At 42.1% G+C, this 60948-nt stretch overlaps 1 protein-coding gene across 2 annotated transcripts; it reads right to left on the bottom strand.

The window, feature by feature from the left end:
- Window positions 1-2129: 2129 nt before the first annotated feature.
- Window positions 2130-20625, bottom strand: C5H14orf180 (chromosome 5 C14orf180 homolog). Of its 2 annotated transcripts, XM_051622096.1 has the most exons (6): window positions 20450-20625; window positions 13276-13376; window positions 12359-12455; window positions 8579-8705; window positions 6735-6761; window positions 2130-4056 (listed from the first exon to the last, which is right to left on the bottom strand). In XM_051622096.1, exons 3-6 carry the CDS (start codon window positions 12374-12376, stop codon window positions 3854-3856), a joined length of 375 nt encoding a protein of 124 aa, XP_051478056.1. In that variant the 5' UTR covers window positions 12377-12455; window positions 13276-13376; window positions 20450-20625; the 3' UTR covers window positions 2130-3853. The 2 variants fall into 2 exon arrangements, with proteins under 2 accessions (XP_051478056.1, XP_051478057.1); XM_051622097.1 differs by lacking the exons at window positions 13276-13376; window positions 20450-20625 and adding an exon at window positions 11866-11976 and having other exon boundaries at window positions 12359-12441.
- Window positions 20626-60948: the final 40323 nt, after the last annotated feature.

Genomic DNA, 60948 nt, shown 5'->3' with positions numbered 1-60948 from the left:
ACCCTTTTCCTAGGCACATTCTGCCAGCTTTTCTGCTTACTTCAAAGTGGTGAAAGGCAGAAATGACAACAAAAAATTGCTGATATGGGCTTTTCCTGCTCCATTACCTTGTTTCCAGACTGGAAGGGTTGGAGAGATGAAGGGAGGGAGTGGGACTAGAAGCAGCCTTTGGGATTGTCTTTTACCAGCACTAATGCTGAGTGCATTAAAAGGTTAATGTAAAAAAACCTAGGGTCATCTCACTGTGTCCCTTTCTATCTTCTCTAATTGTATGGGTAGGAATATGCCTGCTAGGGCAATCAGGTGCTGTTGATGTGGTGAGCTTGCCTGGAGAGGGTGTTGGCAGCTGCCCTTCGTTCCTGGTGCAGGAATGTACTGAACACTGTCAAAACAATGCTTATCCTGTGCTGTTGTGGTCTGCTGATTTCTGTTGTACATTCATGTAGTACGCATTGCATAAAGGATATTAGGTGGCAGTTCTACCCTTAGACCCTGCCACTAGCCCATTTTCACATACAGACTCCTTCCACTCTTTTCTGGCCCTGTGACTCTGGCCACCCAGACACTACTTCTGAGAAGCCCACCTGCTCACTGTGTGCTTCAAAAATTGCTGCAAGAATCCTAATTTCCTTCACTCCCTCTTTCAGCCCTTTAAAGATAAAATATAGCCATTTCCAAGTTGGAATAAAAAATTGCTCAGAGTTGATTGGCTGCAGGACTCCTGACTTTTAAAGCCATTCGCCATGTTGGCACCTGTGTGAATTCAGGAGAGCACCTTTACCATTTGTAATGAAGTATGTACTTCTTTGTTACCTCTTTATGGGCAATTATCAGGAGTTGTACTGAAGGGAAATATTACCCAGCATGGCCAGCAAGGGAATTATTACCCAACACTGTCAATTTTGTGCAACTTTAGAGCTCCTATCAGCTCTTCCAAACTCAAAAATATGTCACACCTAGAAAAATAGCATGAAAGAAGAAAAAGGGGAAACTCCATCTGGCTCACAGTGGTGATGATAAATCTGTGATGGATAAAGAACAGAAAGAAGGGGCAGAATGAGAGAAGGGGGTGTGTGTGTGCAAGCAGGGTGGATGAATTAAACAAGAGCTTCAGTGTGAGAAGGAAACAAAACAGCTAAGTCTGTAAGACCCCAGTGAAGCTGTGCAGAAGTAATTAAATGCAGGCCAGGGAACTGTTTTTTTTTTTTTTTCCTCCTATTCCCAGCCTTGTTATTGACCTGCTTCACTCACTCACGCAGATGCATTGGCTTTCTCAAGTTCAGTTTCTTCACCTGCAAAATACCACCAGTCTCCTATGGATAGGATTTGGCTTTTAAATGTTCTGGCTTTGCAGCAAATTTCTTTTTGGCTTTTTGCAGCCTGCCACGTAGCTGACAGCCTGCAGTAAACAATTGTAACGCAGAAGGCCTTGCAAGGCCATGGCAAGTTCTCACAATAGATACCTCAAATGCTGCTTTTGCCCGTTGCCAAAACTGTCCCAACTAGAGCCTAGGTGGAAGCCACTAATAGCTGTTCCTCTGCTTAATTTCCGTGACAGCCCAGATGTGATAACTGTTCTCACTTGAACTTGATAAAGTTGGGCCCCAGCAAGGACAACACAGCAATTTTCCATTTAAAGCAGACCTCGGGAAAGGTGGTCCCATGCCAGCCTCCTGGAGAGATGTGCAGGGAAGTGACCTGCATCCAGACTTCACACTGCCTCTATATCTTCCCTGTCAGTCCTAAGAGTAACTCCTGTTCTACCTTAAGCCTTTGCCTTGTTTTGAAGTTATCAAAACCAGGTTGCTAACATACTAGAAGGATTCACTGTACTGCTTTTGCTCTTGAGATTTCTTTGTTCTTGTCAGCTCAGGCTTTGTTTTCTTGTTGCAACATGCCATGGCCAGCAGAGCAGGAACCACCCCTTCAGAAAAGCCTCCTGCTTTGAAGAGGCTTGTTGCTGCATGCTGGGAGGACATGTGAGTCCAGAGCCAAAATAGGAGGGCCACTGGTTTGCCAAAGAGTTTCACCATGAACATTAAAAAATGAAAACAGAATTTTTAATGACACCCTTGCTGCATGCATGCACCAACCCACACCTTTTCATCAAAGATTCACCAGAACACAAGTTTAAAACCTTTCTTCTTTATTACCTAAAGAGCAGGGATGAGATGGGGGAGAGGGAAGGGAAGCAGGAGTGAAACTTACCCTCTGAGATGGGGCACACGAGCGATTTGCACAAAGAGCCACTGAGCTCAACACTCCTCCTGCTCTCCCAGACCATCAGCATGTCAAAGGCCATTGCTGTGGCCTTTGACATCTTAGGAGAAGCATGAGGAGGGCCACTGAAGTCACTTCTCCCCATTTCTGACTTAAATTTTTTGACTTATTCTCAGTCGAATTGCTGCCCATCTTTCTCTTGAGAGAAAACTACACGCTGTGTTTCTGTTTATCCTCTGCCTGGTTCAAGTCCTTGGGCTGCTTAGAAGAAGATTGTTGGGACAAAGAGGTATTACCCTTTTTTAAAAAAAAATTCAACAACAAGACACACACAAAATTAAAAATAAAGCACCATTTTTTTTCTTTTTGGTGGGCTGCAATGGCAGAAGAGTCTGAGCCAAGGCCTGCCAGGCATCTCTTATGTCTTCTCTGCAGTATCTTTGTTCTCTTTTTAATTTTTTATTTTTGCTTTTCTTCAACTCTTACACATTCTGATATCAATCATACCAAATAAAACCAAGCACACATCAGGTGCTACTTGCTAAGAATCTAAGGCCTAAAAGGCTGATTGTAGTGGTTTTGTCTGGGAAGAAAACATGGCTGAATCTTGTAAGCCTGTACTCACTTGTTCTCCTCGCAGTTACACAGAGCACAATTCCCCATTTATTGCATGGTCTCCATCAAAAGGATTCCCTTCAGAGACGTGCATGCAGTGGTGCCACAATGGAAAGATAAAAGGGACTTTGCCTCCCACACCTTCATAAACAGTCCATATAATCATGAATTAAGGCCTTGAACAGCCAGGTGTAAATGCATAAACTCTGACTGAATACCAGCACTATCATCAGTCTTGTAAGCTCAGCTTGTGGTGTTTATGGACTGAATCAAACCTAGAGGATTAAACTACTGATTTGATAATTAGCCCAGGATTCAATGCTGCTATTTATTATATTAGGCAAATAAACTATTTACTGTTTAAATGAATTTTCCTGTTCTTTTTCACACTCGGGATTCAAGTAAAACATTAAGAAGCGACATTTCCCTATGGAGGGAAAAATGCATGAAGGGAAACAAGACAGACATTTGCTGGGATTTTACTAATAATCATTTCAAGTGAATAAATGTAGCAGCTTGCCAAGCCTTTGGCCATCAGAGCAGCATTTATGCAATAGCTCAGCTTTATTTCAACTATTTCAGAATAGCTCTTAGGAGGCTCGAGGAGAAAGATGGTTTTGTATTTAAACCTTGACGTCCTGACTCAGGAGGCTTTTATTCAGAGCTTGCTGCTGCCTGCACACAGAGCCATGTCTTTATCTCTCTATTTCTGTTCCTACTAGCAGTTGATAAGCTCTTTGGTGGACAAAAATCAGATACTTGTTTGCTGTTCAGGATGATGAAACATGAGTCTGGTGGGATTCTAGGTGCTGCTATGACTGGCCAAGTACTGTGAAAAAAAAAAGAAAAAAGAAAAAAGAAAGGAGACCAAGTGGCTGCTGGACACTGCACAACAGGAGTGATTTTCTTGCTCTGTTAGATGGGTCTTCACGTGTTCCTTGCATGTGGCTGGAGTAGACTGGGAGCTTTGTGCTGCCATGTGCTGGTTAGTAGATGTCTGACAGGCTGGAGGACATTGCTACTGCCTCACAAACCAAGTCCAGCATTTCTGAGCAACATGTCTTAGCTGAAGGAAGAAGATAACAAGTCGGGATTGAAATTCCTCCAGGACCTTGCCATCTTGCTTCATGGTGGTGTAGTAGAGACTCACAGCCAGGATCAGCACTGAGCAAAACAAGAGCCACAAGAGCACAGGCAATCCAGATGATGACCTGTCATCCACTGAAAGGTGATGAGGAGAAAAAAGAAAGCAGCATTATTTTAGTGTCACCTTAAAGACTTCCAGAATTTCACCCCCTGCTGATGCCTTTGTCCCACATTTCGGGGCACTCAGGGCTCTGGTGTGAGAACTTCTATAAACACCAGTTAAGTGATAGTGAGTCACACCTCCTGATGGAGGCTGGTGAGTACAAAAGATCTCATCTAATTGAGTATTTAAAGAGCTTAATTATATACAGGAAGAAGAGGATTACCATACCTAATACATGATCTCAAGTTTCCCTCCAGCAATTTTATTTTATACCTTTTAGCTAAATGTTATGTTAAAGACTAGTAGAATTTAAAGATATCTTGTCTAATCATTTAGTGCTCACAAATGTTCCATAAAAGAGAAGATCTAGATTTCTGTCTTTTTCCCTGGTAACTCAGCTTGTTTGAGACTCCTAATTACAGTAAGAACTGAGATGTGGCTCCATTAACTGAGAAGCATATTTAGAAAGCTGTGGCACATTTAACATCTCTGTAAGTGATAGGTGTGCTAAATGCACTGGAACATCCTCAGCACTTGCTTTTAAAATAGAGTTCAAGGATGTTTAAGGTGCCATAGGTCAGGCACAGTACACATGTGGAAATCAATAGCCTGCATTTAACTCATCAACATCCATGCCCCAGCCCTTGCACAGGTGTATCCACCCACAGGCCTTGGAGATCCAGTTTGATTCAGGCATGGTTGCTGTGCTTGACTGCACGGCCATTGCACAATCAGTATCATTTTATAAAGCACTTTGAATATTAAACATGCAGCAAGAAGCCAAATTCATGCCTGAATAAAAGCCTGTAGCGTGCAGCTATTTTCCTGCCATATGCACATAATCAATAAGGAGATAAAAATGTGGTGTGTATTATGACGGGTAAAGGGCCAACATTAGCTGTAACATATTTAAATTAGCTTCTACTATGAGCCCTGGAATACACAGCAGTCAATTAAACTGTCAAACAGATGTACAGAGAGGAAGGTAAAAGTCATAAAACCAAGCAAGAAACACATAATAATGCATCAAAAAGTGTATGGGGAAAAGGTAAAACGTTAATAGGCAGTCATTTTACAGCTAACCAGGAACCAAATCAATGTCCCATAATAGATCTGAGTGAATAATTTGCAGCAAATAATTTATTCATTTGAATTTAGCCCTTCTTTCTGTTTGCAAATTATCCATGAGCAGAATTCAATTTTTCTAAATTTATTTGTTTGGTATTATTCTATGAATGGTTTATATGAAGATATTTAGCCAGAGAATTACTCACCACTTTCTGCTTTTGCAGAGATTTGTGATTTGGAAGTTGGTATTTCTCTTGTGTGATCTCCCACACCACCAGATACAGTCCTTGACTGACTGACCTTTCAAAGTATGGGACCTGGCTGATGAGCATACCTGGTAATAATGAAACTTTTCTGGGAAAGCTTAAACAGCTTCATGAAGTGCTTATAATTGTTTCCAATCTTGCAAAAGTTACTTTCCATGTGAAATTTCTTGATGTTCTTAAATGCAAATTTGACTTTTCCTTATGTCCTTTAAATTAGGGATTTTGTTTGGTCCACGAACAGAAGAAAATAATATGGAAGAATAATCTTATCCACAAAGTAACAATGAGGTATGTTCACAACAGCTTCAGGACATCACTATAAATATGTGCTTAAATAAATTTGCCATTTTCTAGATTACAAATAAAAAATTAATGCTTAAATTTGCAAGTCAAATTGTTGGAATGGCACACTCAGCCCTAGCCATGTGCCCAGTCTAGAAAAAAGGCTGCTCATCTGAGAAAAGCAATGGACAAAGGAGATTTTGGCTCATTTCCTGCCTTGGAAACACATTTCCACTGCCACTTGAGGGATATTTGGTCTTTCTTTTCCCACCTATTTCCTGCCATGTTCCTAGCCTGGCAACTGCCTTAGCTGATGCTGTCATTGGCATGATCATACAACTCCTTTTCCTCAGCAATAGCAGTAGCTGAGAGATGTGGGGACATTTGCTTCCTTTTGGGTCCCCAGCACTGTGGCTCTGTGTGTGTGTGTATATGTGCATGTGTCCCTCTCCCTATACTGCACTGCACAGAGCACAGGCTGGGCTAGGTGTTGGCTAGGGGCTCTAGAAATGATCACCACAATAAGGACATCCAGATACACACATTTGCTTGAGGGCCTGTGAGGCTGACTGGCCTCAAACAGCCTTGCAAGAAAATAAATACATGGAAAAACAGATTATTTTTATTATTTCTACCCTGCTGCCAGCATATAAATGAATTGTTTCTTCCCCACATACGCAAGTCAGCAGGGAGAACTATAGTTTTGCTTGGGGTGCTTTCCCTGCATATCTTAGTGAAAAACCTGTGCCTATTCTATTGCCATAAAATTTATTAATTATATTTAAATTAAAAATAGCTTTGGGGCTTTCATTTTTGTTTCCACTATTTGTCTTAGTAAATGTCTTGTTCAAAATACTACAACGGTTCTCATCAACACCTTGTATTTCATATACTGAGAAGAAAAAGAAACAACCACTGACTATGAAATGCTTTGTATTTGGAGGCTATGTTAGCACAGAGCATCCCAGCAGCAGAAAAGCAAACTCAGGTTAGTGCCATGGATGGCTCACAGTTATAATGAGAAATTGACTTACCTACTACGTAGTCACAGCAGGAAATGGCTAGAAAACAGAATGAAAATGTTCTTACACATGTGGAAAGGCCTTTTTGCAGCAGATGACTAAGAAAACAAACACTAGTGTCTCTGAAACTGTCTTAGAGACACTGAGCTCCCCTTATATCACTTTTGTCCGTACAGTTATGCAAGATGAGGATCTACCCACTCCCTCCAAACATGCAGCTGCAGATGCAAAAATATATTGTTTAGGGGATTTCAGAGGCAGGGGTTGTTGCTGTTACAGGGAGGTCAGGAGTCACGTCTTGCAAAAATAACTTCCCAATCCCACATCAGGGATGTGGGAAAGGAGATAAATCAGTGGGATGAGAGGGGAATGGAAGTTAAGGAAGCAAAGCCCACTCTGAGATGCAGCTCTCATCCAACAATGTCTTGGAACTGCCTCCACTTTGCAGCTGGGATCTAGACACAATCCAGGGTTACAAATCCAGAGAATGGAAAAATTTCAGTGATGCCAGCAACCTCCACATTACCAGCCTCTACATTTAAAAACTTTGCATGGACAATCAGCAAATCGCCTAAATCACAGTGTCCCATGGGTTGGGACGTTTCCCATGTCTTCATGGAAAAGACTTCTCTGTCCTTGCAGGTCCCTGTAGCTGGAGCATGGTTGTGCTGAATTCAGAGCTGGTAAGAGATGAACCAGGTCCCCCAAACTAAGCTGACTGCAAGATTATCAATGCTGATGTGGGGACACAGACTCTGGCAGGGAGCTGAAGGAGGTATTACATCTTATCATAAGCTTGCTTTCGAGCAGTCAGATGAGCTTTGAAGAATTTAGGGCTGACTCACTGAGTCTTTCCAGGAGTTCAGTTCTGATGGGAAAGCCCAGGCTGCGTCAACAACCTTATCAAGAAACAGCTTCTCACTCCTGCTGTAGAAGGCACCAGAAACAATGTATTGCAACACCAATGCAAGGTCTGTGTACAAACACAGTAGTGGAAGCCAAGCCTTGTTTTTAGGAGCTGAGTAGCAGTCCAAACAGGTGGCTGACACAGAAATTTTACCATTCTGTCACTTGTGTTTTTACTGAACGATGTATCAAACACATACCTTCTAGTTCCCTACACCAATAAATACAATTTTTCTTCAGTTTGGTCAGTTTGTGAAAGTCAGAAAGAAGCAACACTTCTTACTTGGCTATGAATTGTATAGAGCACGTGCAGAAGTGCAAACTGGACCCTTACACTAGACCTCTGTTTAAGGTTGACCTACCTGCAAACAGTTATTTTGGCTCACAAATGAAAGCCCATAGGTTATGCTAGCTGGATCATTCCCTGGGTGCCCTCCTTGGCAGGAGGGATTACATCCTGGCTGCTTTTAACCTCAGTGGGCCAGCCAGGTTCAGGTCTTTACTATTGTATCCTATAGCATGCTGCTCAGAACCATAAAAGAGCTGGATCCTTCCCTGCAATTGCATCCTACTTTCCCAGAATGACACAAGAGTATTTAAATGTGGTCTGGCATCCTTTTCTGTGTGTGAAAGAATTGTTCTGGGGTACACCTGAGGCTCAGCCAAACCCATGGTCTACTATGATGCCTGTGGGGACCGACCCAGGAGTTCACCACAAGAACAGCCCTGAGACTGCTCTAACTTAACGCAGGAGCCTGTCTCCTCCCAGGGCTGGCAGGAAAATGGCCCAGATAATATTCTGTGGAGCACAGAGCAAAAATCATGTGCCCTGTGCTCTGTGTTGAGCTCAAAAACACCATAACATTATCAAAGGAGGAAGCTGATGTAGACAGGGTGAATGTTAAAAAGCTAGAATGGTCATGCCAAAAGGCTTAATGGCTTGAGCATACCATGTTCAATGACTTCTTCTGGCTCACGAAATCGAACCCTTCTCTCTTGCTTCCGCTTTTCCCCCACAGCTGAGTCCACAGGTGGCCTTTTCCTCAGTATTGAAGGAGGATAGCTACTGTCGTCTGTCTAAAGAGTTGACCAAAACAGAAACCACATGGCTATTCAAAATGCAGTAATGCATCTTGGTGAAGCTTTGAGCTTTTGTCCCTGTATTATCGTATCCATCAAAAGACAAGATATGAAACATACCTGGTTTGACATAGTGAAACCACTGTAATGTTTATAGCAAGATAATATGGATATTCCTTCATTGTTATAGATCTTTAGTACTCTAAATCTGTCTTCTCAGGAAAAAAATTGCTTAAAGAAACAGACAGGAAAGTAGTCAGAAAGGATTTCTCTAAACTGGAGTGAACGATTACTGAAGGTTGCTCAACAGCCCTGGGGTAGATGGACATAAAATAGGATATTAAATATATAACCCATATCATTGGGAGAACCTTTGAAATGTTTTTCTGAGCTAAGCAGCTCCCTTCTGAATGCACTGTTGCCATTTCAACAACTGAGGCTATGCAGCAGTCTTGGGCTTCTATATTATCCTGGTGGGTAGGAGAAGGTAGTTTTTTTGCACTTTGATATCACTGTTATGTTGTTGCTCTGTCATTTGCTTGGAAGCCACACTCAGTCTCTGATAACAGAATCAGATTGCTGTGGATTCTGCCAAATGACAAGAAACAGAGTTGCAATAGTAGCGATAAATCCCTCTTCTGCATAGGAACAGTCCCACAGTGAACTCCCCAAAGTGAATCCAAAGAATCTTGGTTCAGGGACACCTGGTGTCCTCTGAAAGTGGAGAGCAGCTGGAAAATTTTCTGCTTTTCAAAGACATAAGTGGGTGGCAGAGACTCTCCACATTTATTTTTACTTTAAGATAGAAGTAATCTTCTCTACCTCTTTCTCCCCCTTCCCTCCATTCCTTTGTTAGGTAAAGGATATTATTTCTTAGATGGTTTGTTTGCTCCTTCTGGTCACTGTCCCTGCTCCTTTTTTTCCCTTCATCTGACGTTTCTCAACACAGTGATTGCACACCCCTTCCACCATGTGTTCCTTCCTGCTTTAACTTTTCTGTTCCTCAATGCCTGCTACTTTTACCTGTTTTTAAACTCAAACACCCTTGCACTACAGCTTTTCTCTTTGGATGCTTTTGCCACACTCACCATTTCACACACCCACTTCCGGGGCTGCGGAGGCAGGATTAAGTCCCGTTAATTACAGTCAGACCCCAGAGTACAGAGGATAAGTAGATTTCCCTCTATATCACAGTCTGGATAATCTCAGAAAGGGACATAACATAGTCAGCAGGAGCTGCCATAGAGTGAGGAACAGCTTCAGCTTTGATACCTTCTCCTGAGGAATTTATAAATGAGATTTTTTACTTATCGCTTAAAATAATTCTTTCTTTGAGCTTGTGTTCATGCAAGGATCCATATAATCTCTGTCTCATGACCAGGGATGGTGTGTTTTGGAGCTCTGTGGTTTTTATTTAGCAGCTCAGAAGCTGGAATACCCATTCAGGTATAGGAAACCAGGATTCCAGTTCTTCCTGAGTCCAAAGAGATATGAACCCATATCTCTTATATGCACACTCACATCACACCTGATGCACAGGTAGGAGCAGGGAATCTCAGTCTCTGCCACCAAAGCCATCTTGTTTGGCCTTGAATAATTAAATATTAATTGAGCTAAAGTAAGAAAGAATGAAAGAATGGCTTTACAGCCTGGTGTTTGGATGCTCCCTTGAGGATGGGAGAAGTCTATTCTGATCCTTGCTCCAATGAATACTTAATGCAAAATACTTAAATATTCATTGGAGCAGTCACTAGGAACAGGGTCTCACATCTACCAGGTGAATACTCTAATCATGGTTATAGCCACACACACACTTTGTGACATAATATATATTGAATTGCTCTATGTAAAATGAAACAGCTTTAGGGAGACACGGCAGAAGCCCAGCTCAGACTAGCAGTGGTTACAGCTTTAGTTGGGATGGCTCCTCTCATAGCACAGCTAAGGAAATTGAACCTTATATTTGAAAGGGTTTATAGCTCAAAGTGCAGCTCTTGTCCATACAAACTTTTCCAAACAGATAACAGCTACATCACAACAGAAGAGAAAAACAGCTAGCTGGTTGGGTAGTACCTAGCTAGGGAAGACCTAAGAAATGAAGTGGCATTTACAATACTTTCTAGAATTTAATAATTAATAGCAATCAAAGCTATACAGTGTCAAAAAAAGGGTTGTGTTTTCCACTCAGCCAGAAACTCAGTGTTACATACTGTAAAAAGAGAAAAATATCTACCAAAGTGCTAGTAGGGAAATTAGATGCCCTTAAAAACAACCCATTTGTGAAAAGCTCCAGACTTTGGACACAAGGACTCATGCCCATCACAAAGTTACTCACCGGCAGCTCCTCTGCACTAGGATCAGAAGGTAGGGCTGGACATATTTGAGACATGTATTCTGGATGCCAACATGAAACCTCCCACATAAAGCTTTGGTTGGAAAGCCACTTGCTCAAGAAAATGAGAAGGACCAGGGGGAAGTATCCAGAGATCCCTCTGCCACAAGGACTGAGCAGGCAGTGCCACTGAGCAGATGGGAGCAGCAGCAAATGACAGAGGATTGGAAAGAAGAGTTTCCGCCCTTCATACCAGTGTTGGCTTTGGAAGGATGACGTTAGTCAAAATGTACTCAGCAGCCAAAAATAACACATAGTGATAATACTGATTGTGCAGCTGGAAAGCAGGGCTTTCCTGACAACTGGGAAGGGCCTGAATGGAGCAAATCACAAACAGCTATGTGTTTGTATGCATAAATGCAAAGTCAAGGCTGTTCTTTGTATAATGATTGCTGCATTTGTGTGATCATGTCCATCTCCTTTCCAGAAGCCATTCCCAGTCTCAAAAATCTTGCCAGTGGGATTGCTTTTAATGCTTCTCCCATTCAAAATATGTGGGGAAAGGGCACCAGGAAATGATATAGATGTAGTGGGATCATGTATATCTCCCTCCAGTACAGTTATGGCTTTGCTTTATATGTTTTACAAATTAGATCCATTATTATAGTAATAAAGTGGGATTTTAACATCAGACATTTCTACAGATATTATAATAAGATTATTGATAGGAAGAGAGGTGATTTACTGTTCAAGAGGCTTTAACAGCCCCTTGTCAAATGCTGAAGGCTGGTCATCATCAAATATACAATTTACAGTCAGAAATACCTGCAGTGACTGTGACATGTCTAAAGTATTCCAATTTTGTCTTATTTTCCGGGTGGTTGGATGGATTCTCCCATGGCATGCTCAGACTGGGGCCCTTGTTTTGCACCTACCCTGTGGAGTGAGGGTTGCAAGATGACACCAGGATCCAGAGGGTAGAGCAACTCTACCAGCTTCACTATTTTAATCTTCCTTTCAGAGATTTGGGGAGTGGGTGAGTAGATGGGAAGGGTTGGGATGCTTCCCTAGAGACAACCAGGCTAGCACAGCAGGGAAGGCATCTGCTGCTGATGTGAGGTCAGCAGCACCCTTGATCCTGGCTACCCTCCCTCCCACTGTTCAGACTCTGCATGGGCTTCCCAGGGCTGCTGGCCTCAAGCCCTTCCCTTTCCAGTGGTGAAAACAAAGTCAACATGGAGAAGAACATATTTGTCTGGACTGAGGCTCTGCACTGAATGCACCCTATCTAAAAGTCACCGGGAGAAAGTCACCTTACCTTCTCTTTCCTGTACATTGGGGTGATGGAGGGTTTTTCCTCATGCTGCAACCAGCTCCCAGCTGCAGGGCTCTCAAAATCCCTTCTCTGGTGTGTCCTGCAAGTGTTTTACATCAGTTATTTTGGGATACCTAAGCTGAGCTTTTGGTGGGGGAAAAGTCATTCTTCAAAATTTTTCTCTTGGTAGATCCTAAACAGAAAGATGACAAAGACTTCTAAATAATAGTCCCTAGCTTCTTCCCCACTTTCTCCTTGCTCTCATTGTGATAACCACTTGCTACTATTCAATATAGGAGGGAATTTACCTGCCTACTTTGGCCAGCAAAACTGGTGGGGCTGGGAAGTGGGAAATGAAAACCTAGTCTTCATCTAGATTTCACTTTCTCTATGTGAATTGCCTGATTTATTTTTACTAGTGCCATCCAGCAAGGCACATAAGAAGATCTTTTGCAGCCTCTTATTCCTGCAGAGAGCAGTACTGAGTGTGTGAGCTTTTAGACCGGAATGAAAAACCTTGTTCCTGTCTTTTTCATTGAATCAGGTTTTATTGAAAAAAAAACCTCTCACATTTTTCTGAACAAATGATCAGACATTTCTTGGTATTTTCTTTAAAAACCCTGAAGAAAAGTCAGGGGTAGGGGGCTGTTGTTTTCAAGAAATGGATAGAATGGAGGAAACATTTATAATTTTTCATGCCAGAAACCATTCCTTTTCAGTTCTAGATTCCCCCGAAATGTAAACAATTTTTCTGTTCATTTCACTGAAAAATAATTAAGCAGCTTATAAATATTTACACAAAAGATTGCTCTCCAAATGCTCAGAATGATAATCTCATCGTGCCATTCTCACTTTTATCTTAAAACATGTTAATTATATTGATAGCAAGGGTTGTAAATGCTTGAATAATTAGTAGTTACCTGGGCACTCAAGTTCCAGTGGATAAAGATGTCAGGAGTTCAAATCTCACAACAGGGAGAGATCCATCCTTACTAAGTGCTTTTGATTGCAGTTTAACAACCTAAAATTGGATATACATTAGGAATAAAGCACAATTTAATGCATGAAGTGAAGGATTCCAGGAAAATAACTTTACTAGCCTCTGAAATCACTGGTAATAAATTATAGTTACAACAGTGGGATAATGTCTGCTTTGGAAGCTCGAATAAATTCTTTTAACATTTCCCTTCTTTATAAAGCAATTTTTCATCTAAGCTTTGATCTCATTTCATGCAACAAATGTCAGAAGCAAATCTGGACAAAGAATTCGTAAATGAATTATTTAGCTGACGAGTGTCACCTCTATTTCTTTCAGCTAATTGTTCACAAATAGATAGTGACTTTTGTGAACGTATTCATTATTCAGATTTATTCAGTGGATAATTGCTGGGAGTAACTCTTTGTCTGTAGATTGCTTGGAAGCATTTTGGTGTGAACATTTAATAGTAAAAATCTATCCAGGCTTTCAATACAAGACAAACTAAAAATATCTGTAACTACTGATGGAATCCTTAAGCAAGAACAATATACTGCAGTCTTAACGAGCAGCACCAGCATTTTCAGGAAGAACTCCACTGCTTCCCGTGGCACATATGAGGGAAAGCAAAGAAATCTCAGTCCCTGTAGTGCCAACTCTGAGTGGCTTACATTGTATATGCAAATAAGTTTTCACAAGAAAAGGGTTGCTGAAGTGTTTGCTCAGCAGAAAAACAAAACAAGCCTGAACAAAACATGATTGACTTCCCAGTGAATAAATATGAACAGCCCAGACAAAGGAACTAACTGCACAGCCAGTATTTTCCTACAATACCCCAATGGAAGATGTCTAGGAAATAAACATAACATGATAAAACAATTTTATGCTCAGAGGATAGCTGTGTAACCATATGAACTCTTTTTCCATTTCCTTTTGCAGGAATAAATATTTTAGACAAGCAAAGTACTTTGTAAATGATGCCTTTGTGGGGATTCATCTGGCCTGGTTCAATTATTTTGAAACCTAGCAATTTTCTCATATCATTGAATCTGGTTTTATTGCAAATAGGGTCATAGAAACAGTCACTCATTGTGATAATGGACTTAGTTTATCTTAACTATTAACACTTCCAGTAGGCTTACACACACGTATGTATTCAATATTTATGGATATGCACAGTGCATATATATTAGTAATGAAGTAACTTTATCTCCAACAATCTGAAAACAAAATCACGTAATACCATACAGTGTGGGGTGCAGTGGTAACTGGAAGCAGCATATCAGGATAACAGAACAGAAAAGGAATAAATAAATTAGAAGGGAGTCTTCCATATCTTCTTCAACTTCCAGAGTGTCAATTGAGCCTTTGTACAATATTCCACCTTTCGTGGTTCTGTGTGCTCCTGATTAATAATGTAGAGGTGCACCTTTTGGCAGCAAGGTAAGTTTTGTGTTTGCCAAGAGTGATTCTCCACCAGTCAGGCAACACATCAGGAAATAAAAAGGCAAATTGCCCCATGGAGCATAATTAGCTGTGTGCATTGTTTTGTTTTTTTTTTTTTCTGCCTCTGGAGAAACAGATTTACTGCTAAAGGTTGTGGGACACCCATGAAATGTTGGATGGCACCATCTCTGCTCCTCAGACCTTCCAGGGAAGAAAACACTGGATAAATCCCAGCCCCAATACAAAGATCAGCCCTTTGGACTGTACAATTCTTTGTGTATTCCATGAGCAGAGGGGTTGCAGTTTATCTCTCATCTGATGGTCACTCCAAAATGAGGCATTTTTGTGGAGTTGGGGGAAGAAAAAGATTAATGACAAAGCATAAGGGACACAGAGCAATGAATGGGCAGATATACTAGTAACACTTCAGCCAGCTAGGCTGAAAGCAATCAGTTTTCCTCTCTGTATAGCTGTGAATTCCTGGGATGCCCAGAGACCTGTGTCCCCAAGTGCGTTTGTTGCCAAGGAATGGCAGCATGGTAAGTGCAAAGCACAACACTGGCAGTCCCCGTGGTGCTCCATGGTGGACCCACAAGATTATCCTCCCAGTGAGACCTTCTCTTTGTCCTTTATATATCTATTTATCCCTGCACTGGAAGTCCTCAGGATCATGCAGACCAGTCAGCTCCCCTTAGATGCAGGTGGGCATACCTGGGCCTGTCCATCCAGGACCTGCAGGCCTGGATTGCTACTGGTTGCAAAAATCAGACTAGGCATGGTAATCTCATAGGCAGCCATCTGATCCAGCACTACAGAATTCACTGCTGAAGGCAGAGCCCTGGCTGTAGCAGGTACTTCCAAGTGATGAACATCTTCTTGGAATTGTGGCACCAGTTTCAAATTCACTCTGTGCAGAGATTTTGAACTGAGTTCTTCTCTAAGCATGGAGCAGAATGTGGAGTAGGGTTTTGCATTGTGGTAAGAACATCCTCACTTCAGGGCAGAGTGATTTCTGGTCTCCTGAGACTGTCAAGAGATGATTAAACTCTGTGGAGGAACCTGGTCTCAATTAATCCCTGGCACAAATCCATTGACTTATAAAAGGCATGGATCCATCTCCATTTCTTAAAATTGCCTCTCTTGTTCATGTGTCTTTCCAAGTAGATATTACAAATAACCACAGAGTACTTGTGATGATATATAGTAAACAGAGAGAGAATTTCTGGGCTGCTGAAATGAACTTTCTAAATAATTACAGAATGATTCCACATCCATTTCATAATTAGACTCCTGAGATTACAGCTAAGCTATTATTTGTGATTCAACATGTATTTTTATTTTGGAAATGTCCCATAAGCCATTAGGTTTATTCCACCTGAGGTTTTCTAATTCATTCTGTTCATCCTACCACTGGGATCTAAAATGGAAAGTATGTATTGATTGAATAAGAGTTACCGAGTAACCAAATGCTAATATCTGCTGTTGGCTCACTCTTTCCACATCAGCCAGTCCCATTGATGTGGGATGTAGGAGATGGACAGGGAGTGAGTGAGGTCATTCTGAGTCGGCTTTTATCACACACTCATTTTATTTTAAGAACAAAGAAGAGTGGAACTGGAATCTCTGCTGAAAGCATCCAGGCTGCTGCTGATGGCAGGACTGCCAGCAGCCATGAGATGAGTGAGAAGGATGAAGCCACTGCCAGCGAGAGGATGGCTGAGGTGGTGTAAAAGAGAAAGGGAGGCAAAACAAGGCATGACAAGAAAAACTCTCAGAAACAGCCAAAAGAGTATTATCTTCAGGAATTATGTTTTAGCAGTAATCACTTTGTGCTCTCTGTTGTGCTGATTATTGATTTCTGTAACGATTCCTCATTTCCCCAGGTGAGTTTTGTCCTGAGGAGAATTCAGGCTGGGAGGACTGCAGGACAAAGCCTAAAAAGGGGATTAGTGGTCTTGTCTAAATCCTGGATATCAAAAGGCTCCTGTTGACTTCTGTGAGCCACTGTCTGTCCTTAATGGGTTTTAGAAACCTGGTAGCTACTAATGCCAAACTGGTACTGAGAAGGGCAGCAAGTGGGAATTACGGCAATGGGAAGCAAAGAAGCCAAAGGAATTGCAAAGCACCTAGATGCAGGAATCGCTGCATAAGATGATTTGAAGGCATTGATGTAAATACTCTTGAGCTCCATTTGCAGTGTCACCTTGGAAGGGGATTAGATTAGATTAATGACTTGAAAGAAGAACAGAAAAATGGAGAAAAGAGCAGGCTGAAGTGTGAGAAAAGCCCAAATGAATTGAAAAGAGTTTGGACGGTGATACTGGACGATGAAGAATATAAAATGCAAGTGGTAAATCCTGCTGTCATTGGTAGCCACTTTTATTAATGCTAAGTCTATTAATGGTGATATTTGTTCTGGATTTAATTTATTGTAATTAGCATATAAGTCTCTTTCCTCCATCTCTCCAAGCCCTGGAGGTTTGTGTTTTCAGAGCAAAACAAGTAGGTTTAACAAAGAGTAATTGGTACAATTTCCCAAACTGGCCAACTGCTTCTGGAGCCTGTATTCAGTTGCATCTCAATTTAAGCTGAGACAAGGAAATGAAGCAAGGGAAAATTCAGGCAGCACATCAAAGAAAGCTTGTGGACATGAGGATATACAAATAAGTCAGGTTGAAAGCCACTTATGTTTTGCACAAGCAAGCTAAAGATTTAAGTTATGTTTTTGTTTCAAATCAGAGCATCCTTTGGCAAGCCTGCAGGAGTGATGGAGGGACCCGCTCACACCAGGGCAATTTGTGTCATATGGTGGGGCAGCAAGGAACAGGATGGGCTTTAAAATGAGTGTGGAACTGGGGTCCAGCTCTGATCCCCATCAGGTTTGGATCAGATCCTGAGAATGTAATGCCCCTCGGATGCAACTTTTTGCTAGCTGCCTGGTAACAGCTGCAGCTCTCTCCCTTTTCCCTTCTCTCTCCTTCATTCATACCTGAAATTTGTTTCAGGACCAGAAAAACCTCTCAGTTTAAATTAATACGTTGGTTAGAATAATCTCTGCTTCAACAAATGTGCTTTTTCTGATGTGGAGTGTTTTCATCAGCATATTTTTCATCCTCACAAATGTATGAGCCTTTCAATCAGTATCCTCCATGAAACAACGGAAATTACATCACCTTTTCTTTTTAAGCCATACAAATGTAAAGACCAGGAATAAACTTCATAGGACAGCTATGGAGATGGTGAATTAATAGCATCTGAAGGGAGCAGAACTGAAACTGGTCTCTTGGTGTATCGTATGATCTTGGCTATTTGGCTGTTCCCTGACAGAGGAAAAACTTCTGGGTACAGAGAGCTAGTTTAGTGCCTTGTGATCTCTCTTCCGTGCATTATACCTGCTCTAGCAAGAACTTTTGGGACAAGTGTTTAGACCAAAGTGCTCTTATGCTCTCTACCTAGTGTTAGCATTTCTCTCTTGGTATTGGAGAGCTGGAAAAAATTACATCCCTTTTTGGACCATAAGTTCTGTCCAACTCTAAAGTGAAGGTGATGGAAAGGTGACACCACCACTCCTTCTTCCAAGAAGAAGACATCTCCTGCTTCTGTGACTGACCTGAGGCTGTAAAACTAAAACACCTTTTACTGACACTCCTGGTTTTGGCAAGATTTGTCACTTGCTGCACAGATAGTTTCAGAGCTGGAAAATGGTGTCAACCTCTTTGATGGACATATCACAGAATCACAGAGTGGTAGGGGTTGGAAGGGCCCTCTGGAGATCACAGAATCATGGAATCAGAGAACTGTCAGAGGTGGAGGGGACCTCTAGAGATCACTGAGTCCAACCCCCCTGCCAGAGCAGGACCATCACAACATCTTGGGCAGGTCACACAGAAACGCATCCAGTTGGGTTTTGAAAGTCTCCAGAGAAGGAGACTCCACAACCTCTCTGGACAGCCTGTTCCAGTGCTCTGTAACCCTCACAATAATTTTTTTCCTCACACTGAGGTGGAAATTCCTGTTCTCCTGTTTGCATCCATTACACCTTGCCCTATCATAGGGCACAACTGAAAAGAGATTGGCCCCTCCTTTTTGACACCCACCTTTCAGATATTTGTAGACACTAATAAGTTCTCTTCTCAGTCTTCTCTTCTTTAGACTGAACAGCCCCAGGTGTCTCAGCCTTTCCTCATAAGAAAGGTGTTCCCGTCCCTAAATCATCCTCATAGCCCTCCACCGGACTCTCTCAAGTAAATCCCCATGACTTTTGAATTGAGGAGCCCAGAACTGGACACAATACTCCAGGTGTGGTCTCACTAAGGCAGAGAAGAGGGGGAGGAGAACCTCCCTCGACCTGCTGGACATACTTAATGCACCCCAGGACACCACTGGTCTTCTAACTAAGCCATAGGAAGGTGGATCCTAGAGCCACCACTCTGTCATATCTCTCAAGAGGAGCTGGTTTGAATCCTTTTTCATCAGTGTTGGATAAGGAGACCAAGTGCCAGGCTAATTGAGGCTGGTGGGATTGCACTATCTGTTCTGTCCTCCCTATTGCTATTCCAGAAAGGAAACCTCAAGCTCCTTTGCAGTTACTGGAGATCAAACACTCAGAAGGCAGCAAAGTGGCAATGTATTCTTTTCTTCTGGGGATGTGCAACATAAAGAAGCAATATAAAGGAAGAAAAATAAGGGGAATTTGGAGAATTTGGAGCAGGTGGCTGATGATTTTCAACTTTACTTGTCAATTCAGAGCTGGATTTTGGAGTAGAGTGTAGTGGTGGAAACGGGCTGGCCCTGGAGAGAAGAAGTTATCACTCAGTGTTCCAAGTGTCCTCAGTCCTTTGAGCAACCTGCATGCATAAGAATCTCTGAAAAAAACAAGTCTGGAGATGTTCTGGGGAGGAAACTCCCCAAGTCTTGGCTCTGCCCTGGTAGCTCCAGCCCTAGGCATGTGTAACCAAACCCCTCCTCTGTGAAATCATTGCTTTATTTCCTCCCCGGAAAGTAAAGTATCTCCTCCAGAACACACTTGTAGACTTGGTAAATTCAGATATTTTTCGAAACCTTTTCTAGAGAAACATTCCTGTTTGAATAATGACCCATTCACTCCAGTGCATTATATAAGTAAAAAGAAGATTAATTCCTGGGTTTGGGAATGGCATTAGGAAGGGGACATAGAGCTTTCCTGATCCACACAACGTTAAGCAGGTTAGACTCCTTTCTGGAGGTAAAATGACTTGAAATGTTGCCCATCTTATTTCCAACATATATGGCAAAACAGGCTCTAGAGCAACAGGTTATCATATTGCTTTTATTCAGATTCTGTTCTAAAAAGTCTGCTAAGAGATTTTATTGCAGCTCCTAATAATGGTTATTATTTATCATAAATAATATCTGCATTTTCATAGATCTTCTTTAAGACTGTATAAGACCTACAGATACCGGTAAAGAGACTGTTCCTTCCTTGAAGACTGTATGAACTGACAAAGTAATGGTGGTTTACACCAGACTAAGGATTTGCCCTGCAATTTCCAGAGAGGCTGAATATGCAACATAAGGGAAAAGAAGCCAAGAAGCCACAGTGTTTTGACAGAAGCAGGTTAATCAGTTTTATGACAGAGGCTCTCTCCACACTGGCCTATGCAGGCAAGAACACACAACCTTTTTAGACTTACCTGTTGGTCATGATGAAAAACGTCGACAGCATCTCATACTGACATGTCTAGCCTGGGAGGCCTGCTCAGAAAAATCCTCCATCAGAGCAGCAGCTGTCTCCTTCCCCCAAGCAAATTCCTTTAAAGCTGTCAAAGATGCTGTAATCAGACTAGGTCATCAAAACCGGTCCTCCTGAGGACTGGAAATAAGATCCAGAGATGAGCATTCAGCTACATGGGCAAGGTCTAAAACACTAAAGTTTCCATTGAAATTAAATGAAGGGACTGTAATTGCTGTGAAAGAAAAGCAAAGCAATCACTGGGAGAGCCTGAAAGCTTTCAAACGACCTCTTGAAGTGATGCTGGCTGTAAAGCAGGGATCTATGTACTGCATAACAGAATCTGATAGCAGAGAAAAGCTTTTACTGGGAAACCAACTTAGGTAACTACTGGAGCATTTTCCGGCTCCTGGCACTAAGGCAAATGTTAATAGAGATTTCCCCACACAGTTGAACAGTTTTATTACCTGTTTAAATAAAAAAGGTTAATAAAGTAATAAAAATTGATTCTTTGTCTTCTTGATTTGAAAACATGAAGCTGTGGTCAATATGTTTAATATTTTGTAAATAGGGTGGAACAAAGCACTATAGGTATGGAGACCTATCTGGTATGGAAGTATGGAGATTGCTGTGTGTTTGCACCATCTCTTGTTCTTGTGCTTGCATCAGCAGTTTTGCAGTTTCCATTAATCATTTGTCAGTAAAGAACAGAAAACAAACCGAGTTCCTCTCTAGTGCAATGTTTACTGCTGTTACTAGAGTTACATCTGGGATAAATTTGGCCTGGATTTGACTAAACACAGTCTGGGATAAAATTCAAGGCTATTGGCATATGTATTTGATTTTAGCTGCATTTACAGTATACTGTTTACATTGTCTCTGATTTTAGGTGACTGATATCTGCTTGAGGAATAGGGGTACAGCAAATTGATTAAAATCTGCCCTTATTACTTCTCCAGTGCTTTGGCATTACACCAGCTACTGGTTCACAGCTCTTTCTGATTGTTCAAATATTAAAAAAAAACCAAACGCCAAATAAAAATAAGTCATTGCAGTGAATGGGGTGAATATTTACATAACTAGAGAAAAGACAAATAAACACCCAATATCCTGGGCAGGAATATCTAGGGAAAATCTCTGATCTGACACTTGATGATCTCAGGGTCCATCCAGCCCTGTTGGAACCTCTGGGCTTACAGCTGGCCAGGAGGAGCAGGCAGTGGTCTCACCCCTGCAGGGCACAGGCAAAGTGAGGGCTGCCCAAACTGAAAACAGCAGCTGATACTTAAAGGGGGGAATCTTCAGGGGAAAGGAAGAAGGAAAATGAAGGTAATATGCTCCTCTGAGCTTCAGAAAAAAAATAGCTGGAGGAGAGATTGCTGCAGCATAGTAGAGGTATGTGGGAGGGCCATGGGGGTCTCTAAAGCAGTTTGGGAGACCCTGGAGCAGGGAGGCTGGGGAGAGCTGGGACAGGCAAGGAGTGGGCAGCAGTCCCAGGAGATGGATCATTAGGAATAGTGAGGGCTGTGAATGAAGTGACTGCTCATTATCCCACCTCCCGAAAAATTCCCCACTACCTGGGGAAGGTGACTGCTCTGAGCTGCAACTGAAGCCTTCTGCCAGCTGCATAGCTCTCAGCTCTATAGGGAGAACGTGCCAAGAATAATCAGAGCATAAAAACTGCAGGAAATGCTGCAACAGATCCTGTAACACTGGAGAGCAGCCCTGAAAAAGTTTTGCGGCGAAGCAAAGCAGAGTATGGAGCAGGGAGCAGAGAGGAATATCACAATAGAAAGCCGTGTACTTGCCTGAGCCCTCTGGAGGAGCAGCACCCACCAAAGGCACCGTGCTGGAGTGAGCAGCGGGGCTGTCTCAGCTGTTTATCCTGGTGAAGGATATTTAACAGCTCAGTTAACTGGCTGAAGCTCAGCTGAAAAACCACAGTGCCAAAAGCACAGGAGATGGAGCCAGTGCAATAAACATGAGGCCTCCTTGATATATTTTTTTTCCTGTGTCTAATTATATATACGTTCTGAATTCCTGGGGCTCAATTATAACCTTAAAGTTGCTTTTCCTTCCTCAGAGGCCTTGTCCCTGAGTTAAGCAACCAAGAACAAAACAACAAGTGTCTTTACTCCACAGGTCCTGTGCACATTATTCCCTTATCAAATCTGGCAGCTTCCAGCCTTCCCAACACTATAATTAGAGCATCTTGCAGCCATCGAAATAGCCCTGACCCTCACCACAGTGCTGACCTGCCTGCTTTGCAGCTTTCATCTGTCACGTACAACAGCTCCTCACCCATGCAAAGCAAGTCCATGGAGGGCACGGGGGGGTTTGCTTTTTGGCTATGTGTGCCAGGCCTGTGGCCTCAGCCCATGTGTCACCTTGGCTCCTGCATGACCTGCCCTGTGTTATGGGAGGCTGTCTATGCTCCAGTTTCCTGCTGGAATGGGGGAGCTGGGTAAAAAGAAGATGTGGAGGAAGGAGGTACTTTAATTTTACATCACTTCACACAGGTTGCTTCTAGAATTAGTGCATGAAGCTTGGCTCTTCTCTCAACATTTCATCTGAGCTTGATATATATGAACATGGCAGCAGGCTGAGGTTGACTGTACAGACTGCTGATTTAGGGAGAGCTGAGACCCTTGGATAAATTAACACAGCCTGGTTTCCTTCAGTAAGTATTTTTTGTTTGGGTTTCCAGCTCCAGAAACCCCTCACTGAGCACTGGGGAACCCCTGTCACCTCTTGGGCACCCACAAGGTCTGGGATGAGGGAAAGAAGTAGAGGGTTTCCCTGCCAAGCAGGGATTGCTGTGTTGTGGGTGGATGGGCTAGATTTGCCCTCAATCTGCTCTGAACAGTTAGTAGAATTCAAACTACTCTCAAGTTTTGCTAAGTTTATTTGAGAGGACTTTATCCTCCTTAGGAAATGTGGTGAATAAGCAGCCAGTAGAGGTGTAGGCAGTCCCAGGCAGCTGTTGTCTAAGGAGCTCTAATACAGATGAGCCAATAGCCCCCTGACATGCTTACTCCAGAAAGCCACAATGGTTGCCTTAGGTCAAACATCTGATTTTATGTAGCTGAGAAGACACACAGACTGGGTCCTGCCCTGCGTGGGACCAGGTTTTCCTCAGGAGACAGTGTCCATGGTTTCATTACTGGGTCCACATCGGATTTGTCTGCCTTGGGTTCCACAGGCTGCTGGGGGTCAAGTGCTCTGCTGCATGGGCAGGGTAACTTGGCATGGACCAGGCCTTTAGTTTTATTCCCCACCATCCTTATCACATATTGTGCTGTAAATGCAGCATCCACCCCTCGCCCCGCCCTGATCCCCCACCTCCTGCTCTTTCCCATGCTCACTAGCCTAATCAGGAAAAGATGCACAAGGTCCCGCTTCCTGTCAATCCCTCTTCATTTCAGCCAACTGGCAAAAGCTGGCAGCTAATCCACACTCATCTGGCTGGAGTAAAAGCGTGAGCACTTTCACTCTGTGCAGGATTTCGCACCCCCCTGAAAAGGCTTTCTCTCAGTACCTGCAAAGTGAGGATGCAGCTGCTCTGACATTCACTGCCCTGCAGTACCCCCACCTCAGTATATCACCCCAGCCTCCAATTCTGCCAAAGATGACAAAAAAGTGCTTTTGGGGGCAATTCAACCACCCTAATTTAAATGTCAGCATTAGAAGCAGATGAGTCCTGTCCTGTAGGTGCCTGTTCCTTTCCCCTTAGCATGAAGAACTAGCTCTGACAGAGATGCCTCCAACCCAGCCAGCTGGGTCACACCTACCCTGTGCTCTGGAAGATTTTTCCCTGAAGACAAGAATGACATTTTAATATTAATTGCTGAGAGGGACAGGAAGAGGTGGTCTCTTCAGGGTGACCTTGCACTGAATTCAAGTTCTCTACAGTGTTGGGCTGCAATGGGAAAGACAAGGTGGAATTACCAGAGTGCGAACTAACCCCCATATCAAAGTTCCTGTGCAGAACTATCCTGCATCTGCACCTCCTTACTTCTCTCTCACTCTCTGTGTTTCAGACAGTTAATTTTAAATGTAAAACAAGGCTCTTTCCCCTCTTCTGAAGTCTCTCTTTGTTTATCAGTACATAATTTACACTTTCTTTTACTTTTATGGGAGGTTTGGATTTCTGTGTGTGTCAGCAGTGTGCAGAGCACACATCTGAGTGGGTGAAGTGGAATTTTGATTGAATGGTAGAGAGTGCATTATCAGTAAATTCAAGACACTAAGTCTGCCATGGAAAGGACTTCTGTTTTTATCATCAAGTCAGACATTACATTCTGTCAAACATCCCAAGGGACACCTTTCCTCCAGGCACCAGAGGTAATAACTGCTCAGAAGTTCACTGTATGCTGAAGTCTTCATCTTACCACACCTTCAACTCTTGTTTAAATACAGGACACAAGTGAAGGAGAATGAAAAAGAGGCATAATCCTTAGTCTTACCAGCCCTGTGATATCCCTGTTTTTTTCAGTGCAGACTGTGATTTTCTTCATCTGAACTTTTTCCCCTGGTATGATCCCACGGCTGAGGGTGGTGTTGCAAGATGAAATTTTCAGAGTTGGACATGGTGTCACAGCATGGCACACATCAGCTGGCAGCTTTCCATCGCTACTATGATTGCTTCATCAACTTCCAGTCTTCAGAATACATGTTATTAAAAAAAAGGTGAATCCTCCTTGCCTTTATCCCCTTCCCTGGTGGGTTATATGATGGAGTGGTGGCCTCTCTCTCTCTCAGATGCTCTGGTATTGCTCCTGGGCTCAGGACAGTGTTTGTTGCCCTTGCACAGAGATGGAGACCATGGTCAGCTCCTCAGCTCCCATGCCTCTGCTTCACTGACGTCACTGCTATCTACAACACCAACAATGTGCACATCACTTGTTGCTGGCTTAAATATGCTCAGCTTTGGTGGCATTTGAGGACAGCAATCAAATCTTCTCTGCAGCCCATCTTCCTTCACTGGAACTGTTCATTTGCTGAAAGTTTCCTATTTTTTATTAAGTCAGTGAGATGTGTAGTACCGGAAATTACCTCAGATAACAGCATTTTACAGCATACAGTCAGTTTTTGGTTGTGCTGGTGCCATCATTGTGACATGAGCCTATAGCAAACCTAGCTGTGTCCCCAGGGGCAGTTTTTAACCAGAGCCCTCAACTTTGAGAGGAGATTGTCTCAAGATGGGGTATTGTCCCTCTTATTTCAAAACCACTGCCTGTATTCCTGCTCTTGACAGAGGTCTGGTGACCAACTGCAATGCTTACTGACAATTTTTTTACTCTTCTTCAGGCTTCACATGTCAATAGTCACCCACTGTTTGTCTGGCTGAATGAAGCTCACAGATGCTTGCACAGGGCATGTTTGGTGGGAGTTGACTAAGTAAATATCCTGTTTAGTGAGTTCCACAAAGCAGTGGGAGACTCACTGAGCAGCCAGCTAGTTATTAATAAATATATCTATTCAGAAGGGGAACCACATAAAACAATGGGCTGGCAGTGGCTGCTAATTTAAAATGCAGCAAGCAGAGTGTTGGTCACATTAGTAACCTACGAGACGCATGGCTTAAATAGCACAATCAGCCCCAACCAGCTCCTTGGGAATTATTGAACCATTTGTGGACTGCCTTATTCGTAGAGAAACTTGCTCTCAAGACTCTATTTTATCTGTTTGCTTTATTTACATAAATCTTGTAACTTTAAGTGACTATAGTTTCCTTTAAACCTTCTGCTTTTCATTTACAGAAAGCAACACATACTTAGTCAGCTCTTAATATTATTTACTTCGGGTTCTTGATAGGTTAATATTATTTAACAATAGTATGCAATTTTTAAATAATTTTTGTAATTTCTTTTTATCTCTGATGTGCAATAGTTTCCTTTCACCCCTAAACTTGGAGCTAAACTATATGATTGTGCCTTGTCCTAATAATTTAATGCTTATATAATCCCCTTAATATTGCAAATATAATCTGCTGTACCACAGACACTGTAATGATGGGCTGTGTTTATATGGTGGCCTTTTTTCTAATGAAGAGCTATGTGGAAAAGGGAGGTTAAATCATATGTTTGAAGTAAGAGGTGGACTTCTGAGAAGCAATTCAGTAGATCCTCATCTGGCCTCAGTTACAAAAGGAAGTTGCTCTGTTAAATTTAATGAAAGGTGCTAATTTAGATCAGCCTCTCCAAACATGAACTTGAGTAGATAATTTAAAAAAATAATCACAGAACTTAAAAAAGTGCAAATGAAAAACTAGTTTTCCTCTTGGTAGTTAAATAAGGGATTGTCTGCTGGAGGATACTAACATATCCATAAAGGGGCTCAGACAAAGTTTCTGCTTCTAGTCCAGGCTTGAATAAATACTATCTGAGAAAGACTAGGAAGAAAACTGGCTTTTAAACATGCAAATAAAATGTGAACTTGAACAGTATGAGCAGCTGACCTGTGATGGTTGTGGGGAGAATGACAGTCTGCAGGAGCCACCAGCTAAGGCACCTTCTCTCTGCCATGGGCACAAGGAACAAATGAACAAGCTGTTACTCAAGAGGAAAGTTATCATGGAGTTTGAGGTTTTTTTGGGTGTGTTCTGGGTCTTTTTTATATTTTCAAGTGGTTCAGGACTTTTCTGGTATATTCAGCAACTAATAGGATGCAAAAGCACAGGAAAGCAGTCTTAACTTTCATTATATGTCACCTTCACCTTCAGGACCTAACTCTTTCATCCAGCCCTCCCTTGAACCTCAAACTACTTCCATTGTATGTCTGCCCACTCCTGGAATCAGTGATGTTGATCCTGCTCAACTTTTCTTTCCATTAATCCTTCACTCACATTTCCATCTACTGTACCATGCTTCTGAATAGTAACAACAACATCAGCAACAACAAAAATAAATGGGCCCATTAAGTAAAAGGTTGTTTCAACTCTTTTTTTCAAACTTTTTGTGACTTTTTTTCCCTAGCACCTTTTGGCCAGACAGAATATTAACACAGTTTATGGAAATGTTGTAGCCTCAATATGACAGTCCTTAAAATCCATGATGAAGAAATGAATTTGGAAATCTGCTGAATGGTGACCTAGAAGAAAAAGGATGAACTAGGCATTAAATCAAGTCCCCCATTACAGGCAATCACATCATACGATTTTATTTCTAAATGCAGCAGCCTTCACACAAACAACAGTGTAGTAACTCTCAGACCTCAGCATTCATCACAAACCTTTTCCAGGCTTTTCCTTCTTGTAATCAGCATGTTTAAACTTATTGATGGCTCGTCTATAGGAATTTATTCTCATAGAAACATCCTTTAGCTTCCACAGTTTCTCCACAGAAGATGCTGCAGCATCACATTACTTTGATTTTTAATTATTCACATCAGAAATAAGACTGTTAAATGCTAAAGATCAGGATGAGACCTAATGTGTAGCTGTGATGAGGATAATAATTCCCAGATATCCTGCTGAGTGCATATGGTAATTTCTGTGTTTGGGTATGCTTGCAAAACTGATTCAGCATCAGGGAGTGACAAGGTAGTGAGGGTACAAAAAAGACATGACAAAAGAAATTCTCCTTTGCTCCCCCCTGCCTCCCTTCCTCTAAGTGGTGAGCTTCTTGCTCTCAATCCATCAGAAGTGACTGGAGTAATTACTGGAATTGCGATTTTCATCCCAGTGAGGCATCATTTCAGAAAGTCCCTCCCCTGCTTTCTTAGCAGTCCCTGTGAGGATCCCAGCAGACATGATGCTGTGGCATCTGCTTCTCATGATCATAGCTCCATCCTGGTCTGTACCAGAAACTGAAACAGAAGCTGATTTTACTGCTTTTTCCACATCTAAATTAATTTCACCCTTGCTCATGAAAGAGTGACAAGGTTTAGGATATATTCTGCATGCTAATCTGCATGTGAGTTCCAACAAGCTTTTTGGAGAGGGCTTGGCCAGTATGATGCCTTTGTGGTCCAGGAATTTTCACTCTGACTCTTATTCCACACAAGGCTGCTGTAAACCTGGATTCCTCAATTTCACTTTCCTCAGCAAACTAGTGTTTAATTAGGAAGCAAACCATATAATCAACCTTCTGCAGATGTAGCTGCACAGTATAATCAGTCTTGTTCAGCTGCTTTGCATGCTGCTGGAGTACCAGCAACTGCTGAATTTGTCAACAATGTTATGGCTTGAGTGGCAATTCCACCAAGGATTTCTCAATTAATAAATATGAAGCAACAGACAGTCCAAGCACTGCAAAAGCTGCACATCCAACACAGTGGCTTCCCTCCGTTTTGTCAGGAAACCAACTCCAAAGAAATCATAAATGGCAATAATAATGAACTGCATTCACCTTTTTGTGTTTAATGTTTTTGTTCTATTTCACAAAATCATAAAATTGGTTTTGGTTGCAAAAGACCTTTAAGATCATCAAGTCCAACTACTGACATAGCACACTGCCAAAGCCACCACTAAATTTTGTCCCTATGCACCACATCTATATGTCTATTAGATACCTCCAGGGATGGTGACTCCACCACTTCCCTGGGCAGCCTGTTCCAGTGCCTGACAACCCTTTCAGTGAAAAAAAAGTCCTAATATCCAGTCTTGACCTCCCCTGGTACCACTTAAGGCCATGTCATCTTGTCCTAACACTCGTTACTTGGGAAAGGAGACAAACCCTCATGTCACTACAACCTCCTTTCAAGCAGTTGTAGAGGGCAATGAGGTCTCCCGTCAGCCTCCTTTTCTGCATGCTAAACAACCTCAGTTCTCTCAAACACTCCTCGTAAGACTTGTTCTCCAGACCCTTCACCAGCTTAATTGCCCTTCTCTGGACTCGCTTCATCTCAGTGTCCTTCTTGTAGTAACAGGCCTGTGGGAAACTGTTCTTTTCTTCCCCACATAAGTCTAAACAAAATGCCTTTTAAGCCAGCGAAGGCCTCTCCTGATTATCCTCAGCTAACAAACTAAAACAGACTTGCTTCTCAAGGACAACTGAACCCAAAACAACAGATGTGGTCTGGGACAGAAAGGATGGGCGACAAGCCATCCTGTGCCCCTGGCAGTCACCACCCTAGCATGGGGCTCATGGACGCTCATTGGCTCTGGACAGTGACACTGACTGGGCAGGTGGGTCAGGGGGTATCAAAGGTGGCGAGTGCAGCAGGTGGGCCCTTCCCTCCTCCCTGAGGCCCGTTCGGATGATTTCTTTCCTCCTTCCCTCCTCCCTTTGGTCCTTAACCCTCTCCCTTGAAAGCACCGGACCTCTTCCATTGCCTCCCTAAAGGACACTTTCTCACTACATACATATTTATATCCCTGGTAGCCATTTACATTTGCATTGTCCCTAAACATCATCCCTCAGTTTGTGTTAACCCTTAATAAACTAATTAGTTTGTGGAGTAAACCTTGGCTTTAGAGGTAATTTCTGAGCGTGGTGGGGTGGGGCTGCTTCCTAACTACCACCCTGAAATACGGTCCCATGGTGGCCGCTCCTCCTTGAGAGGCAGCACCGCGTGTGACCCTCGGGCTTCTTCACAAACCCCTCCACAACGGGGTAGGGGGGAGTCGCAAAAGTATCCTGACAGCCGGGAGCCCCCCCGGTACTGGCTTGCGACAAGGACCAAAGTTGAGCACAGGATTCCAGGTGTGGCCTCACCAGTGCCAAGCACAGGGGGACACTCAAGGCTATTGCGTTCTTGCTGAATGGTCTGGAGCCCACCTGCCAGGCAGACAGAGCTGTCGAAAGCAGGAGGAAGATGTATAGTACACATCAGAGGCACAGCAGAAATACAGAGATTCACCTGTTAAACAGAGGTCACAGTCCCACAGCATTTTTTACTATAATTTCTGCTCAGTCCATCCCAAATCTACTGCCAGTTCCAGGCCAGGGAGGTTGTTGCAGAAGAGCCCACTCTCCCCTGTTATTTATAGTTAATGAGGAGCTGCACATCTGTCAAAACGACCTGTCATGAGTGCCATAAGAGACACTTTCTTGCTGTTTTGGTTTTGGCAGGCCTCAGTCCCTTCAAGCCACAATCATTTTAACCATTGACACACTAATCTTTTTTGACACTTCCACTTCTTCAGGATATTCAGGCTGCAAGGAAACATGAAGTGCCTCCCAGACTTCCATCACAGCCTGTTCAGAAGTGTTTGCCTGGAGGAGACATAGCTGCTGTATCCTTGCATGGAATGTCTCTGCATCTGGGCTTCACGCATCTGGGACAAACCAGAGCAAGCAGTGGGGGAACAAACTAGAGCAACCTCCTGTGGCTTCCAGTCACCTGTGAGGTTTTTGGTACAGGAGAACTAAAGGCAAACAATGAAGCAAAGGGCTCAGCCAAGCCATTCCATGCTGCCAGTTGAGCAGGTGACTGCACATCAGCAGGACCAGAGTAACCACTCATTTGTGGTCTCACTGATCATGGCAACTGGGAGATAATTCAACTTACCTGACACTGCTCTGAGAGAGCTACACTGGGTCGCGTTGTTTGCATGTTAGGAACACTTACACAAACTGTTTCAGGAACTCCCCTGATATGCAGTAGGGTTTTTAGATATAATTAAAATGCTTGTGTGCCTGTGTTGTGCTGGAATATGGAAAGATTAAATAAGTTCTATGTTTCTATGAAGGAAAATGTTGAAGACTGACTTCAAAAGCAGACAAACTGCACACTGAAAATTGTGCATTGAATTAGGTGTCCAAGGTAATGTCTGAGTATTCACAATGACACAGATGTTCCAGCCAGATGACATTCAAGCTATGTAATAAGCCAATCCAATTTTGCTTGGCTTGGACTCAGAAATGAAAAATTAGAGACGAAGATTTTTTTAAGACCAGAAAGATCCATATTATTTGATTACCCCCATAACACTGACCCACACAGCAAAACACATGGTATTTGACCAAAGCGTGATTTCCTAAATGGTGTCTGAACATCATTTGAGACAGAAAATAATTGAAAATTCCCAAGGCCAAATTCCCCATTGCTATGTAATTACTGATGCCTATGTAACACACTATTGATTTACCAGTGTTTTCCTACACTCATTTTGCACAGGTGCTAATGACTTACAAAACATAAAACATAGAAGAAACCACCCCAAATTCTTAGCAAGAGTCAATCACGATTCAAAGGTCCATAATTCCCTTATCTCTGTAACTATTCACAGTGAACGTTCCCCACCAGCCAGATGGAAATGAATGTGACCTGACTGTGGAAATGTTCCATATTCAAGGCCTTTATACCTGTTAATGTAACTCCACACTCTTTCTTCCTGCCTTATGCACTACTTGGGTTTATGGACTCTGGCAGAAGCAAGAAACAGTCAGATGCTGCCCCGGAGACCAGGAATGCTGCAATTCTTTTTGATTGTACAGCCCTTTTAAGGATCCCAGTGGTCCTGTCAATCACTGTTTACTTTTAATGAGTCCAATTAGATATATCTGTCCTGTGTGGGATTATGAGGATTTGAAAAGGATCAATTTGTAATGGTTCTTCTGGTGGTCATTGCTACCTGCTACATAAATGAAGTAATGAAGATTTATTAAATTACCAACACATGTTTTTTCAGTGATCTAAAATTCACACACACAGTTAATCAGGGTTGGATTCTATACATACACCAGCTTGCTGAGCTGCTTATGTCTTATGTGTGCAGAATTGATTAGCTATAGTCGTGGAATATTCATCTAGAACTTTACTATCCCTACTTATAATCTGCCTTGTTCCTTATAAGGTCTTCTAAAAACTCAGTGGAGAACTGCCAGAGACTCCCACAAATGTTTTTTTGTCAGAACATTGTAGTCTTCAGAGAGCAGGTAAGGCTTTTGCAGAAAGCTTTTGGGGGCCTGAATGGGAAATCTATTTCATTTTTTAACATTTATTTTCCTCCCTCAAGCCTCAAATTAATGCATAAGACAATAGTCAACTGCTTCAGCAAAATCACTCAGGCATTAAGAAAATAAATGTCACCATGATACTTCAGGGAGGAATATTCATGTAACCAACCAGCCCATTAATTACATCTTTTGCTCTCATTTTATCACCTTAAACAATATAGATCAATCAAGGAGACCTAAGTATTTTTATGATATTCAAGGTTAACTTCAAGAGAAATGCTCAGGCCAGATGTGTGGTCTGGACTAGATATTCAGTAAATATTTAATAATTAAGAATCTGCCTGCAGTTGCTGAATGTAGAAGAATTCAAAACACCTGACCCAATAACTTTGGGAGTTTTTATCTCTGACTGCAAATGGATGGCAGGTTGCCTGGTTCTTCTGAGCTGCAGTAGGTGTCTGGGTATTTTGGAAGTTTTGGGAACAATTCTAAAGTTTATTGGAAATTTTACTGCTCTCCTGGGCAGGCTATTGTCTCCATTCTGCCAGGGGTGGATTAGGGTTGTGTAAATAGAATTAGTCTGTTTTGGGTGGCTGTAGCAGTACAGACTCTACTAACAGAATGCCTGCTGGAAAGGAGACTCTTCCAATATCTATCCAACAAAGGTATTTCCATGCTTCTCGCATTACTGGCATTACATCCAAGCATAAATCTTAATGTATTTTCCATCTGGAGCTCTGGGTCGGTTTTCAGTAAGTAAAACTCCCACCCCTTAAATTATAGTTGTAAGAGTCCAACTTAGAAAATACAAACTTACCAGTGTATTGAATTTATTGCTGGGGACATACTCCCAATTTCCTTTATTCCCAGTACTCTTCCTATAAAGAGGGGGCATCAGACCTATTAATCTGGCTGCTATATGGACAAATACATGAAAGATCATGAGGCTTCTCAGTTACTCTTACAATGGATGCCACACAAATAATTGAGACAGACACCAGGCTGCTCTGCCGTGCTGCTTTGTGCAAACCATGGCAACAGGGCGTAGCTGGGGGTTAAGGTAGCTCTGGTGTCCCATTAGGTGGGTACCCTGCTGCCTTTCATTTATAGGAATGAGGAGCTGTACTCCTCCTGTTTCAGGTCTGACTTGCTGAACCCGCTCCCTGTCCATGTGCTCTCCTCCCCTCATGCTCAGTCTGGATAATTACTTCACAGCTGAAGCCAAATGGTCTCAGGAGAATGAGGCAGCAAGGAAACATCATTGTAAACACACCACAGCAGTGTATGACTCTGGGAAGAGCAGGAGGACACCTTCAAATAATGGTGACAATTACTGAAATTTCCTTGGTTCCCTGAAGTTTTCACACAAGTGGGAATGCTAGTGGGGCAAAATGAGATCATTAGTCTTTAACTAAAATCACTGGCAATGTTTAGGCTGCTAAAGTCCTGAGTGTCACCAGAAGCACAGCAAGTCCCACGTCCCCTCTCCCTCCCTTCACACTGGATAATTTTGGTAACCCTGATCTCCAATGATGGCTGGTGTACAAGACATTAATCTAGAATGTGTCATTGGGCTGAGTGTTGGCTCCCACAGAGAACTGATGCTGAGGCCTGGAGAAGCTGTGTCCATCTACAACCACAAGTGTATGCAGGCACCTAACTTCTGCTTGAGAAAGCATGTCCCACTGATGTCCCTTTGCTGATGGTGGTTTATTGGTTATCCCTGGGAATTAGCTATCAGGGGTAAGGCTTTGAACAGTTTTGCTGAATATGAAATTTCATTGCTTGGTGTTTAGTCTTCTCATGGGAACAATAATATTGTCACACTTTGCTGGACTCCTGTAAGACATGTACATTAAAGATTATTAGATGCTCACGTGCTATTATTATGAAAACCATGAAAGCACCAAGAGATAGATGAAGCGATAACATGGTGAGCAAGAGAACAAAGATATAGCTTTGACTGATTGTTTTTTTTTTTGTCTTGCAATGATGTACACAATTTGTGCTGATCGAAGAATGAAAATTGTGGAAACTGCGATGGAATTAGATATTTCTGCAGTGCAACTCTGATAAGAGGGATTGATCCAAACTGGATCCTTTGGTTGGCACATACAGTTCGAGGCTCTCTGTTCAAGATCTTGTGTTGCTTCCAGGCTCCTGTGTGGCTGTTCTCAAGTCAGTTGAGACTCTGTGCCTGCAAGATCTCATTAGTGATCAGTGAGGGTGAAAATACTGAAGGCGTTAGTCAACTATTGCAGAATAAACTCTGTTGGAGGGGTCACGGTCCTCTCTCTGGCTGGTTTGTTAATGCTTGTTTTGTGATACCAGAGCAGGGTGACACAGCAATCTGAACTGTGACTAGGATGAACCCATGACAGATCTTGGCCCATGTGCTTGTCCTCAGTGTCAACCAGAGCTAGAGAGAAGATGTGTCACTAGCAGGTGATGTCTTCTTGCACCTAGTTTGCTCAGCAGTGTGCAGTGATGGGCTGGACACTGACCCACAGCCCGATCATGACATTGGTGTTGGTTCACCCAGAGAAGCCCTCAGTAAGCTACAAAGGTTTCGTTGGGTATTTCTTTGCCTTATTGTGCTTCTCTCATGCACATGCTCAGGCCTGTGATGAACTGAGTTTTGGGCTGATGAAGGAAAGGATTGTGGACATCCCAAGCTTCTGCTCTCCTGGCCAATCTGGGGAGGTGTAGAGCCATGTGCTGGGGTTGTGTCTGCAGGTGTCCAAAGGGGCTGCTCCCTGTGGAGGGACGGTGTCTTGGTAGCACACCCTCTGCACTGCTGTGCATGGCAGTACACATGCTCCAATACCTTATAGCATTTGTAGAGGAAAATTGCAGGTGTAGAACCCATTGTCCCACTAGGTGCACTGGGAGCATTTCCAGCATGCAGGAGGAATGACACCTCTCCTCTGCAGATGCATGGGGTTGTGGGGATGTATCAGGAGACATTGTCCTGGTGTCACCATCTGAAAGTGAGTCCTCACAAGCTTTCTTCCACTCAGAGAAAAGAACCAGGATCCCAGAAATAGGAGAGACAAAACTTATTCTCACAGCTTATTAGCTGCAATTAGACTGCTGTGCTCTGCAAGAGGGAGTCTTTGTGCAAACTATAGGTTTTGTTTTGGTAGAGTAAAGCAAACTCCGTGGCTGGAAAGCGGTATGACAGCTCTTTGGAGTAGCCTCATCTCCCCTTGCTGGTGCTTGGTGGTTATTGCAGCCCCGTCTTTTTTTCTGTGGTTAGACTTTGCGCTGCGTTCCCTCAGCAGGCTTGAGGGATTTTCCAAGTATTGCCAGAAAAATGAATACATTTTCTGTGTGTGTGCTCACAAAACTAGAACTGAGCTTGCTGCTTTTAATGAGCTCTAGCTAAAGAAATGTTTTTTTTTTTTTTTTCTTTTCTGAAAGTCTTTCATTCATATTTAGTACCAGTACTCAGACTTATTGCAAAGTGTTTTCAGTTGCATGGAGCAAAAGGGAAATATTTCATTAAAAGAAATAGAATGAAAAAAACCACGTATGAGCCAAAGTAAACTGGCAAAAAAGTTTAGTTAGTTACATACAAAGGCTGGGTTGTGTGATGATTCAGGAGGTAATTTTCAGGCTTGTGTTCTTAAGAGGGTGGTCAAACACCGGGACAGAGAGGTTACAATCTCCATCATTGGAGATACTCAAAACCTGACTGTTGATGGCCCTGAGCAACCTCCTCTCACTGACTGTGCTTTGAGGAAGGGGTTTGAACAGGGTGGTCTTCAGAGGTGACTGCTGGCAAGAGCCATCCTGTGGTTCTGTGGAGTAGATACATAACTTGGTGACTGCAAAGCAGGTCTTCAGGTCCTTTGTTTTTAGGCTAGCTCTTTATGGGCAAATATACTTTTATTCCTCTTCTGTATTGATTCCCAAGCTATGTAACACCTGTAGGAATGAGATATGAGTGGCCCCATGTCTGGACTTTTGTTCTGAAGCTCAAGTTCATCCATGATTAATGCTATTTTTGTAACAAAACACAGCAGTGTTGTGTGCCTAGGACAGGAAGGTACAAGTCCACCCCCAATAACATAGAGGAAGAGCTGACAAAGATTTATCTCCAGCAAAGAACAATACACTTGAGAATACCTGTGGGTCATCTATTCTGATGTGCTAAATTTTGCTTTCTTCCTCTTTTCCCTGTGATTTTTCCCTGTGATAGAGGTTTTATTCACAGAGGGGAAGCCTTCGTGCTGCTTACTCTCACAGACTCCAGCTATGGGTTGTTCTAGGAATGGGGGAGATTTACCCTTTCTGAAACTCTCTCTCCCACAGATCCAGGATCCTGAAGATGTGTGGAGTCAGAGCCATGGCAGGATGCTGTGCTGGATGATGTCCAGCATGGCCAGCACAGGTCCTCTCTCACACCCACAGATCCAAGAGCCTGTTCAGAGCCACATCCATAACTGTCAACATTTGAGGATTGGAACCTCTTAATGTAGTCATTTTTTCCCCTATTTATCTTTGAATAAGCTTTGGAAATTATTTTCCTCACCTTTAAATTATTTATTGGTAGGAGATCCATATTTCTGGCTTTCTGGATAAAGAGCCATGACTGGATTTACTTCCCTCTCTGACTTTAACCTGCTGTTCAAGGCTACAGTGATTAAATACTGGCTTGCAAACCCAGCTCCTGTATTTTTAATATCATATAACTTTTGCTGGTATTTCCCTAATGACCTGGGAATGGGCATATTTTTTTCCAGGGAAATAACCACCCATTTATGTATTTGTCTTGAAAGACAGCATGATCTGACACTGCATTTAACCCACAGCAAGATATTTAGTGTGTTGTATGGGTACTAAGAGAGAACAAACATGTGCAGCACAGATATAATAGACAACCATTTACCAGGTAAAACATGGTTTATGTTGAAAATACAGTGGGATTGAAACAATGGCACTTTCAGCCCCTTCTTTGTTCTTTTCTACTGCATAACTCTTTTATGCAATTTATAAAAATAAACTTGATATACCAGCTAACCTTATAATGAACAAATCAGTATGAGACAAGGCCAATAAATAAAGATTGTTTCTGTGGTGTTTGTAGAATGAAGCAAGGAAAGGCACAATCACACATGGATAAACCACCCGTGTTAGCTTTGTCTTATCTCACTGGATTCAGGGTAAGAGCCAGGATTTCAGCTTATGCTGATCAACTGAGTAAACACCCACGATATGTATAGAAATCTGAAATCTGAAATCTGTGCCAGCATGTTTTCATGGGTCAGTCAGGCATGTGGCTAGAAGCATCGCAGTCACACCTGCCTCTGCAACACCCTACAACCTTTTCTGAGACACAGAAAAGCTAGAGGCACAAACACCTAAATGAGACACAGACACCTAAAAGCTGTGGAGCCTCCCAGACTCCTCTGGGGAAGTGTAACCCGAGTTAACCGCAGGGCGGGAGGAGGGAGGTGGTGTACTCAGCATCATGCAGAATTAAGACTCCCAAGTGTGAGCCAAAAGCCACCAGAACATTTCTATTCATGTCGGTGAGAGCAGGTTGCTCTCATATTGAAATCTCCCAATAATGTAATTATTCTCTACTAAGGGAGGAAAATGGAAAAATGAAGATGGCGTTTTGTGCACCAAGGTCACAAACTCCAGGCAGCTCTCAGCATCTTAAATGGCACTATACAGAGATTTTGTTATTTTCCAGACATCAACATACATAAAGAGCATCACAGCACGTCCTCCCTCCTGCCACTCATGGTGTGTTTGATCAAGAGCTGAGAGAAGATGCTCTGCATCTTAGACAGAGGGGTCATCAGGGCACATGGGGGAAAAGCATCACATCTGACCTGCACAGAATTAAGGGAAGAGACAGAAATTGGAAGAACTTTGCTGGGCTGACCCTCTGACAGCTTTCAAACACCATCATTGCTCTGACCACACATGGCCCTTATTGCCAGGACTGTCACCTTCACAATCTCCCAGTTCTTACATCAATCCTGCAGAAGGATTTTTTTGCAATCAAAAGATATTTCTTTGTTTCTTAAATGATTGCTTTCTTATTTTTTAGAAAGTGAATCATCTATGTTCTGATTGGAAGCATCAGAAAATCTATAGCATTGTCTAGCTTCATGTTTCTGATGAAATTATAGTTAGATCAGTTTATGTCAGGTTAGTTCAAATAAAATTGGATAGAAAGGTTCTTGAAAAACAAATAAAACATACAAAAAACTGTGTCTGATTCAAAACTTTCTATCTAGGAAAGTTTCAGATGAAAAGTTAAGCTCCCTCTCAAATTTTTCAGGAGAATACCTTGTTTGACTATGCTAACTCTAGCTATTTATTGATTGCATTAATCATTCAGTTCCTAAAAAGTCAGTCCTCTTTGGTCTCATCAACCCTAATTATGGACGAAAGTAAAGGTGAATCTTTCCATTAACTTCCATGATCTTTGGATCAAACACTGAAACACGATCATGAGTCAGGCATTGATAATGAATCAGGGCACAGGGAGGTTATCTCTGGCCCAGGTATCCTAATACCAGGGTAAAACCAGGGCAATGAGACACTGAGCTGACACCTCCCAGTGAATTTGTTTGGAGCAATTGTAAATACAGTGAAGCCAGATACTGTGGATATGAGCTTGAAAATGCTTGTTTCATGGCCTCAAGGGACATTTGTACCTCGAAGAAAATGGTTTCTGCAACCAAACAACAGCCTGTTAATTGTACCACATTATCACTTGATAATGGAATGACTTAAAAGTGTGACTACAGCAAACAGGAATTTCTGTTATGCACCAGACCACTTAAAAAGCCCTACCTTTATGTAGAGCACCCAGACTTTTCCATGTCACATTCTATTTCCGTTTCTTATTAAGAGCAAAATTGATTTGATGTGCCAGGGGCTTTCCATTTGCATTTCAATTACAGATTTCAGTGGCTCTTAGGCTTTCCATGCTTTTAAAGGACTAGTATTTCCTATAAAATATTCTGAAGAAAAAATTTAGGGTCTGAGGTGGAATGAAGTTCATTAAAAATAAAGCTTATCACAAAACCTGCCATCCTCACAGTTAACGTCATTGATGATTGTTTATATTTCTGTTGTTTACTAAATAAAGAAGTCATGATTAAGAGCTGAAAAACACTGTATGTGAACAGATGACTTGTATGGTTTTACATGTCTTAAAGTCTTCATTTACCCCAAGTTAGCAGCAAGGTAGTGAAGTCCCTGAATGTTGTGGGAAAAGAGTAAAGAAGTTAATAAAGGCAATAAGAGTCCAGCTGGGGATGAGGGATTTTGGGCTTCCAACACTGGATAAGCAGCCAGGGAGCCAGAAAAGCTTCCTTCAAGCTCAAGAAACAGGGACCCAAAACTGAGGTAGAAATCCTAGCACTTGAGCTCTGTGGCTCAATTGCATTTACAAAATTTCAAAACAAAATGTTGAGATTATTTTGAAACCAATTAAAAAACTCTTCCCACCCTCCCTTCAGGCTTTCATCTCTCTTACACTGAGCACATCTTCATGCTGGGTAAAAGCTACACATGTGAATCTCTCCAATCATAGAGTTTTCCCCACATTTTTTTGTGCTAAGGGGCTAGGACCTTCACTGCCAAAGAAAAAGCTGAAGATGCAGCTTTTTATGGCAATACCAGATTTTACCACTGTCTTCACAGAACCAAACAATATTTTTTTAATGCAAGACACGCTGTAGATGGTGCACTGTGGGGACTCCTCTCAGTGCTGCCAGAACTTTCCTTCATGCCACACACTCCCCCAGCCTGGTCCTCATGGACCACCTCTCCCCACTCCTGCTCTGGCTCCTCTGGCAGAAGAAATGCAAGAAATACAGCCTCCTGTGAAGCAGGAAAGAATTTCCATCCAGTCTGTAATTCATTCTGCTGTTTCCATGAACCATACATGCTCTTTCCTACCATCGGAAATGAAATAATTGCGCTGCCTGCAAGAAATGTGCTTTACAACTTACATTTGTGATAAAATTATGGAGCTGTTGCAATGAAATATTCCATCAATACATTAAAACAAAGCAAAATCAGTGTGGCAGTAAAAAACTCTTATTGTCCCTGTTTCATTCCTGGTTTTCTTTTGCTGGTTTTATTTAGTGCCTTTATTAAAATATTTCCATTTTAATACTGGTTTTAATGCTATATTATTTTTATAACACTATGATTTTTATTGTAACATCACCTCCAATTTAATGTCTCTTTCTTTTATAAGTGAATTGCTCCTAAAATGGAATTGCTATTGTAATGTATGTAATATTCTTGTTGGAACTTTTAAGAGCCATTGCTACTACATAATTACAAAAGAAAAGGCAAGAAATGGCATGAGAAAGAGGAAAATATGAAAAATAAAATAAAATAAATTAGGAACTGTTTGTGATACAGACAAGCAAGAGCAAATAGTCTGGTGATGTGGAAATGAGGAAAAATATTTCAGAGAGGAAACCAAGAGAGAGGTGTCACCAGAGCCTGGGCGGGATGCCCTGTCTTCTCATTTCTTTAAATGGATTTCAGAAGAGTAAGATGGAGCAATGGTTGCCTTCTCCTTAACAATCATGAAATGCTCATCCAGCCTCTGATTTCTTGGTGCTGGTGCATTCAGAGCACAATGTGTAACTGCAAAAACTGCTTCTTGCCTGGTGAACAGGGGGCTTTGGGAAGGGATGGAACTCCCTTATTTTGCTTCTGCTGCTACTGATGCTGAATTATAGATGCCCCTCTTGGAAGCTCTTTGGATGGCTCTTCTTCCTCCCTGGAGCTTGATCTGCTTACTCAGGCTGAATTCCTATGAACTTTAACAGAAGAATCCAAGGTTATGCTGTAGTATCCTCACCAGGGAAAGCAGTTGGTGTACATCTGAGCAGAGGACCCCCATGTGTCCTGCCGTGAACATCCAGAGAACACTAATCTGACAGTACAGACATACCAAAAAGAGGGATCACTCATCCAGAAAGCCAGGACTAAGTTGACTGAAGTGCCTTTAGCTATGGATTTAGATACCTAATACAAGACACTCATATATAACAGTAGCTTCTGCTATCAAATGTGCCATGTCTTAATGAAATAATAACAACAACAGAAAGAATAACAAAAATAACAAGAACTATTATTATTGTTGTTGTTATTATTATTATTATTATTATAAATGAATCTACAGTCTTAAAAAGTTCTACAGGTCATCCAGATAAGGCTTGGATAAATTTTATTCCTCATGTGACATTTTGAGCGAGGAATAAAAACCCTTATGTTCACATGGTTCTTCTTTGGATCATTGAAACATATGGTAGCAGATTGATGGCAGTTTATTAGAAGATTTGTATATATATGGATATAAACTAAATATGCATGTAAAACTGTAGCTGAGTCTTTTGCACTCTAGCTGGAATTTATCTTAGGGTGGATCTGCAATTTCCAGAGTATGAACCATAGTTTGAATTCTGAGCAACAGGACTCACTGGGTTGGTTAGCCCCCAAATCTAAAGAGAATACATTTTAATCTCAGAATCTCCATGGGGTGGTGCAATTAAAAAAAACCACATACACACAGAGAAAACCCCTGAAGCCAGTTTGATGAATTTCTATGATCTTATCTCTGTAGAGCATTTTCTCTTTGGGAGGATAGAGTTTTTTTGCTTCAGCGGATAATATGGGAATTCAATCATTGTTTTCCAAAGTACATATTATTTGCAATAGTGTGGTCTGGGTGACTGTCTTTCTCAAAGAGCAGGGCAATATTTCAGCTAACAGGGTGGAAATCAATAGCAAAAGATTAAAGCTCAAAGGATGAACAAGTGCACGTGAACCAAAGGAGAAAGTGACAGTGAGAGCTGCCTTTAAGTGATAGCAGGTGCTCCTGGAGCCAAAGAGGAGAAGAACGAAGAGAGATGCTTCAATTAGCTCATCTCTGTGCTCCTGACAGAAGCTGCTTTGTTCTTAGCTTTGAAGGATTCTTTCCTTTCTTCTGGTAGGTTTGCAACTCCCTACCAATTTCTTGTTGCAGCTTGATCCCCTATTCCAGTTAAACCCTGGTCAGTCTGTTATCCTGCCTGACGACTTCTTTACTAACTACATTCTGACTGAAAATCAGTTTAGCTCTCCTGGTATAACAGAACAACTTCGTGCCTGTCCCCATCAGTGCCAAGCCAAGGTGCTTTGTCTCTGCCCCATCCCCTAAGAGAGAAACTCTCCACAAATCCTGGGGTCAAACCATCAGTGTCAAATAAACAAATTACAGGTTAAAAATTATTAGGAAGAAAACAGAACAAAATGTTATGCCACATGCTGAGTACTGCATGCAGCTTGGCTCTGCTCACTTCTCAAAGGAGAGAGACAGGCTGGACAAAGGCAGTACAGATACCCAGAATGGTTGCACAGACTAGGATGCTTCAGCTAGGAAAGAATTTGGTATGGATAGAACATAATTAAAGATTACAATATGAGGAATAGCATGCATAGGGCAAACAGGGAGCAACTGTTTTCTGCTTCTTCCAGCTGGGGAGGAGTGGTGCAATCACAGAATCATTCTGGTTGGGAAAGACCTTTGAGATCAAGTCCAACCATTACCCTACCCCTACCAAGTCTAGTGAAAAACCATATTCCTAAGCACACACCTGTAGGGGTAGTGATTCAACCACCACCCTGGGCAGCCTCTTCCAGTGCCTGACTACCCTTCTGGTGAAGAATTTTCTTCTAATATTCAATCTAAACCTTCCCTGGAACAATCTGAGGCCATTTCCTCTAGTTCTATCACTTGTTATTTGGGAGAAGAGACCAACACCCACCTCACTACAACCTCCTTTCAGCTAGCTGTGGGGAGCAATAAGGTCTCCCCTCAGCCTCCTTTGGCAGGTTTGAAAGAAAAATGAAAGAAGTGCTTCATTGCCAGTGTGCATTTAAGCAGAGAATCTCTTCTCTGCAGTTAATTGTTTGTACTGAAAGTCTCTGTATCCAGACTCTGACTGGATACATTAATGGATGCACAGTTTATCCATCCCGTTCCTACCTAAAATGTTCCTCAATCCTGAGTGTTGGTTGTTGAAAGTGTGCTGTAAAAACCTTCTGCCCTTGTGTTCTGACTTCAGAGATAAGAGGGGAGATCTGGGACCAGTCAACCTCCAGTCCTTACCAGTACAGCCATGTTTGAACATTGCTGTCTGCACCTAACTTCCATTCTCCAGCTCCTGGCTGGGACGGGCCAAGGGACCTCTACCTGCAGCACTCCCTCTCCCTCTCTCCATCTCTCCTCTCATACAGATGAAGCGTCAGGCTCACAGCTTTTCTTGCTTTGAGAAATTATGATGCATGAGCTAATCCACACTGTTAGCCCAGGGTAAACACAGATGGTGGGACTCTCTATGTGGGCCATGCCAAGCCCTATTACTTTGTGCTGGCTGTCACTAGGAGTCTGCATAGACATCATTGCCGTGGATCTACTGGTCCATGGGATCTTGTTAAGATGCACTGACTTCATCACCTACAGGAGTAAGCAGAGAGGGGAAGAGGGAAGAGATGGAGAGAAGGAGGAGAAAGAGGGAGGGAGAGAGTTTGTCGGCCACTGGCAGCTTTTTTGGGAAAAATCAATATCATAGTCTTGACTGCTTTACTCAGTTTGGGGCTGGAACAAGCAGTTGCCTTGACAAATTGCACTTGGCAAACTTAAGTAAACAGACCCTTTTGTCAGACTGCTTCTGCCATGGCATTAGTAGTTCTACTATCACAGTCTCATCCACTGTCCTTTGTTGTCACTGAGTTACTGTCACCCCTGTCTGTGAAAGTGAAAATATGCCAGCATTGATCTCATACATGCTCATAACACTTCTGACTTACAAAGACCACAGAGAATTTTAACCCTTAAACAGAATTAAATTGCTTTTGGTGAGAGTTCAGAGCCCATCAATTACTTTAGTAACAGTTACCTTTGCCAGAAACTGTTCTCTCTCTGCTCTGCAGACTGGGAGCCGAACAGGATTCCCAATATGCCCCATTTCAGTGGGGCTCAGCTAAGAGTCTGTCTGTGGGCAAGTGTCTGACTGCATGGTGACAGAGAGTTTGTCTGGACTTAAACCATGGATTGTTCTTCAAGATTAAAAAAAAAAAAATTAAGAAAAATAATCCTGGTGTGCATCATACATTTCATTCAGTTGCAAAGGTTGAGAACTAAAATATTTATTCTAAAATGAGGAGGGATATTCTGCAGTCATCTGCCTGAAGCTGGGGATTAAGAAAAAAGGAAAAAAGAGAACACACATTCTTCAAATATAGCCACAAGTCTTGAATTTCCTACACTGCCAGCATAAAAAGCTATGTTCAGAAAGCTGAAGAGCTAAGTCTAGTTATTTGGAGGTAATTCTAGCAACAGCCTTCTGATTACTTTGCTTCTGAACAAAATTAAATAAATTAGAGAACTTCCCACCAAAGTTCAATAGATTGAAGTACTGCTGTAATGGGAACATCACTTTCTCCTCATCAGGATGAGCAGAACTCAACATGACAATTCTGATTCTTCTGTACCCTTTTGCCTGCAGTGAAGTGCTGGAGGAAGATGGCTCTGCCTCTCTCAGTCAGTGCTTCTGTCCCAGACATCTCCACTACCACTTCAAGTGACAGGTAAGTTGTTTCAGGCCTTGTTTCAATTGCTTCTGTGAACAGGTAACAATTCCTCAAGGGATTTCTTAACTGTCTGACCCAGGTACCATTACTTGGTAATTTCCATTCAGAAGAGAGGAGGCAGTGACAGTGGTGAAGTACCAAGGATGTAGAACACTGGTAGCACCAAGGGATGTCTCACCTGTGCTGACAGGTCTCTGGAGGTCCTGCAGAGGTAGCAGCAGGCTTATAGGCTCAACAATTCTTAAAACATACGTAATTTCATGAAGACAAGGAAGATGGTGTAACAGTAACAGAGCAATCCGTAGTGGCCCTATTCAATGCTCAGGAACCCACCTGAGGCAGACCCAGAGGTTGATGCCATAGGTAGACAAAACACGATTGCAGTGACCAACTGTTAAAGAGCTGTCAGTAAATCCCTGAGTCTGTGGAACATCTGGTGAAAACTAAGCTGGGGTGGGGCAGGAGGTAGCATGAGAAGTTTTGACAACCTTCCAGCCTTTAGCTCTACAAACTTAGCTTACATGAAGTTCCTTTAGAAATGCAAAAGTGGAAATGCTCCAGATATCAGGTTCAATAACAGAGTGATGGAGATGTCATTGTACTCTTCCCCTGAGCCTCAACTAAAGCCAGAGGCAACATAAATACCTGGGACAAGCTGTCATCCATAGACAGAGTGGCAGAGGCATGTAATTCCCTGCTAGGAGAAGCCACTTGGATGAACTCGTAACTTTTTTCCAAATCTACACTTAGCATGTCAAAGGCAGCACTGTAAACCATATCCTCTCTTTCAAGCCCCAGTAGAGAAGCAAGATGAGCAGAAAAACACAAATGCCGGCCTGCCAGACTCCCCTTTATTGCTTAGCACCCTCTTAACTTCTGCTTTTTATGACCAAAACAAGATTTATATTCTCTTGCTCACGGTTAGCTTACTTGTAAGTGAAAGGTTGATGTTGCTCATAAATGGCCCTAATGCCCATTGCACATTAATGATAGAGAGATGGAAGCCATGAAGAAATTTTGGAGGGCTGAAAGGAAATAAGACTGTAGCTTAAAAGAACCAAAATGGGTAAAATGCAGCTACAGGGAGATCATAGAAATAAAATGCAGTCTGAATTTTTAGCTGTGAACTATGAACCAGTGCAATGATGTTGCAGGAACTCTGATGTGCCTCTGGCTTTCAGGCATTTAATTCTCTTCCTGTAGTTTTGTCTCTGTGTACTTGTATCAGCACTTGTGTAGCAACATCTTGCTGACATCCTGCACAAGGAGAAAAGAGCAGAGGGACAGCCACACTGACTGTCTCTTCTCTTATGTTACTCCCTCCTGCCACCTCCAAAATGCAGTTTTATGGCACAATAAAAGTTTATGACTATACTGGTATATGGCATAATATGCAGGGAATCAAAGTAATGACAAGACAATGACACAAATATGACTGCATTTTATTTCTTTTATTCTTCTTAAGTTCTGCTAGCTGGGGACTTTCCCAAAATTTTGTCAGGTTTGATATGTGGTTGTATTCTTCATTACATAAAACATTTCCACTATGTCTTGTCTGATCCAATATTAAGTTACTTCTGTTTTGTGCATTTACACTAGGATAGACTGATAAACTCTTTTGAAGGCCTCCAAGCACAGAAAGTTGGCTGAAAGAAGAAGAAAGCTAAGGTAACTATTAGGATTTGGGCTACAAAAATACCTCCCTGGGGACTTGGGAACCAAATTCTTGTTTGAGGAAGAGCATAGATTCTAATGTCACCTTACTTTGGCACCTAACGTGGTCAGCTATTTGAGGTGCAGCATTTCTCTCCTGGCAGAGGTCTTCCTTATTGATATAAGACCAGCTCCTCATTTGCTTCTGGTGGCTGTGTCAGGCACAGCACCCTTTGGGGAGTCACAAGCCCGTGGGGAGTTACTGTACCTGGTACTTATCTTCAGAGGGAAACCCATGGGGAACTTGACCTCTGATGGACACAACTCATCCAAAATCCAACAACTCCCACAACAACATCAGCTCCCTCTTAGAAAACAGAAAAAAAGAGCATGCAGAAGAAGAGGAGAAAGATTGCACTGGTGAGACACTGCGTATTTGAATGTTCAACAGCTTGACAACACAGGGAAGTCCCTCTAACTATCTAATGCCACCAATTGCAGGGTTATGCAGCATCCAAATCGTATGACAGAAATATTATCTGCAGCATGGCCCAGGTAACTGCTCTCTCACCATGTCTTTCCCCCAGTCCTTCAGTACTCCCCCCTCTGGTAACTCAGCAGCAGCAGGTGAATTCACAGTCTTGTCCTGACAAGAACCCAGAAGCAAGAGACACGTACAGAAACCTGAAGAACAAAACATGCCACTGGTATTTATTAACATAGCCTTGTAAATCAAAACAGTCTGCCTGTCTGGTGTCTTATCCAGAAATTATTGGCTCATTCATCTTAGCCCTATTAAGCAGGCCACATTTATCAAGGTCGCATAAAAAGAGATATTTAAAGACTATTCCTTGACAATAGTTACATGCAGGTATCATGCCTACAGCAGCTACTCATTTTGCAAGGATGAACCAGTTGGTTGGCATTGCCATGTTGAATAGGATAGAGAAAAGGTGCTTGGCTTTGTGTGAGTGTATATGTAGGGATATAAAAAGTGATGAAACCCAGAAAAACTTTGAAACTCAGGTCAAAATAATGGCACAGGCTGAAATAGATTGAATTAAAGGAACTTATTCTGGTTGTGTCAATATTTTAGCAAAGATTTTGTGCAACTGCATCAGATAATAGCAATATTCTGTCTGTCACCCCCCAATATAATGCCATGAAATACTGGGAACAGAGAGCTGTACTTACATACTTTGTCAGAAATGTCTGGAATAAACTCGATAAAGAAAACATCAACAATGCTTTAATTTAGATAAACTTCCAGCAGGACAGAGGCTGCATCTCACTGGACCCAGCTGTCAAGCACACTCCCATTCTTGACTGCTAGGTGGCCAGATATCTCAGGTGGCTTTTTGGCCACCTGAATGAAGACATGACCATTTTTCCACTGGCCAGCTTGCCAAGGTGGATAAGTCTAAGGCAACTATTTGAAGTTGTCTGTTCCCTTTTACCACTGAGGGGTTATCTTCCAAATCAAATGTAAACAGATTTTAAATGTTGGACATTAAGTCCCTAGAGTGGAATTTTATTTCTCTCCCCATGATGGCTGTAAGGTTTAGTACATAGGGGGACTCTATCAGAGTAGTATGTTATTGTGCTGGGCAGTTGCCACACTCAGAGACAATCTTTCCCTCAAAGAATTCCTAGTCTAACCACACAAAACAGAGGATGGGTGGGAAACAGGGGCAGCAGCTTGCCATGAACTTGTGGCAGTAGAGCTTGTTCTCAGATGAAGCCTGTGCAACTCATTAATTTTTTTTAAAAAGAGCATTTTCTTGCCTTTTTTTAAATAAAGAAACTATGAAAATAGGTGTTTTAAATAAGAAGTTTTTTAAAAAATCCACCTCTTTGATCTGCTTCATTGAAAAAAAATTGTATAAGAAGCAGTACAGTAGCCTCTGGGAAAATGATAACCCATACACATTTTCCTATTTTGTTTAGACATCAGCGTGAAAGGCACAGTATAAAACCCCTTCTCATTTCCAAGTTGATCAAAATCACATATATAATAACACATGCAAGTTAGTATTTGTAAATAATATAAAGGATTTTTTTCCTTTAGAATTGCAGAATATTTTTACCAGATCTTTTCTTTTTTCCAGCTTCACCCATCCATAAACCCACTTTGACCTAGTCACTACCTATATGAGCTGGATGACAAAATAAATGTTAAAAACTTTAAAATCATCAGAGATAGATTTTCCATAGATCACTGCCATAACCTTAAGGCCTGAGAGCTAGCAAACCCCTAGAGCTTGCTGGACATAGTTATATCTTTAGAAATCTTTACCTCCCAGTTCCCTCAGACAGGTGTTTCTAGTGATGATGGGTAAAGCTATTACATCTTAAAACACTCCCTGCTCACTGCTCATATAATGCTAGTATAAATGGTCAAAGCAGAGCAATTTGAGGAACAAATTACAGTACAAAGACACCATATTGTACTTGTGCTGTTCTGGGATGTTCCTGTGAACAGGATTCTTTCTAAAATGAAAAGTGATTTTAACAAGAAGTGTTGATGGCTTCTGAATGAGTGTTTTCTGTGTTGGACTGTATGTGTGTCTAAGTGCAGGACAGAAGAGGGAATCCTGCTGTGTGCAAGATAAGGCCAAAGGGACTTTGCATGTGATGGAGAGTTAGTTCCTTGCTGTGAATCTGTGGAGATCCCAGCTGATGCTCTGGCTGTGGAGCCAGCCTTGCACATGGAAGTTGTGTTTGTTTTCTCAGCAAGGAACTCCCCAGAAAGGTAAGACTAAGACAAGACTTGACTCCATAGGCCATTTGCTATGCTGCAACTCCTAGTCTGAGTTAAGGATGTTGTGGTCCCTCTAGCTATATCACTATGATGAAGAAATGAGTAATGTTTCCCAGCTCATTGTTGGTATACATCCAGTGGTTACTGGGGGGGAAGAAAGAAAAAGAAAGAAAGAAAGAAAGAAAGAAAGAAAGAAAGAAAGAAAGAAAGAAAGAAAGAAAGAAAGAAAGAAAGAAAGAAAGAAAGAAAGAAAGAAAGAAAGAAAGAAAGAAAGAAAGAAAGAAAGAAAGAAAGAAAGAAAGAAAGAAAGAAAGAAAGAAAGAAAGAAAGAAAGAAAGAAAGAAAGAAAGAAAGAAAGAAAGAAAGAAAGAAAGAAAGAAAGAAAAAAAGAAAGAAAGAAAGAAAGGACGAGAAATCTTAGAAAAGAGAAGGAATTGATAACTGTCTCGTTATGTAAAATATACATATTGTATGTTTTATAGAGAAATATTTTATGTACATGATGGTGGCTAGCAGTTGCCCATGGCCAGTATACACAACCAGAAGAAATACGCAGTAAGGAAGATGCATATTGAGTATTAGAACCATCTTAAATGGAGGGAAGGCGATACACTACTGCAACAGGCTGCTGAGAACTGTGGTGTCTCTCTTGCAGAAGAGATAAAAATATGGGCAGAGCAAGCATGTTGTGAAGGATTTCCAAGGTGGTGAACCTCCTTTCAGCAATGGTTCTCACCAGAGATTCTCCTGAAGCTCCTTCTGATTCACCGTGTCTATCTTTTGACATTTTTTTTGGGAAAAGTCATCATCCCAGCCAGCAAATCACTGTGTTACAAATTTCCGTATCTGGCCAGAATTTGCCCAGAAAGCAGTGAGAAGATGGTAAGTCCCACTTAGAGCCTGTTTACCACAGCGTGGTGCCAAACAGTTTATTACAAAAAATATCTTCACTGTCAACAATTGCAACAGGCTGCCCAGGGAAGTGGTGGAGTCACCACCCCTGGAGGTGTCTAAAAGATGTGTAGATGCGGTGCTTAGGGACATTGTTTAGTGGTGGACTTGGCAGTGCTAGGTTAATGGTTGGACTTGATCTTAAAAGTCTTTTCCAACACAAATTATTCCATGATTCTATGGCTCCTGACCCCAAGCTGAGCCTGCCTGGGCTGTGCCGTGTAGATTAACCAGCTCAGCTGCCTTCTTTGACTTGGGCAGCTCTGCACTGCATCCACAGCCCTCAGTGATGTTACACTGCCTGTGGGAGGGAAGCAGCAAATATATTTTCTAGACATGTCCACTGCAAATAAATCACCCTGTATGAATTATGGAGTGGGAAGAGGTACACAGCATGATAGTGCTGTTATAAATGCCAGTGTTATTAGTTGTGCTGAGGTGCTGGAGGAGACAAATCGGTGTGGATGAAGCATGGATGTGTGGTATGAAGATTAAGTGTGATGGATTAGTGTTGCATTTCTCCAGGAGTGCAGCACTATCTGAGACCTGTGTGTGGTCAGGCAGCCGCCCGCAGCTGAAGATGCAGAACCTGCTGGCCAGTCAGGGGAGATCTGGTGGCATGATGTGGGTGGCCATATTGGGATATGCAGAGACCACAATTCATCATCACTCAGGCTCCTTACTTCTGATTTCCTGCTGCCTCTGAAAAGCAAATGCAATTGAAGATGCAAGCCACATGGGACTCTCAGTGTTGGCTCTGAGTAACTGATGGGTATAAACTGTAGCCCCTGTAATTAGTTGGGAGCCCTGTGGGAATAAAAGGTACCATAACACAAAGGAAAAGGTCAGCTATAATGCCTTGAACACGGTGTGACCACCACTATATTAGAGGGTCTTTAGGAACTAACAGAACTTGCCAGCCTTTTGCAGCCATCACGGATCAGATGGATGCTCAGCTATATCCATGGGAACCGGGGATAGCTGTGAGATTGGGCAGAGCCCCAAGACCCATCCGAAGGTTCTGTCTGTCTGTAGCTGTCAGGCAGGAAGGATTTGCTTTGGGTGTTTTTCACTGTAGTATAACTCCCTGGGATTTAATAAACACAGAACAGGAGATTCAGAGGGAACTCATTAATCTCCCCTGGCAATAAAATCCAAATATTCCTGCAATGTTTATATTCCAACTGGGGTAAAAATAAAAATATTTACTTACTTTCAGTGATGCAACACAGCTTATTTTCACTAAGTTATTTCAGCAAAATATTTTGGAATAAAAATATGAAATCATAAAAAGGCAATAGAACATTTAAAAAGATCTCATTGCAGAAGTTCCCAACCACAGCTTATTTCTCAACCACACAAATACCCCCTTCTTGAAAGAAAAAAACCAAAACAAACAATTAAAAAAATATTGTTTCTCTGCTAAGGAGAAAAAGTCACAGCTTTGTGGAGAGGGAGTTTACCTCTTTTTTCCAAATGGTTCTCAAGTAAAACATTCAGAAGTGTGTAAGTGACTTAGGGAAGTACGTTTTTCTCTTCAGAAGGGACATGGGTTGTTTGGCAATAACTGCCAGGCAAACGCTGGGCCATGAATCTGGCTGCAGAGATTTTAGAACAAAACCAAAACTGGATCATGAAGCAAGGTCTGTCAGAGAATTCCTTGTTTGGGGGGACAGAAGATCCAAGATTATCAGCCTGGGTTTGGAAACAGTTTTTGAACCCAGCTGTGTGTTCATGAGCAGAGACTGGTGGGCTCAAAGGCAGGTATGGTAAGCAGTATTTGGATCTGTGCTCCTCCTTGCCTATCACTATTAACAATTTCCCGCCTAGACAGAGGGGGAGGCTTGGAAGATGAGCTGCCCTGAGCCCTCTCCTTCTCTTAATGGACTGATGCTTGCATGCCAAAGGGTGGCTTGTGCTCAGGGATAGGTACCTGGAATAAAGCAAATTGCTAAAATGAGCTTTAGTTGGAGATGTAATGGACTATGTGGATGCAGTCCAAATGGGGAGATGAAATAGACACTCAGCAATGAATTATATCCCCAAGCAACTTTTGCAGATCGGATGTGTAAGGATGCTTTTCACAGCTGCAGATGAAGAGCATTCTGGTAACAGCCTCAGTTTCTGGGAAATTCTGCAGGGATTTTTGTGGGCTCTGATTCTTGCTGTACCCTCATTTCCATTCTCTTCACTAAGGCCCTTATGTGCAAAAAGTCTGGTTTCATTTTCAGTCCAAACCATGCAAAAGGCAAATCCTCATCAGCCCCTAGCAGATGTGATGGGCTGATCATTATTGAAGATGATGTATTTGGGATTTGTAATTAAAATTAAAGCTATTTGGTACAAACCATGTAGAATTTAATTCCTTTCATTAGATATCTTAGGCTAATTGTTGCATCCAGCAGGGAGCAAATGGCATTGTAATTGCTTGATATGTCATGCTGGTTTGATCAGAAGACCATAGGAAGAGGAGAAAAAGAGATAACTCCAAGAAGGGCTTTATCTTTCTTTATTAGATTTCTGATTGGTGCCAAACATTTCTAAGATAAAATAGAAATTTTCAGACTGACTTTCTGTTCCTGTCTCAGTTAGAAGGCTGTGTGGTTGAGGAGTGAAAATGCTGATTTTATTTACCCCTGGAGTGGCACTGAAATTCTCAATAGCACTGTTTTAGGGCCAAGATTTGTAAGCACTCATTTGTCATGCAGAGAAGTTCTTATGATTGTTCTCTCCAGTCCAGAGAAACTGAGTCATTGAAAGGCAAAGTGGTGGGTCATATGTCACTTAACATAGGTGGTGAGGACAAAGACTGAGCTCAAAAACCCTCCTTTTTCTTCTAGGATAAACAGTTCTGAAATGACTCTGATTAAATTCAGGAAGGTGATGGAGGTGTGAAATACTAGTGAGTCTAGTGAGTCCCAGGGCACTGCTGCCTCTCTTGATTTTTAGCTACTAAATTATAGTTCTTGTTCTTTCAGTGCACACTTTGCAATAATCTATTGTGGGTGTTGTTTGGGATAAGGAATAAGGTGTGCACTGTTGTAGTTCTGAATACATTATACAGCCTCCTAAAAGTGCCCACACAATATACCAGCCTCTCCATTGCTGCCTGGTGAATAGGACCAGTTCAGTGCCAAACCTGGGATTAACACAGCTCACCAGGGAAGCACTTCTCAGTGGAGGAACAGTGCAGTGTGTCAGACCATATCTCCTCTTCGGAGACTTACAGAAATGGGAACAGAGCGTAGAAACAGTTAAGGAGAGGCATGAAAACAGAAAAGTCTAGGGAAAAGAAGAACTAGAAGGAGAGAGTTTGAGAGTGGGAAACAAGGCAAATCTAGTGTAAGGAAATATCAAAAAGCAATTCCACTTGTGAAACATAGGTTTAGAGGGAGCATGGCACCCTCAGGATAAAGCAGATGGCAAAGCTGCCCTAGGTTCCCTGTATGCTTGCACAAATAAAAGAGCCACAACTGGGTGCCTGATGGGTTAGGCTACAGGCAACCAAGGTGCTGCAGGACACTGATGGGTGTAAAGGGAAGAAGGGAGGTGAGCAGAGAAGGCTGACAGAGTTTGGCCTCTTCATGGGAAAATGAAGGCTGACCACAGAGGGAAACCTTCCTGTGGCAGCAGAGATAAAGGCAGGGAAGTTGCCTTTGTCTGTGTCATGACACAGATGTGGGAGGTATTCCTGTAGCAAAGTGAAAGCAGCAGCCTCTACAGTGAGTCTTCTCTCTTCGTTCAGTGTCTAACAGGAGATTTTTTCACATTCCCCCTGTACAATAGTTGAAAAAATAGCATCACCATGGCCTTGGAGAATCCGGCTCAGTCAGCCGCCCCCATGCTACTCCATCCTCATCAGTGTGCAAGTCAAGGCCCATGCAGGAAATTTCAATTCCCAGCAATGACCCTTTTATTGAGAAGCCAGATGTGCACAGCCCCAGTCACAGAACAAGCAGCAGGTCATGTCTCAGCCTTTTAGAGAGATCTTCATGGTACTTGCTGCATCAGACTCTGAGCACCTCATAATCTTTATTAACATCCTCTCCCCCAGCAACTCTGGAAGATAAGGAACTGGTTCTCCATTTTTTCAAATAGGGGATAGAGGTTGATTCACAGAGGTACTTCAGGTACCACAGATGTCTTCTGACCCTGTGTTGATGCTCATGTACCTCTGCAAGCATCCATGTTTCACACCTGGGAAGGTCACCTCAGGTGCTGGGAGTTAATGAAATTCATAACCAGGGCTGAAATCAGCTCTGCAAAGGCTCCAAGGCATGTTTTTTTTTTTTTAAACAGAAAGAGGTCCTAGTGGCAGGACCACAGTTCCTGCTGGAGTACACTGATCCCTGAGGCAGCCAGGCTGGAGCAGCCAGTCTCTGGCTGCAGCCTGAGAGAAGGACCTGGAATAGCGGACATGTGTCCAACACAGGGTGAAGGCAGGGACTTGGTCTCCTCTGCTCCTGCATTTCAAACTGGACTTAGCTGATGAGCTTCAGGAACTTTGTGAGTGGGGAAATGGTCTTTTGTGTCTCTGGATATTAAATGTGGTGGCTACTTTTCCTGCCCTCCCTTTTATTACATTCTAAGATGTTTGTCACTGGGTTTTTCCAGCTCTTTCTACATGGAGACGATCTCTTCTTACTGGAGGCTTTTTCCATCTGCACTACCAGCTATGACTGGCTTTTACTAATACAGGTCTGCAGGCATCTTCTGCTCTTTATGCTTTTAACTTTTTAAAATAATCCCCCCCATTAAAGAAGATCCTTGTGCAGGAAGTTTGTCCATGGTATGTGTGATGTTTAAGTTGAAACCCCAAACTTATAGCTAGCTGCTCTGCACCAGGCTGTATTAAGTCCATCTAAGCAAGATGTTTTCTTGTGAGCAAAGGGGAAAAAGTCTCTGTGGCTTTTGTACTGTCAGCTTCCCTATCAATGTAATTAGTTCTGTGCTGCTCCTCGACTAAATTTGCATATAATTTCTTCTTCCCTCCCTTTCCTTGTTACATGCATTAATTATTTTCAGGCAGCAGGCTCAGGACTCGCAGATGAAGAGCAGATCTGGGTGAACATCTCCGCCTCTGGCAAGCAGTCACCCCAGGGAAGCAGGGCTGTGAATAGGTACAGGAGGAGAAAACTGCATATGATAAATCTAAAGTTGGGCAGATTGAAAGGTGGGAAGAGAGCAACGGAAAACTGCTGGTAGTCTGGGTCTCTTCTAAGTGTCTGCATAAAAATACAGAGGTTGATGGAATGTAGCTTTATGAAACCGGAGTCTGCTGCTAGCTGAAGGATCAATACTGCATCAAATCCCTTTGGGATTTTGGTTTGGATCACATGGACAGGACTTTAAGAGAAACAAAACTCTAACTCTAATTTTAAGTGAGTTTTAGAGTTACACACGGGGTGCAGATGGTCATGGGAGGGAGTGGTGCGATGCTCAGTGCACACAGCAGATGTCACTGCCAAAGAGTGAGTGGGATGAAATCAGCTGCAGGTTGAAGACTGATGCTCCTGTCATTGCCATGGGGGCTGCTGGAGCAATAGCACTCCCTCCTCAAAACCCAAGGGTTGCCATGAAACCTGCAGAAACTGGTTTTATTTATTTGTTAGATAGAGATACATGAAGTGAAAAGCTGACGGTTTCACACCCATGTCTAGAGTCACTGTGGTCATCAATCAGGATCTGATTTTCCCAGTTTTCTGCTTCTTTGCCAGGAGAGGTAGGGTGCTGCTGCCTGGCCCTGAGCAGGCTCCAGCTCCCAAGTCCAGGTCCTCCTACTGCTCCTTTTGTTGCAAGGAAACAAAAATATAATTATAAAATCTGCCTGTGTTCTGACAGAATACCAGATTCTGTCCTTCTAATTGCAAAATTTAGGTTTATCTCCACCTTTCTCTTTGTGTTTATTAGCTTACAGGGACATAGCACCCTCCTTTTCTCTGTGGTGGAGCCCTTATTTGAAGAGATGAGGAAGGGGGCTGCTTGCTGCTCTGTTGTGCATCCAAATGAAGTTAGCAGCAATGTAGTTCTGCATGATAAGCATAAAAAATGGTCATTTTATGCTAGATCATCTCCTGTTGTGCAAGATAAAATTATTTTGGATCTCTGTATGGCAGAGGCAGAGCCACTTAAACACAGTGCAGAGGTATATTTTGGTATCTCCCAAATATTACTGATAACCAGCAGACTGTCCTGTGGCCCGTAGTTACTCCTAAATTGATCAGTGGAGAAACAACTTGTGGGAGTTATTATTTTGTTATTAATTGATCTGTACAGCTGTATTCTCCTCCCATGGTAAATGTCAGATCTGGGAATTTGCAGAGTGGACAGAGGAAAAACTATAATCTAGAAGGCACAGATTGTTGAGTAAAGAAACCTCCCCCAGAAAAGTGCTCAGAAAAATGAGAGCAGAGGGAGAGAAAAGGGGAAATCTGATTCTAAACACAAAGGGACAATTAAGTTTAAAAATCCCAGTCAAAAGAGTTGAGGTTTTTAACATATGACATGAACAAATTGTTTTGGTTTTTTTTTTGAGTGCTTTGTTTACTGCATAATTTAAAGGAAGATTTTTGTCGCCCTTTGCTACATAATTGAATTTTTATGGTGCTGTTAATAAAAATATACATCAAGTGTGACAATTATTATTCTTCAATGGATTTTTATATTATTTCAGTCCGGGAGAGATATGAGAAAACATTAAGGATAACTCCTTAAAGATGTATTCTGAAATAACTTCTATGATTTAGTACTTCTTAAAATTAGTGAAATACTTGAATGTCTTCTCTACTTCTACAAAGTAATTTGGGGTTTTCAGAGACAGTCGATATATTTTAACAGTCATAAAAGAGGGGCCAATCCTGCAGTCACTTTCAGGTAAAAATCCCATTTGTTTCCATGGGAGTTTTGTCAGGGTAAGGGAGATGGCTGCATCAGGATGCATAAATGTACGTAAAAAATGTCAGTTCCAGCATGTCATTTGTCTGAGTGTTGAAAACAGCATTATCCTTTCATGTCCCATACAGTGAGGCAGTAAATCATTTTTAAAAAGGTTTGGAGATAAAGAAAAAATACATTTGACCCTTTGTGATTGATCCTGGCTTCTTACTTATGTCACTCTCTTGGTTTCTGAGGGACATGCTGCAGAACAAAGCTGCAGAATTTGGTTGTGTCCATGAGTGGACAGCTTGCCTTTACATTTCATGAGAGATAAGCTGGTGCAGTTCAAAAAAATTATTTCCTTGTCTTTTTTATTAATGGAAAAAAAAATGACACACTAAACATCTGTCATTAGATTCATTTGGGACACTAGTTTCCAGATGAAGCATTTCTTAAATGTATATGTATTCTTTGAAGAAGAAATGGCATTATTTCCAGAATGGAGAAAATGATGATTTAAATATGTTTTCTGACAATGGAACCACTTTGTTAATGAACAGTAATTCTCTGGCTACCTCCAGAGGAATTAAGCTCATGGATTATATAATACATCTGTGAAAGCTTATCTGATTGCCCAGTAATTGTGACCTCATTGTGGGTTGTGCAATTAAGCATTAAGCTACTATTTGGCACCATGGTTAATTGTGTTTTACTTTTCTGATATGGTTGTTGACAATACAGAACAAAATTACCCATAACAGCAGAGGGGTGGGAGGAGCAGCACCATCGGAGCACCGTCCCCACGCAGCTCTGCAGGTGCCCCTCTCCAGTGTGGAGGAGATAATTAAGCAGGCAAAGAGCTAATGACAGTGGAGAGACTGTCACATCCAGTGTGAAAGCTTTTAGGCTGGGCACTGAAGTCCTTTTGCTTTCAAACCAACATGTTCTGCTGAAAGAGGCAGATCCATTCAACTGTGAGAGAGTAGTTTTGCAGGGCAAATTTGAGGATGAGTCTTTTGGATATTTTCCTGAGCCAGTTCATAGCTTCCCAAATATAAATGGTTGCTTGGGAACATGAAAAGAAGCCACGTTTTATGAACATTTTTGGGGAAATTGTACCCAAAATCTAGAGGTTTCTCAAGCTGAAAGTGGGTTTTGGAGATGTAATGAGAGAGTTGAGATAAAGATGAGCAAAAAAAGCCAGGTTTACAGACAGAGCCTGCAAAGACAAATGACTGAACACTAGGAAGGGTTCTCAACCCTTCTGACCCTCCAACCGATGTGCCAAAACCTTCAAGTGGCCAAGAGCCAAGAGATGCTTTTCTGGTACCTGAGAGAGAGCAAAGACTTTGGGAATGGTTCACAGGCAGAAACTTCCATGGTCACAACATTAGTTGCAAAGCAGGGACTCAAGTTTAGCTCTATGGTAGGACAACTCCCTGTAGACAACTTTGTTGACATGGTGGATTTTCTTGTTCTCCCCTCTAAGGACTTATGCTGTGCATTGCTCCCTGTACCAACAGTGCCCTCCTGCTTGATGTGTGACACAGCTGAGCCTGAAAGCCACCTTTGAGCTGCTGAAGAGCTGCAGGTCCCCCTGTTCTAGTGCACGAGAACCAGAATGTGAAAGAGAATAGAAAGAAGAAATAAATTTGTCATTTATTTCATGCTGAGAGAAGCCAGAAATTTAAGCATCTACTGTGGCTGATTTCAATAGTGTAAAAGGAGGAAGTATTAAAGGCTTTTTATTGTGCTGTAGTAATCCCTCACAAATAGACATGCTTCCTCTTGGACCTCCACCTCTTTGGACTCTGCCATCTTTTGAGCAGTACATCAATGGGACGCCCTTTTCCGTGATGATGTATTGTGCTTGTATATCTTCAGAGTGAGCTTTCCTTCTAATGATGTATTAGTGAAATGCATCATTTGAGTGAAGATGATGATGATGATATACTACTCCATGGATGATGCCATCCAAAGGAAAGAAAAGGTCAGACAACAAATTCAATAGAGTTATTGGATAAAAGTCAGGCAACACATCATCTCCGAGGCCGCGTTCCTAACACCAAGGAGGATTGCTGACACAAGCAGTGCATTCCAGGGACCATTTCTTTTACAACTGCCTGAATTGACCCCTGAACATCAAGGGAAAACACCACTTTGTATCATCTGAATTGAGAGAATATCAAAATATTTTTGCGTTTAAGGCTTTGCCTATGGCAGGTTCAGCATTAAATATGTAGGCAGCATTTATCTCCTGTTCTTCATGCTTCTGAATTCTGGGTGCACGTTCAGGAGCAATTTCAGATACTTGCTTGTGGCACTTTTCTACCGCACTAAAACCTCCACTTTTCTCAGACTGAACAAAAGTATTCAGTGTATCCTAGAAGGAACTTTAAAATAGATCCTACGGACCCTTCCATCTTCTCTATTCCCTCTTCCTTCTTCCCTCTTCCTTCTTCCCTTGTGTCTTGTTTGCTTTCTTAAAGTCCTAGGATTTGCTGTGGTAGGGCACTGAGGGACTGAGACACACATAAATAATGTGCAGTTGTATCCCAAAATGGCTTAATTGCTTAATGCATACTGAAATGTAAATGAAGCTTATGAGTGCACTAAGAGATTCATCTATCCATCCAAGGTCAATATATTGAGTAAGGTGTAATTTGCTGGGGGAGTGTGGGGGAGTGTGTCTTCTGATGAATACTCTTGGGTTTCACAAAAAGGCTTCAGGCTGGCCTCTCCTTTCAAGCCCCCATATTTATATTTGCTCATAATGATGAATGGCTTTGCAGTGCCAAGACATGACATCTGACTGCTTGATTTTACCATTTCACACATGAGAATGACATGCAATGCAGCTTCTCGGACAGTGGGGTTGTGACCTGGCATTGGTCTTGGAAAAACAGAAAGGATGCTTTGAAAGCCAAGAGCAGTTCTGTGGTTTATGGACATTTCATGATGCTGGGGGTGAGTTGGTGATGGCAGCTAACCCACCCCCCCAGTATTGCTTTTTCTGCAGAGCATGGGGTGTGCTAGCAGTTGTATCACCAAAAGGGTGGTCAGACATCTCCCAGCTGAAAGCTTTGCATGGTCTGTGGTATTGTGGGAGGAATTAAAAATAGGATGCACACACTTCACCATTCGACTAGGATTTTTCTGTGTTTTATCCCCATATCATTGACACAAGAGACTGACTATTGCTAGGGAAATTGCTCAGTGGATGCCTTGGAAATCTTAGCATGTCTGAATCTCTGCCACCAGTGAGGTTCTTCTTTCTAATGAAGTGAGAAGTTGGTTTTGGGGAGAGGGTAGAGGTTCATCCTGCCTTAAGCTGGTTTCCTGAGAAACACAAACCACTAAGCTTGTCTTTTAGTCAAAGGTAGTATACAGAGAACAGGATGGGAATCATAAGAGATTTATTACAACTTAAGGAGTAGAACACTGAAACAGCAGTTTACCACGCACAGAATAATTCCTGCAGGAAAAGCTCAAAGAATCTTTTGGCACTTCTGCCCAATTCTGTAATCTTCACTTTCTTTTTGTTTCAAAAACTATGTTTTCAGGACTGCTGCAGCTTCTTAATTTGAAGCTGTTTTGATGAACATAAATTGCTTCAATATTAGTAAAGCTTCTTGGCAAGTATTATCTTTCTGGGTTGAGTTTGGGCACCTAAAAAGATGGAAAAATGAGAAGTCTGAAAGTTTCCTGGTTTTTACAAGCTTGAGCAAATTTCTGGCAATGGCA

The sequence above is a fragment of the Apus apus genome, chromosome 5 (assembly GCF_020740795.1).
Source record: "Apus apus isolate bApuApu2 chromosome 5, bApuApu2.pri.cur, whole genome shotgun sequence".
Classification (NCBI taxonomy): Eukaryota; Metazoa; Chordata; class Aves; order Apodiformes; family Apodidae; genus Apus; species Apus apus.
This window is presented reverse-complemented; position numbering and strand designations above follow the sequence as displayed.

Bases quoted from the DNA above. Each gene is read 5' to 3' on its own strand.
- C5H14orf180 (XM_051622096.1), bottom strand. The intron at 6,762-8,578 runs GTATGCTCAAGC...TCTGTTTTCTAG, and splicing joins AGAAGAAGTCATTGAACATG to CCATTTCCTGCTGTGACTAC. The intron at 4,057-6,734 runs GTAAGTCAATTT...ATCACCTTTCAG, and splicing joins CTGCTGTGACTACGTAGTAG to TGGATGACAGGTCATCATCT.